The sequence below is a fragment of the Silene latifolia genome, chromosome Y (genome assembly GCF_048544455.1).
Source record: "Silene latifolia isolate original U9 population chromosome Y, ASM4854445v1, whole genome shotgun sequence".
NCBI lineage: Eukaryota > Viridiplantae > Streptophyta > Magnoliopsida > Caryophyllales > Caryophyllaceae > Silene > Silene latifolia.
In genome coordinates this window covers 359,379,869-359,451,957 of record NC_133538.1, presented here as the reverse complement: position 1 = coordinate 359,451,957, position 72,089 = coordinate 359,379,869, and the positions used below count along the sequence as shown (strand labels likewise).

The window sequence follows — 72,089 nt, the reverse complement described above, 5'->3', positions numbered from 1 at the left end:
TGGTCGGTTCTTTATAGCTTGGGCGGCAGCAAACTAAGTCGGTCTGAATCAAACACAGGTAAGGCGGGAAATAAAGAGGTCCTCTCGGTCCACTCTTAACAAATAGCATCTTTCGATCTCGCTATAGGTCCCTAATATCACTAATACTGACTTTCGTCCTGAAAAGTGACTAACGGTCCAAACTATACCTATCTTTCGATCTTAGCACAGTTTAGTCGATTTAATTGATGGTCAAATAACTTTCCCTATCTTTCGATCTAATGGGTCGGTCACAAAATAGGTATCTAACTGGTCGCATGCATTCGATTCGTTAAACACAAGATTAAATTCAATTAAAACGAGGGAAAACCAAACGAGGTCAGTCGATCGACCGACAATGTCAGTCGATCGACCAACACGCGAGACAGCCGTATAAAATCTATTGCCGCCTATGCCATAAATCGCCTACACCCTAGCACTAGAGAATTAGCTACTCATGATGAAAGTGATAACAACAATAAAACTAATAACGATTACTGAATTCATGCTTAAAGTAAATAATAAACAGCGATAATACGATAATTGGCTTTCGGGATACTAACTATCAAATCTATACTAATGATGAAAGTAAAACAATAAACTGGAATTAGGGCAGAAGGAATACCGAGATTTCAGAGGAAAGATTAAGAACAAGAACAGAATTCCAATGCTAAAACGATGTTCCAAACCCTAATTACTCGAATGAATAAAGCTGAAAGTTACTGTATAAAACTTAGATAAAAACTTCGATCCAAACTTCGATGATAAACTGAATGTTTTATGTTACGTTATATAGCAAATAACGTAATATCTTATTTCCTAAACCTAGCATCATGGGCTTGCGCTTTCTCGGTCTTCAAATTCTCAAATGCGGAATAGCAATCTGGTCGATCGATGATAAGGTGGTCGATCGATTGCTCCAAACAAACGAGTAGCTTCGGAACCGAACATTGGTCGATCGATCGAGGGTGATGGTCGATCGACTAATGGAGCTGCTACTTGACTTCTCAAAACATGTGGACTTGTCTTTTGGGCCTTGAATTGCGCACCAAGCTCGTTCCTTAAGTAATTCCTTTACGTCATTTGCAATGCAAATTACTCGGGGACGGATTTGGCTTGATTTCCCGTTGAATTCTCCATATTTCTGCAATAATGTACAAAATACGGAAGTAGACGGAAATAGGGAGAAATGTAGCACAAACTACAAGAATGAGCTCTGAAATGCGTGTAAAATGGGATGTAAAACATCATATAAATAACACGCATCAAACTTCCCCAAACCAAACCCTTGCTTGTCCCCAAGCAAGAACTAGACTCGATCTAATGACCTAATGGAACGAGTTCAATCTCGAGCGAAATGCAAACTGTTAAGCCTAAACCAATTTAATGCACAACCAACAATCAATTAGTAATGTGAATCATGCAAACGAGTTATGAGGTCGTTAAACTGGCGAGTCATTTGTAGAGGCTTATCAAATTGGACTCTCGCGGGTCGCTCAAATCACTCAATAAGCACAGGTGATATATATGTAAGATAGAAAGAATTAATTTTTGTAAAGACTCTCACCTAACTACGACCTATGAAAACATGCCAGCAATAAAATATGAAAATGACCTCTACGACCGTGCATACGCATTCCAACCAAACAGATGACCAATGACACATGCCGAGGTATATATGGGATATGTGAGGTATGGGTAAGAAGAGGCAAAACATTTTATGGTAAAGTGGAGGTACAGGTGATCAAGCTAGTACCAAAACGGAACCAAGTGGCAACATCCAGCTTCTTGCTCATAATCAAGCGAAATGGTGCTATAGCAAGCACAAAACTCACAATCTCCAAACTATCAAATCAATAAACTCCCCATAGGATATCAATGAAACATGGGAGCAAAAATCGCCAAAAGATAAGGATTAAATTATGCGAATTGACTTCTTCCTCGAATCTCAGTCGATCGACCATATTTGGCAGTCGATCGACTGCATAAACAGTACAGAACCTCTTTTTTCATTTCTTTTTCGAATCATTTTTTTTCATTTTTTCTTTCTTTTTCTTTTGTTTCTTTCTTTCCTTTTTTTCATTTTCCAATCATCATCTCAACAGAGCAAAAGCCACCAAAACGAGTAACAATCCCAAGAACACAGACTACTAGCTTGACGAGGGACAGGCTAAATGTAGGATGTAGTAATGGGACAAAAAGGCTATTTTTGGCAGTGTGGAGCTTATGGGTAAAATGAGAAAAGGCAACCTCTACCACAAGTGTCAACAAACCACAAACCGAATGCATACAGGTATTAAGTAGATCAAATTCATATTCATGCAAATTAAGGAAACATGTCTCATAAGGAGTACTACTCACATTCCTAAATAAACCGGTCATGAATGACACCAGTTATGGGCTCTAAATCTCAGAAAGTATAAGTAGTTTGCCAATTATTAAAGTCAAGTCTCAAGTTCAGCAAATAATTTTAACGAAAACTCGTAGATATGCATTTACGATTCTACTAATAACATGTTAATCTAGCAAGGCTCAGGCAAAACAGGTGCAAATGCAAAATCATCATAGAAATACTACCGTTCCGACTCGACCTATATGCTAAAATAAACGTGCATTTTATGGAATTTTTTTTTGAAATTTTTCAATTTTTTTTTTTTGAATTTTTGTATATGACATGAAAAAGCAATGCAAAACATAATGTAAATGTGAATGCAAGCAAATATGCGACGCAAAACCCTTCCCCAAACCAAATCGCACAATGTCCCTATTGTGCAAAATCATATAGTGAAGAAAAGAGAAATGGGAATTTGCGAGAAAATAAAAAAGCAAGACACAAAGGAAAGATATGGAACTCACAAGACTTTAAGCGCAGCAGAGGAAACCTCCCCAAACCAGCGTGAGCTAGGAGGTTTTGATGAGCTAGCTGATGCTACCAATAAGTACTGTAAAGAGAAAATACCACGCATAAGGCTGAGAAAACAATTTGGAAGCGGTAAAATTGTGCGTAAATGAGAGAACAGAAGAAATAAGTAATATGACGGAAAGTAAAGAGGAGTAGAAAACTCCCTTAAGTCCGCATATCGATCAAACATAGCAGGAGAGAGGTCATGAACAAATGCAGCAGCAGCAGCGGTCGATCGACCACTGAGATCAGTCGATCGACCAAGTGAGCGTGAACAGTAGCTCCTGTAAACCTGCAGATCAGTCGATCGACCATAAAGACAAGTCGATCGACTGAAAACACTGCTGCAACGTCTTATTTCTTCGTGTTGGCTCAATGATTTGAGCTAACAAGCTCTAAATACCTGCAAGTACACAATAATACGCGCCCAAAATTGCGCAAAATCCAGAAAAAAGTCTAAAGTACTTGAAAATCCTAAGCAAACAAAATAAAAGCGAAGTTTTCGCGCACACAAAAAAAACAATAAAAATGTCTTAACAAAGCAAATAAAATGAAGTTTATAACGAGATCGATCAACTAATAGTTGATCAAGAAGGACCACGGTATGGCCCACTTCGTCGGCCACGGCTCCGGAGGTAGCCTCAATGGTGCTCATCTCATCAGCTGCACCCTTCTTAGCTTCGACAGTCGGAGGGCTCAACGGATCAACTTTGTCAGCTCCCCAATCAAGGATTTCCTTGGGTTCAACGGAATCCAAGTCAGACCGTCTCACCTTGGTTGGCTCATCTTCCACTTCCTCATCAGTCCCATAGCTTAGGCATCCAAGGCCTCCTCTTTGAATGATAGGCTTCTTTACGGCTGGCACAACTTGTAGCGCTTCCTTCCTCAAACCAAATTCTCTGCATTATTTAAAACAACAGATTCTTCCTCCTTCTTGCTCCCAATCTGGGGCGGAGGGGTTAACACAAAGCGATAGTGATAGGGACGGACAATTCGGGAAGCACAAAGTACGATTTCTTTTCGTAAACCGTGTTACAAGTAATGAGCCACATGGGATCCTTCTTTTTAGCGAGGTTGGGCAAAGATGATAGAATGTTTCCCAACTTTGAAGGTCAAAGTTCTAGAGCCTACGTCAATAATCGCACCGGCGGTGTGCGAAACGGCCTTCCTAGGATGATCGGTATATGGGCATCCTCGGGCATGTCAAGGACAACAAAGTCAACAGGGAAGAAAAACTTCCCTATTTTGACGGGTATGTCCTCTAGGACTCCTATAGGCTCGACCGCAGATCGGTCAGCCATCTGAACTGTCATGTATGTGATAGCAAACCGGGTCAACTTAAGTCCCCTAGCTAAACTCAAGGGCATGACGCTTATACTAGCCCCTAGGTCACACAATGCCTTCTCAATTGAAAAGGTACCTATTTTGCAAGGAACAGAAAAGCTACCCGGATCCTCTAACTTATGGGGCGCAGTGTGAGAGAGAGATAGGAGCAAGACTCCTTGGTGAGTGCGACAGTGTGCCTTTGTTTCAAGTGACCGCTTTTTGGACAACAGTTGTTTCATAAATTTAGTATAAGCGGGCACTTGGTTAACTAACTCAAGGAAGGGGACTTGTACATTCAGACTACGAATAACTTTCTCAAACTTACTGAAAGATACTTGTTCCTTCGTCGGCACGAGTCTCTCCGGATATGGGGCTGTGAGGTGTGCCTTAGCCCTCTCCTCCAATTCACGCGCGCCGGCGTCCTTGGACTTAGGCTGAAAGTCCGTCACCTTCTCTTTGTTGAAGCTAGACCCCTCCTCAGACCGTCTCAAATGAGAACCATTAACCGGCATTGGGTCGAACCGGGACCAGGGGATCGACCCATCAAGCACTCGGGTCTTGTCCTAAAATCTTGGGACCGTGGTACCCGAAACAAGTGGTCTCGTAGGTTATTTGGCATTAAAGGACGAAATTCTTCAAGATCGCCAGCCCGATCTCGATCGATCGACCACTCTCCTCAGTCGATCGACTGAGATGTACAGTTCCAGAAGCTCCTGTAACCCGTGCTTCAGTCGATCGACTAGGTATATCAGTCGATCGACTGAAATACCTGGCAGACGTCTTTTCCTTTGATTTGTTCGTTGAAGCTTTCTCTTGACTTGTTTCCGGCTCATCTTTTTCAACAGCGTCCTCGACCATGGCAGGACCATCAAGGGTGGACCCGCTCCTCAAAGTGATGGCATTTAGGGTCTCCTTTTGTTCCGGTTGAGTAGGTAAGTGTCCGGGAGCTCGAGTGTTACTTTTGCTAGCCAGTTGAGCAATTTGGCTCTCTAGTAACTTCATCCCGGCCTCTCTTGCTTGGGACTCCTTTAGCAACAGGTTCTTAAGCTCAGAAAATTCAGAATTCTGCGATTGTTTTCTTTGTGGCACATAAGGAGGTTTCTGATATTGTTGTTGCTTTTGATGAGGGGGTATATAGGGTTGTTGCTGCGGCGGAGCTTGAGTTGGGTTAAGGACATTTTGGCTCCTCCAACTCAAGTTTGGATGGGTGTTCGGCTCATAGTAGGTGTTGGTCTGCCTATAGTGTTGAAAGGCAGCACAAGATTCAAAGGGACTAGGGCAGTTTTTCGAGACATGGCCCTCACCTCCACACCTTTCACAGACGAAGGGACCGTCTGACACAGCATTGACTTGGTACATCCCACCTTTGGAAGCTCCTCCTAGCTCATACTTGTCAAATCTCGCGGTAAGAGCCTCAAGCGCAGCGACAGAGGAGGATTCAGCAGCTCTCCTCTGGTTCCCTCTAGAATTCCCATACTCGGCCTTGTGGGTAGCTAGATCGTCAATGATCTTCCACCCCTTGGTTGCTCCCAAATTTTCAGCAAATCTCCGTTGGCTGCAAAGCATCAAAATGGCCCCTCGATCGTCGTACAACCCATTGTAGAAATGATTGCACAGACTCCATTTTTCGAACCCATGGTGCGGTATGGTTCGCACCAACTTCTTGAATCGGACCCATGCCTCGTGGAAATTCTCATCTGGCCCTTGTTTAAAGCCCGTGATTTGAGCTCTAATAGCGATCGTCCTTGAAGCAGAGAAGTACTTCTTGTAGAACGCCAATGCCAATGTATTCCAATCGGTGATCCCCTGAACGGCTCGGTCCAAATCTCTATACCACTCCCTTAAAGCATCACGAAGGTAGAAGATTAACATAGTCTCCTTGATCTGGTCTTGGGTCACGCCGGTGGTGGAGGTATGGAACATGAGTAGTCAATAAAGGTCTCCATATGCTTAGCTGCATCTTCATTTGCAGCTCCCCCAAACTGGTTTCTCTCAACCATAGTGATGTAGGCAGGCTTTGGTTCGAACTTCCTGGCATCACCTGGTAGCTCGAACCCCTTATATAAGTTATTGGCTGTCAGCTCAGAATAACTAGCTATACTTGCTTCCTCGGCCATGACTGGAATTTCCGGAGAATAACTGTCTCGGTGAAGAAGTGGGCAAGGCGAAGATGGTGGATTATCTTGAACAGTTCGTTCTCGTGATAGCTTGACAGAGTACTCAGCTCTTCCTCTGTCGGTAGTATCCTTTGTGTTCGTCTCAACTCGCGCAAGGATCTTTCAAGCTCAGGGTTCAACGGTACTAATTCTCCACCCCGTGACCTGCGCATAAGAAGAAACTACAAAAAGAATATAAGAAAAGTTTAAGGAACGGATGCCCCTTAAACTAAGAAAGACTAAAAATAAAAACAACTAAAATTAGGACTATTGCCTCCCCGGCAACGGCGCCAAAATTTGATACCCGTCGTTGTGAGTACCAAAGATAAAATTTATAATCTCCTATTAAGACTAACCTAGGCTAGTGGTAACAGTGGTCGACCCACAAGGAGGCGGTTGTAAAGTTTAGTTGATTTATGTTGATCGAGGTAACTATTGTGGGGGTTGAATTGAATTGGTCTACAGCTAAGAGTGAACAAAGATAATAAACTAAATAAACGAATTAAAAGAGATAAAAGAAGGGTACTAGGATGGTCGGTTCTTTATAGCTTCGGCGGCAAAGACAAACTAAGTCGGTCTGAATCAAACACGGGTAAGGCGGGAAATAAAGAGGTCCTCTCGGTCCACTCTTAACAAATAGCATCTTTCGATCTCGCTATAGGTCCCTAATATCACTAATACCGACTTTCGTCTGAAAAGTGACTAACGGTCTAAACTATACCTATCTTTCGATCTTAGCACGGTTTAGTCGATTTAATTGATGGTCAAATAACTTTCCCTATCTTTCGATCTAATGGGTCGGTCACAAAATAGGTATCTAACTGGTCGCATGCATTCGATTCGTTAAACACAAGGTTAAATTCAATTAAAACGAGGGAAAACCCAACGAGGTCGATCGATCGACCGACAATGTCGTCGATCGACCAACACGCTGAGACACCGTATAAAATCTATTGCCGCCTATGCCATAAATCGCCTACATCCTAGCACTATAGAATTAGCTACTCATGATGAAAGTGATAACAACAATAAAACTAATAACGATTCTTGAATTCATGCTTAAAGTAAATAATAAACAACGATAATACGATAATTGGCTTTCGGGATACTAACTATCAAATCTATACTAATGATGAAAGTAAAACAATAAACTGGAATTAGGCGGAAGGAATACCGAGATTTCGGAGGAAAGATTAAGAACAAGAACAGAATTCCAATGCTAAAACGATGTTCCAAACCCTAATTACTCGAATGAATAAAGTGAAAGTTCTTGTATGAAACTTAGATAAAAACTTCGATCCAAACTTCGATGATAAACTGAATGTTTTATGTTACGTTATATAGCAAATAACGTAAAATCTTATTTCCTAAACCTAGCATCATGGGCTTGCGTTTTCTCGGTCTTCAAATTCTCAAATGCGGAATAGCAATCTGGTCGATCGACCGATAAATTTGGTCGATCGATCTCCTCGAAAGAAACAAAGTAGCACGGAACCCGAACATTGGTCGATCGACCGAGGGTGATGGTCGATCGACTAATGGAGCTGCTACTTGACTTCTCAAAACATGTGGACTTGTCTTTTGGGCCTTGAATTGTGCACCAAGCTCGTTCCTTAAGTAATTCCTTTACGTCATTTGCAATGCAAATTACTCGGGGACGGATTTGGCTTGATTTCCCGTTGAATTCTCCATATTTCTGCAATAATGTACAAAATACGGAAGTAGACGGAAATAGGGAGAAATGTAGCACAAACTACAAGAATGAGCTCTGAAATGCGTGTAAAATGGGATGTAAAACATCATATAAATAACACGCATCAGCACATATCCATCAAATACTTCACTTATATCTGAATTTTATGATACTCACAAAATAAAAGCAAGAGTATTTTATGTAGCGGTGAAAACCCTAATTCTTCAATAACCTGAAATCGTTATCATTGATGCCCAATCTTCCGACGTTGATTCCGATGTCTTGCTTGGTTGTAGCGGTCATCAAATTCAGTGTTTGTGAAAGTGTGAGTGAATGTGAAGGGAAAAGGTGAAAGTGTGTGTGTGTGTGTGTGTGTGTGTGTGTGTGTGTGTGTGTGTGTGTATGTGTGTGTGTGTGTGTGGTTGAAGAAAGAGCAGAGGAATAAGTGGTGAGGAAGTGAGTAGAGCACGTGGGAGACGAGATGAGAGGAATAAACCGAGGGATTGAGAGCTTGGGTGATAATCAGAAAAGAAAATGCAGGGCCAACAACACGCACGACAAGTAATATGCCTATGTTTAGTATCCCACAAAAGAAAATGCACGCCAAGGCCTAATTACCTAGCCCAAACCACAAGAAGACAAAAAAAGTTGTACTATTCATTCCACATTTTTTGCCAAAATGCACACCCTTAAAACATCCTTGCACACTTTTATATAGGGGGGATATTCTTTCACCATCTAACCCAAATGTTATCAGAACTAAAACACATCCATATCCATTTGAAAATTAGTGATTTGTTCCAGATCAACACTTCCTTAGTCCCTAAGCCCCCTTCAGATCTTCGCTTACATATACCAAACCAACTTATTTAGCAAATCCTTCTTTGGTCAGGACTAATCCCCAAAAAAAATTACAGAGCTTGTTAAAACTTTTGATAGTTTCTGTAGGAAGAATAACACAAGTACTCCATAAATTTTGCAAACCAAAAATAAGTGAATTTATCAATTATATTTTACCAGTATAGGAGACCATATGAGAAGCCCAATCAGACAACTTTAGCCTAATCTTATAAATAAGAGACTGAAGCATAGTAGTATGTAGAAAGTCTAGAAGTGAAGAAAGGCAGACCAAGTTAAGTAAAAGGAAAAAACCTTCTCTAAAACTAGTATGCACCTTGATTCTTTACTTTTCAAGATCATAAACTGTAATACTCCGTATTTAATAATTATATAATAATAATATTTTATCGTATTTAGCGAGTTGGGCTTGAGATGGAATGATAATAATAGTAGTAAATAATAATGATAATAATAATAATACATAATACATGTATTATATACTCCCACCTACCATTCTATCCTTATATACATACCCTCACCCATACTACTTTATCCTATGTCATTTAACTCATCACATTTCCACCACACAAATAAGAGAGAAAAAAGGGAGAAAAGAGAGAGTTTAGAAGAGGAAAAGATTTTGTCCCTCCGCCTAGAGTTCGTAAGGTAATACCGTCTTAAACTAGCATTTATATTATTTAATTAATACCTTTGACCCGCCTTGACCCCGACTCCCCTCTAACCGTCATTGACCACCGATGACCACCCAAAAACCGTGTTGACCGTGTATGTATAAGGGTTTCTAGCTATTTTGTGTGACCGTCTTAAGATTGGTATGTAACCCTCTTACCATGACTGACAGCGGTTGTTTGTGTCGAGGGTATTGGGGAGAGTATAATGGTGGTCTTGGGCGGTGGAATGGGTGTTCGTGGTGGCCGGGATCTGGGTTAGAAAAGAGGGTGTACGGATGCGAGTTGTGGTGGTTGTAGTGTTCGGTCGTGGTTATTGTTGTTGTTGTCATGGTCGTTTATGGTGGTGGTAGAGGTGGTGACCACCGTGACTAGGTGGGGCCATAGTGGCGGCCCACGGTGGTGGATGCCGTGGTGGTTTAGTGGTGTTTGTAGCATGTTTGTTGTTGTTATTGTTGGTTGGTGTTGTTGTTGATGGCCGCCACTGTTGTTGCTGCCGTGGAGGGCTGACGGTGGGGCAACTTTGGTTAGGGGAGGCCACAGCGGTGGTGGTGTTGGCCGTGGTGGTCGGGGGTGGTTGGCTATTATCTCGGGGTAGTTTGGTGGTTCAAGCACACGGTTCAAACCGTGTGTTTGTGAGGGGGATAACGGGTTTTGGGTGAAGTTTGAGACGGATTTTAATTATCGTATAGTGGGTTGTGAGATGGGTTTCGAGCCATGGTTAGAGGGGGAATGTTAGTCGGGATTTGAATTTAATTATATTAAAATATATAATTATAATTATAATTTAATTAGATTAGTATATTTATACGTATTTGTATTATTATCGTATTTTAGGAGATGGGTTTTCTGAGACGGTTTTACGAAATGGGCCTAGCTTGTGCGATGAATTGCTTATGCGGATTTGCTGTGAGGTAGGATTATCCTACTCAGTTTCATTGTGTTTTTATTTAAAAAAATGAGTCTTTTATCATTTAATTGCATTGAGTGAGCCGTATTGCATGTTGTTGATCATGACGACTCGGGGAGTCGGAATATTTGAGGAACTGGTATCCATGGCATGTTTGGCATGTCATGGTGTATATATTGTTTGTCATGCATTTCATATTGTGACGGTTGTGATTGTATATGTTGGAGGATTTGTGTTGTTGTTTTGGAGACGTAAGACGGCTGAGAGACCGTCTTACGCCTTAGTCGCCTCTTGGAGCTTCCCACTCTAAAAGGGATGTGCATATTAATGACTTGAGTCATGGAGGGACTCATGTGGTTGAGACACGACGTCTGGCAGGGGATCCGGTTGGCTTCCGGACCCGGTACGTCTGGGCGTGTCCCGACACCTGTTCGTGGTTGTTGGTATGTCTGGGCGTGTCCCGGTACCAGTGTGGTAATCGGTATGTCTGGGCGTGTCCCGTTACCGTGGTGGTGGTTATTTGATATCATGTCATTCATATCATAGTCAAGTTGTATATTCACGCACTCGAGTCGTGTCACACTTTATTTATTGAAACTAACGTTTGTTATGTCTGTGTAATTGTCACCTATTTCCGGGGTGGCCTATGTCGGTCCATATGATATTTCCGATCATATGGGAAGCAGGTTCAGTACAGGTTATTTGGATAGCACACGGGAGACGGGACGAGCTTGATGAGTCACGAGACGAGTCTAGTTGGCTAGAAGAGTATAGATGTCATGAGTTGTACTTTTATTCATTTCGTTGAGAAACCAAGATGGTAATGCTTCAGTTATCTTGGCCGGATAATTGGGGTGGTATAATTGGTATCAGAGCGACTATTTTGGAACCTAAAACCAATGAACCAAAAATGAATCTAGGAGAGTCTAAGTAAAATGAACCCGATATGAGTATAATAGGAGAATAGTTTTGGATGAGTTGGCGCCTTTATGCTAAAGCTAATGCCTATCGTCTCAGTTGGTCACTACATGGGTGGCTAGGAGTATGGGAAACGTTATGTGAAATGTGATATGAATGCATATGTGTTATGGTTTTAATGCGTGTTTGAATATGGCATTGAATATGATCATTGTGAAAGTGGTGTGAATGCATGTGTCTTGTGACTCTAAATAGGTTTATAGTATGATAGAATCGTTCATGTAGAATGTGATAACATGTGATTGATGGATAAATGGACTCATGTGAGTAGTATGTCGTAGATATGATTAGTGTGTGTTGATATGAAGGACGGTAGTCCCGAATCTTGGCATGTAGATATCATATGCGTATTTGAGCTTGCTAGTGTCGTTGTTAGAGCATAAATGATGATGGTTAGTGGTAGAATTGTAATACCTCGTATTTATTTAAGTATAACTACACCGAATAGAGAACCTACTCGGCCGAGTGCAGCTCCACTCGACCGACTAATTCAATACAAGAGGTTGGAAAGCCTGGAAAGTTGGTCACTCGGCCGAGTGACCATCCACTCGACCGAGTGGAGCCTCCACTAGATCGAGTGGGCTTCCACACGATCGAGTGCCGGTCAAGTGAGTCTGACACGGGAAATTTTTGGTGAAATGTCGCTTTTATAACCCTATCTTTTCAAATTTCATACACCAAAACCCCTATCAAAACACTATTCACCACTCTCTACATCTCCCCAACTTCTCTCTAAACTCTCCACCATCAAATCCTCTCAAGAACCCTAATTTCTCTTAAGGAGATTTTTGCCTCCTTAGCCTTTCTTCTTTGTTGTAAGTAGATCTACACTTCCTCGTCTTCTCTATTTTGTTTTGGTAAGTCTATTTAGTAAGTAGATTAATCTTTACTTAACTATATTGTAAGAATTTAAGGGGTTAAGTTAGTATGTTGTTATAATAGATTATAGTGTTAATTATATTAACTAATATGTGTAGGAAGCTTCATTGAGGATCATTTCTAGGGATTAGCTTAATTATGAGATTGTGAAGATAAGCTCAAGGTAGGGTTTTCCTAATTAGCTATGGTGTTATGAGTGTTTAATTGTGCATTTAATATCATTAATTACATTTATCTCATAGTAGTTGTATTATAACATGTGTTGGATAATTAGGGTTTGGTACATATTGTGGTCTCATAATGATTTTAGGAAGAAAGAGTATGGTTAATGACTCTAACATTAATTATTTTGCACTATAACATGTTAATAAGCAATTAAAAGAAGAGAAAATAAATTAATGAAGTTATGAAAATGAATTGATTGTTGTATGAATTTAATGGCATGCTTGTTTGGTTAATTGTACTTGTTGTTGGTGAATTGTTGACATTGGAGATTGTTGGAGGATGTTGGTGATGGTTTTGGAGACGGAAGGCGGTTGGGAACCCGTCTTCCGCTCAAGTCTCCCTTGGAGCTTCCCACTCCAAGGGAATGTGCACATTAGTACTTGGGTTATGAAGGGACTCATGCGGTGAGGCATGTTGTCCGGTAGGGGACTCGAGTCGCAAATGGGCCCGGTACCACAGACGTGTTCTGAGTGCCTTAGTGGTTTTGGTGACGTCGTGGGCGTGTCCCGGTCACGGTTGGAGGAGATGAGTTTGGTGGATACTTGCCATGTTTACATACCTCATTAAACTAGTAAGTTAGTTGCATCTCTTGTTTATTATTGAACATTCATATCATTGGCTAACACTTGGGTTTAAATGTCTGTGATGAACCATATGGTGATTTCCGCCCATATGGGGAGCAGTGTCGCACTAGTAGAAAAAACATCTATTGCGTCACTCGATTTACGTCGGTTCTACAAAAACTGACGCAAAAAGTACTTAGTTTTGGCGGGAATCCATTTTCGCCCTATAATCAAGCTTTTTGCGTCGGTTCTTGGAAAAAACTGACGTTTATAATGCGTCGGTTCTCAGCAAAACCGATGTATTTGATCAAATACATCAGTTTTGTTACTAAACCGACGTATTTGATATTACGTTTTTGCATCAATTGTTCCTGAAACCGATGTAAATGATAATAATTAAAAAAAAAAAAAACCAACTGTTATACACTCACATCCTAAATCAGACCTCACATACCCTCAATTCCTCAAACGCTTCTTCTTCATTTCTCGATCTCTCAACTCCCCCTTTTTCGAAGGTGAAAGCAAGCGGCGATAAATAATCATCCACAGAACAGAGACATCAGATTTAGGGTTTGCTTTATCTCTCTCGCCGTTAGCTCGTATATGTTTCTCCCTTTCATTTCTTTTCTGTATGAATTCTTTTCGAATTAGACTTTTATTTTAGCATCTTAGGTAATTTCTGTTATGATTAATTGTTGTTGTCAAATATGTCTCAATCCCTCTTGCTTTATCTGTCTCATTTCCCCCAATTCCTCTCATATTTCTGGTATTTTAAAACAATCATCACCATATTATCACCATTCAAGTTTTCTAGGGTTTTAATGATGTAGAACTGACCAACCCGATGGTAGTGTAACCTTTGGTGCCGCCAGATACCTCGATGTAAATAATTATAGCCAATGTTATCTCATGAGGGCTGACATAATTAAATTATGGGTAAAGGGAGAGTTTTGAGGTTAAACTTGTAGCTGAGTAGTATAGCTTATTGTTGTTATGATGGCACATCTCACTATTGTGTGCCCCTTCCTTGTAGATTATAAAGTCGGCCTCTTTCGCATAATTTTCTTTCGATCCTATCTTTTTAATTTGATTTAGTTGTTTTGGGGACTAAATCTATCAAGTGCTTAAAAATAGTCAGCCCTTTTGGGGACTAACTCTTTCAAAATTGATCCTCCTGTTAAGACATGGACTGACTACTGAGCCAATTACAAGTTGCCAAATGTCAGGTTGTAGGCAGGGGAGTGGGGAGTGCATAGCCCTACAAATAAGAACATTTTTTAGAAGTGATGGTTAGTAATTGCAGCCTTGTTGTGGGGATTGTATCGAGCAGCTGATGGACCATGGTTGTGGTCTAGTGGTTCACTGATTGAGGAGTCAGAAAAGTTCCCCTGGTCTGATATGAATAGCATTCCTGGTTTAGTTATTGATTTCTGGTCTGTTACTTTGACGAGTCATATCACTGCAATAGAGGTTTTTTCCATTAGTGTTTACGCTGAGTTTCTGCATTCCTTTTTGTTCAATTATAAATCCAAGTACATGAAGCCAGTCTCAAGGCTTCGCCTGGTTGGTTGGTGGTGTTTATGGCGTCATTAATTTTGCCCGGAAGCAGCTTGAGAATGGCCGCACACTTTTAATTACAACATTAAGAAGGGTTTGTTCTTTCAATATCCTGCTTATTTCATGTATCATGTATATTATCGAGTTGAGATCATATATCACATTTTTATGTCTCATTTCATGTCTGTGGTCCCACTCCTGCTTTTCGACACACATGATGAACTTTAAATTGTTAATTATTTCCCGTAGAGTCGACTCTGCATCTTGTTCTAAGGCTGCGTGGTGGAATCATTAAGCCCTCTCTGATGGCCTTGGCTAGGAAGTATAACCAAGACAAGAATGTCTAAAACACACATTCTCTCTGGACTGTCTATTGAGGTTTGTGTTGTATATTAATATACCCTTGTAACTTAATTGTAGTTCTTTTGTGAGCCAATGAATAACCTCTTATCTATCTTTAATTTGTTAGGCTTGGCTATTGTTCCTTTACACAAGGCTCGTTTTAAGAGAGAATATCTTAAGAGTCAATGGTAGTGATATCTTTAATTCGTTATTAACGATATTTCTATTTAAGAATGATTTCTAAGTATCAAAAAATAAATTGCCTTTTCTCCCGCTGGTGCTTACTCTCAGTCTTGGTATAGGGGATGTAATCTGGGATTTTGAGTTTCTAGAATGTTTTACCATTTCTTCGCTTGATTTTTCTCTGTGCTAGTTCTAAGGATGTAACATGGAACCTGAATTTACAGAATGTTTAACCATTGCTTTTGCTTTATTTTGTTATGGGCTAGAGTGCCTTGGTGTTTACACCTAATCCCATTGTTTCACATAGAGGCATGTATATATTTAACAACCAATCTAACCTTAAAAATCAGACAGAGCGACATTAGTAACGAGGGCAATAGTGGTTTGTATAAGTGTAAGTTTTCTCCCCTTATTTTTCTATTAGATGGCCTTATTTAGGGTTCACTATTGTAAATGTTTCTGTAACATTGTTGTGTGTAATTGTTGATCAAGTGTCGTTGAGACTTGAAAGGCCTTTTATCTACTTTTTTATGTCATAGTGGCTAAAGATCTAAGGAATCTACACAACATCAAAGAGAGACGGAGTATATGTGTTTTTGATCGTAGCCATAAGCATAATGGTACTATGTTTTATTGTTACTCTTTTTATGGATTGTCAACTATTTTTTAAACTACCTAACCAAACTTATCATCTTATATTAATATCACTATTAATGATATTAAAGGATTTTATGTAGGATCGATCACAAGCGATTTACTCCCAAATTAATCGAGTTATCTTTGATGTTAAGTAAGGTGACAGTAAAATTTTGTTTTTGATTTATGTTGATAGTTTGATACTCATCCTGTGAAATGTACACCATTTTGGTATTAGTTTGATTTTCTTAACCTTAGACATGTTCAATTAATTTACATTGCAGGTTAAACTGCCAGAAACTCTTAGACATTGAGTTTGCTCAAAATTGGTGGGCTTTGATGAGTTAACGGTAAGTCAAGAACTAAACTCTCAATTTTTTCTTTGGTTAAAATTTTCAACTATCCATGTTTCTGATTAAGGACTTTAGTATCAAAATACGTGACATATAAGATCTCATGTTATGCCAACCGTGTTCATTACCAACTATTCGATATCTCGATATTACTGAAGATGATTTTGAAACTTTTATCCTTACTTACTAATTACTTAATCCCCTACATCTTTTTTATCTTATTCTCATTTGGCTTTGATGTGCTGAACCAGATGTGTGATCTTTTGATTATTTTTTATAGCTCTAGGTTTGTTATTGATTATGTTTCTTTGCTCCATAAAGTGTGCCTAATGTTTTCAAAGTAATATCCACGTGTTTTTATATTAATGAAGTTTTCTTGTATTCAGCTATGGCGTATGTGAAGTACTTGCTTAGTTTCCCTTTATCTTTGATGGGTATAATGTTAGTTTAGTACGTAACTAACGTTTGATAATACACTAATCAATCAAGTGGGAAAAACTGTGTTTCCTGGGGTATTTTTCCTGAGCATCTAGTTCTCTCATGTGTTTATAACTAGTCTTAATTAATTGAGAACTGAAAAGAATGTGCCTTGGTTCAGAATGTTCAAAAATTAGCAAAAAAAATCATTATGAAATCAATGTATAAGTAGATGATACAATATAGATGCAATCATAGAAGGTTTTTTTGTTTATAGAAGGTTTGATGCTAAGTAGTTCACTTCTTCTTCCTTTTAATATTTATTGTGTTATTCATTCTTTTTTGGACAAGTTCTTTTCTTTGCACGGTCTTTTGTTCTACCTTGCTATTTGCTAATTCCATCTCCTCACAGGCTATGGTTGAGTTAAAGAAAAAGGTGATGACTTCAAACACCTTGCAAATTTCTCACGTCGAGGGTCTTCAAAATACTATTCGTTTGCACAAAGCAAGCAGTGATACTACATTGGAAGAGATGTCGATTTAGCTTTTAACGTTCCCTGGTCCATTGAAAAGGGGTGTGTGAACAAGGGTTTTATATTCTTCATCTTCATAATACATCATGTCTACAAATTCATTTTTCAACCATGTCAATCAGTGATATGAATTTGGCTAGTAGATGTTTAAAGAACATTTAGTATAGATTAATTAGTTTATAATTAACTAAGACATTTGTGAGATTTTGTATACATTGGATTGTATTTAGAACGTTGTTGGGTTGAATGAAATGTGATGTTGCTTTACATGTAATGTATTGGTGGTTGCTTAAATTTCGTGTTACAGGTTTTCAAGTTTTTGTAGTCGAATTGTCAGTTTTACGCGGAGGTTTTGCCGAAAATTTGGTAGCAATTTTTTGTATATAAAAAAAAACAATAATTGCATCATTTGCATTAGTTATGATAACAAATGACGCAAATGGTTATATAAATTAGCGCTAAAACAAATTATCAGTTGCATCAGTTTGTGGTATAACTGACGCAAAAAAAAGAGCAAATACGTCAGTTTTGGGAAGAACTGACGCAAATAAGAACTATTTGCGTCGGTTGTAACAGTCTATTGCGTCCATTCTATTGTTACAACTGACGCAAATGACACCTTTTTGCGTCGGTTTTTATAATACAACTGACGCAAATGTTAGACTTTTTGCGTCAGTTCCACAACTGACGCATAACAAATACGACCCCTCGATATACGTCAGTCCAAAACCGACGCAAAAGGCCCTCTACAACTGACGCAATAGAGGTTTTTTCCATTAGTGTCGACAGGTACACATGTTTGAGTCGCGGGCTTGGGAGTGGTCTACCTCGTTGTCGTCACTTGTTCTTATCTAGTTTTTGACATTTAGACTCCATTCGATTTGGTTGTATTAATGGGATGATTTTCATATCCCTTAACTTTTGATCACTTAACTCTACAACCTAACTATTTATGTTATCTAAATTACTTCTTTACTTGTTGTTCGCACTACACTCTTGGGAAACCAAGGATTGTGACACCTCCATATGATGGGGATTGCCTAGAGGAAGGGCCCCGACTTATGGGGGTGTTACAAAGTGGTATCAGAGCGACGGTTTTGGAGCCTAACCAATGAACCAATGAACTAGGGTGAGTCAATTTAAAATGAACCCAGTTTGAGTTTTAGAGGGTTTGTGACAAGCTTGGGAGACGTCTTAAGGTTGAGTACTTGCCCTCTTAACTTGAGTCGGTCACTACGCATGGGTAATGGGACATGTTTTGTGCATATGATTGTTGCATACTTCTTGCTTGATGTTGTGAAATTTGGTATGTTTGGTGATGTCCTACATGATAATATGCTCGATGATGGTAGACTTTTGAGAAAGATATGTGGGATGTATAATAGTAAGAATACGTGTTAAGTACCGTTTTACGTGTGTCATATCTTGTGCATATATCTATATTCTCTCCCGTGCTTGCGTATAGGAACATACGAATAGGGTTCTATGTGGACTTGTCTGAGTTAGAATGAGTAGATGACCCTTATGTAGTGTACTCGACCAAGTGAAGAGAGGAACTCGGTCAACTAGATAGCACTCGACCGAGTGCCCCTCCCACTCGACCGAGCGGACGCCATTCCAGAATCAAAAGAGCTCTTGTAATAAGTTGCCACACTTGACCGAGTAAAGGTCTCACTCGATCAAGTGTGTCCTACTCGACCGAGTGGATTAAGGGAGAATTCTGGAAACATCCTGATTGTTGTGGCACTCGACCAAGTGAAGGATTCACTCGACCGAGTGTATTGCACTCGACCGAGTTGTGAGAGAACTCGATTGAGTGGACCCCTGGGGATTTTAGGAAACCTTCTAATTGTTGAGACACTCGACCGAAAGGGACACCACTCGACCAAGTGACTTTCCGTACTCGTGTTTTGAGCCATGTAATGACGTTTGTTATGCTTATTGAAGAGACATTATGCCAAGACCCCGTGCAAGGATTCCTTACCCTCCGCCTCGTGTGTCCGAGGAGGAAATGGAGCGGATCATTGCTCAAAATGAGGCCCTCACCAAAGCTCTTAGGAATGTCACTCGAGAGAGGGATGTGGCAATGAATGCGTCGGACATAAGCACCGCCTTTTCATGCCACCTCCCCACCAAGTACCTTGGAGTAGGGGAGCCTTGCCTTTTTAGCGATTGGGTAAGAGAGATAGAGAACGTGTTTGAGGTGGTGAGGTGCCCGGACGAGCTTAAGGTGGAGCAAGCCACCTTCTACTTGGGAGAACTTGCGGAAGGTTGGTGGTACAAGGAATGGGAAGCTATGAAGGACTTCTATGAAGGACTTCTATGAAGAGAGGGGCGAAGCCGCCATCCCTTGGGCCGATTTCAAGATGGAAATGGGGAATGAGTTCATCCCCGAGCACGTGAGGTGCAAGGTTCAAGTGGGATTCGACCGGTTCTTTATGACCGATGGTATGACCGAGCAAGACTACTAAATCCGCTTTTGTGAGCTCGCTACTTACGTGGAGGACCCTTACCTTAGCCAATCTCATTTGGCTCTCAAGTTTGAGGGAGGTTTGACCGTCAAGCTCTTGGAGAAGCTCCCACCCGGAGATTTTGTCTAGTGTGAAAGAAGTCTATGCTAGGGCCGGTAACGCGGAGAGGCTACTCGGTGTCGCCAAGGATGCTAAGGAGAGGTCCGGGGAGAAAAGGAGGAATGAAGGTGAAGTAGGGTATTAACCCAAGAATGTTACTTTTAACCAATCCAAGTCGTACTCGGGAGGAGCACAAGGAAATAGCTTTGGTGGGACAAGCAACTATGGGAATAGGGCCGCTAGTGAAGGAGGAGGGTTAAGGTGCTATAATTGTGGTGGCCTCGGTCACAAAAGGGTGGAATGCACTAGTGCTCAAAAGGGACATAACCGGAGATTTGGACAAGGAAACTCTTACCACACCCCTTCCCAAAGCGGAGCAAGCAACCGGAACTCGGGGTTTGGAGTAACCCAAGGAATGCAAATCCCAACATCAATGGCGGAAACAAACGGGGAAACTTCAACCGCGGAACACCATCAAGGGCAACAAGCTATGTGGGCGGCAATACTTCTGGGAATAGGACAACTTAATCGGCTAGCACGGTCAAAGGAGCACCCAAGACTAGTGGCAAGCTCTTTGCCATGGACAAGAGGAGTGCTGAGGAAGACGTCCACGTTGTATCCGATACATTTCTTGTTAACTCTCACCCATGCTTTGTTTTATTTGACTCGGGCGCCACACATTCTTTCGTGTCTTGGAGCCGTGTACCCGTCTTAATTCATAAAATAGATTTCCCGGTAGATCTTTTAAAATTTCCTTTGGAGGGGTTTGAGATAATTCTTGGAATGGATTGGTTGAGTAAACAGAAAGCCAACATATATTTCTGCCTAAAGAAGATTGCTTTGAAAGGACCAAAGGGTACTAGAGTGTCATAAAAGGGTTACCTAGTTAAGCCTAAGGTAAAACTAGTTTCGGTGATGACCCTAAAGACTTGTCTAAAGAAGAAGTGCCCAATGATCTTATGCCACGTGTGGGATACTAGATTGGAGAGGCCTCAAGCTAGGGATATACCGGTGGTGGGAGAATTTGAGGATGTATTTTCGGACGAATTGCCTGGATTACCTCCACCGAGAGAAGTGGAGTTCGGAGTGGACTTGAGACCGGGTGCGGGACCGATTTCTAAGGCCCCGTACTGGATGGGTCCAAAGGAGCTAGAAGAATTGTAGAAACAACTTCGGGAATTGGCGGACAAAGGGTACATTAGACCGAGTGTTTCACCTTGGGGAGCGCCGGTTCTATTTGTAAAGAAGAAGGATGGAACGTTGAGAATGTGCATTGACTATAGGGAGTTGAACAATGTTACCGTCAAAAACAAATACCCTCTACCAAGAATTGATGACTTGTTTGACCAACTTAGTGGAGCCAGAGTGTTTTCAAAGATTGACCTACGTATGGGCTATCATCAATTGAAGATCAAAGATGAGGACATTCCAAAGACCGCTTTTAGATCAAGATATGGACATTATGAGTTCGTGGTAATGCCGTTTGGACTAACAAATGCACCGGCCGCTTTCATGGATCTTATGAATAAGGTGTTTAGTCCGTACTTGGACAAGTTCATGGTGGTATTCATAGACGATATATTGGTCTACTCCAAGACCAAAGAAGAGCACGACGAGCACCTAAGGATAGTATTGCAACCTTGAGAGAGCACCAACTTTATGTAAAGCTTAGTAAGTGTGAGTTTTGGTTAGAGAAAATGCCTTTCTTGGGCCATATCGTGTCAAAGGAAGGAGTTGCCGTGGATCCCACCAAGATTGAGGCCGTATCTAGGTGGGTATCACCCAAGAATGTAGCGGAGGTTAGAAACTTCTTAGGTCTCTCAATTAGGGGACTAAATGTGCGCAAATAATGTTCACATCAAATATCCCCAAACCGAACCTTTACTCGTCCCGAGTAAAGAGGTGACAAAAATTAGACCTTTATTTAAACTAACCTAATAATATAACCGATATGAGACAATTAGCGGGTCTCACTCCGCCCCTTCAACTCACAATAAGACAACCATGAGGTAGGATGCCTTCTTGCAAGGCAAGGTGGGTCTTGCCAAAATGGCGACACATCCAAACATTAAGCACACAAAATCAAGTAATGGATGCATCTACAAAAGAATAGCCACTTTCCTCATCTAAGTGGCGGAAATTATCTACAAGGGAAGCAATTCAGAGGTACACACTCCTTCATAGATGCAATTTCTTCAAACTACTAAGCCTAGAAGGATACCAATAAATCACCTCCGAGTTGTGTCAAGCTAGGGTACCTTTGTCCTCAATCGTTAAATGCTTTTTTCAAGAGTAGACTCCCTATGGTGTTAGAAACACTGGAGGATCGCGAAATTCCCCCTCTTGCCTAGACAAGAAGAAGGGTCGTCCCCTCTCTACCATGCACAAAAATGGATACGATGGATAAAGGGATCGATAGAATTTTGAGTTTCATTTTGGGAGTTTGCTTTTGTTTTTGTTTTTCCCCCCAATTTCTTGTGGTATTTGACATTTGAGAACACTTTCTTGCCATTTCTTTTTGATTTTTGGCATTTCAACACTTGAAAACTTTCAACTTTTCTTTGCATTTCTTTTGAACATTTTCAAAGTCACCCCATATGTAGTGAGAGTGCCTTAAATTTGAAGCTTTTGGAGTCTATTTTTGCTCCACTTTTCATTTGATGCATTTTGCAAACTTTCTTTCACTTTTCATTTCATTGAACTCAAATTGATTTCTTTTTGTGCCCATTCCCTTTGATGACAAAAATGTGGTAGAACATGGATGATGGATGGATGCATGCTTTCAAGGGTCACCTTGGAATAAACGGTAGCCAAGGAGTTATCACACCACAAGGTACTCTTGACTAGGCCTTAATCCATAAGTCAAAGGATACTAGCATGACACATCCTAGGGTGTTTTACAAGTATTATAACAAGCAAAGTCTTAAGAAGAAAAAGGCATCTACTAGGGCCTATATACACTTGTCAAGCTTCCCAAGTAGACGGTTTCACAAAATTTTTCTTACATGCAAACTACATGCCATGATGCAACTAACATATATACAACCCAATGCATATGATTCTACCAACTAGTATGTCATATAAACTAAATGCAACTCCTAACAACACATAGATACACCAACCGCAACAACAAAATACACCACATCCTCCTTGACATGTAAGCCCATCCTCCTCATATAATGAAAAAGAAATGGAAGGGAAATAGAGATTAGAACGATCATGCCAATCGGTCTTCATTTTTCCTTGCTAATGCCTCAAATGTAGTGTTGTATCTATGTGAGAAGAGAACAAAAGCACAAGTATATACAATTATACACTACTAAATTAAAGAACATGTTTTTAATTTTTCAATTTTTCAAATTTTTATGGATTTTTGTTTTATGAAATTAAAAGACATATTTTTGTGGTTTTTCGAAATTTTCAATTTTTATGCATTTTGGAATATAACTTCCCATCCCCCACTTTATTTTGGACATTGTCCTCAATGCACATGTAGGAGTAGGAATAAAAAAAAAAATACATGTTTTTGAATGTTTGATTTTTTTTTTTTGAAATAAAGTACAAATGCAATGATATGATATGAATGAATGCATGCTCTAACTAAATGCAATTCTATATGACATATATAACAAATGAATGCAATCTAAACTATATTATATGATGCATGATTTCTAGTAAACTATGGTCACCTAAGATCAAACCTCCCCAAACCGATTTAAACAGTATTTCTAGTGTAGAAATGAATAGGTTTGGCCATTAGTGACTATGCATGAATTCTAATCTATATGCAACTATCTACATGAATCATGTGAGATATAATACAATGCAACTATACTATATAAACTAACTAATGTAAATGCAATTATGGTACAAATGCATGCGAAAACTACACTAAATGCAATGTATATACAAAAGAGAGAGAGGGAGAGGTATCATACAAATGGTGGTGGTGAGGTAGGCCTCTTTCACTCGTCATCCTCCTCATCTTGGGGGTTACCATATTGGTGAGAGCTACCGGCTTGGTCATACCCTCTTGATTGGCCCCAATACCCTCCTTGGTCAAACTCTCCTTGATCATGCCCTCCTCCTTGGCCCGAGTACCCTCCACCACCGAGATCCCAAGCTTGGCCCCCTTGATTAGGGAACAAATGTTGTGGTTGGGCCCAAGAGGGCTTAGGACCATTGGGGTCAATATACCCTTGTTGAGCCATGTTATAGTATTGGGGATAAAGGGCCAAGTAGTTGTCGACCCTCCCTTCATGTACCCTGAGGTCCACTCTATTCATGAGTTTCATCAAATCATTAATACCCGGGGTATTGGGGATTTCCGGTCGGAATTCGGTATATGGGGTAGGGTATGGTGGGATAGGCACAAATGAAGGTGGGCGAATAGGCCTTGCCGGTGCCTCACGAGGTACTTGTTGTTGGCGGGGTGGCTCTTCTCTTTGAGGGGGATTGTCGAGAATTTGGATATCAAGGAGGTAGCTTGGTGGAGGCGAATATGGGCTCAATCTTGGGTCGATGCCCGGTATCTTCCAACCCTCAAGGATGATTGAGGTGCATCCTTTTGTGTACCATTATACACTCCCTTCTTGAGTGTAGTTACACCACCGGTGATGGGTGAAGATGGTGTGCTCATCAATCAAAGTCCTCCCCTCAAGAGGAGTATAGATCCCACAGGCGTTGAACCCGGGGCAAAGGTAGTTGACAAAAATAGTAATTAGACCTCCCATTACGAAGTTCATGAGTTGGGTGGTCCCTTGAGCAAAATCATTAAACCTAGTAAGTATCTCAAGGGGTGTGTTGAAGTTATAGCGCCTCGTCCCCCGAAAATTCAAATCGGACTCAAGAAAAGTTAAATCAATGAGAGTACACCTATCTTGTTCGTACCTCCCATTGATGGTACCGGCCACAAAGCGCTCGGTGATCCGAATCACCGGATGTTGGATGGCGAAGGTATAGCATTGCTTTAAACCGGTAAAATTCCTCCCGGAAATAGCCCTCCAAAGTAGGTCCACATCGAAATTATCGGGTTTATCGGTATAGTTGGTGAGCACTTGAAGACCGAAAATGTAGGCAAATTAATCAAGTGAAAGACTATGGTCTAGGTTGCACAACCTAAACTCGATGCCCACAGTTGTTCGAGTATTTGTTACAATGTGAAGGCTACTCAAAAACTCAAGAGTGAGACTAAGGTACGTCTCCTCATGGTCATTGAAAAGTTTTCCAATCCCTAGGCCATCAAAGAACATCTCGGTGGGGTACCTTATCCTAAGGACTTCCAACACCCTAGTATCTATGAATTGAGTGGGTTCATAGTTCTTACCTAGCAATTTGACAAAGTTCTTGTGGTGGTCATCGGATTCGAAAAGCACCTCTTGGAAGTACTCAAGTTGTTCAATTCCTCCCCTCATTATGGGACGGAAGTTCCTTGGTAGCGCTACCTCTCGCGGAGTTGAGGAGGATGATCCCTTGCGTTTCCTTCCGGTGGATTCAACCAACTTCTTAGCCTTGCCCTTGAGGTTCATCATCTTGAAGTTTGAGGAAAATGGGGGTTTTGTTGGCTTTTGATGTGAGGGGAGTGTTTTTGAGGATGGAGATGAGTGTTTTAGGGTTAGATAAGGTGAAGAAATGAGGGAGAAAGGGGGTGATTTTATAGAAGAAGAGGGGAATCCGAGCGGATAAGGGCGGGACCCGGCCGGATTGTTCGAGAAAAAGGCCCCAATCCGGGCGTCTTTCATGCGGGAAGGGCGTCTTGTGCTAGTAGAAGACGAGCGTCTTCCTTCAAATCCGCGCGGATTTTAAGACAGAACCTCAGCTATTCTGGGCGCAGGAAGAAGACGAGCGTCTTCTGTGTTGGGATGGGCGTCTCACTCGGGACGGGCGTCTTTCCATAAATCCGCTCGGATTTCCTAGTAGTTTCAAAAATTTGTTTCAGATGACATTCAGGACGGGCGTCCCGTGGAGAATACGAGCGTCTTCTTTGAGGACGGGCGTCTTGTGCTGAATCTGCTCGGATTCTGAGACAGTGCCAACCAGTTATGTAACGAGGGCCCTGGACGGGCGTCCAGGCCTCGGGACGTCCGTCTTTTACTGCTTTTCTTCTTTTTCTTTCTTTTTCTTGCACAATCTTACCCTTTCACCGATTTGCTATTCCTTCTTATCTTTTTCTGAAATTTGCTCAATAAAAATGTAAGAAGACTCCCTCTCTCTCTCACTACTCTCATGCAAGAATTCAAATACAAATGTAAGAATGTACAATTTTATACAAAGTAAGGGGTCCAAGAAATATCTTACAAATGGTGGTTTGAGATAGGACTCCACCAAACTAATTCAAATTGTAAGAATTTTTGTCCATAGAGCTCAGGGCTCTTAATAAGAGATCAAAAGCTTGTGAACAAACTCCAAATAAACACAAGTATGGGTTGCTCCATTTGAACATGAAATTTGGCCAAGGAAGCTTGTAAAATGTTCTTTCTTTTGCTTTGGCCTCGGCATTAGAGCTTTCCCAATGCTTCCAATAAACGAGCCCATGATTCTTGTCAACACTAGGCATGAAGTATGGTTCATTTTCATCCGTAGACTTCCACTTACCAACTTCTTCTTCAATTCCGGTAATGATTTGATTTTTCAATCCTTCCAAGGTGGAAAGAGAATTTTCATGGCATTGATGATCGAGTTCCTTAGAAGTTGTCATTGTGGGTGCCAAACTTCCACAAGTAGCTTCACGAGCAAGCTTCTCTTTGAGCTTTTTCACCAAGTAGCTTTTGTACGATGCTTTGGCCTTTTGAAGAAGGTCCACCATGTCCTCTTCAATGATCATTGGCTCCATGATAGGTGTCAAGTAGTCTTTATGAGGAATAGGGGAAGGACGTTCTTGTTCATGATAGGGTATCTCAAATGTCTCGAGGATAGGCTCCTCAAGCAAGGTGATATTACGAGTCCATCCTTTAGGCTCATCATCATTGTTGCTATCTTCATACGAATCATAAATGGGGGCTTCATTTCTCTTCATTATTTCTTCCTCCAACATCTCCATGTTCACGTTAAACGACACACCCTCGTACTCACAAAGGTTAAGAGTATTTGGCTTACTCAACCTCAAATCTTCCTCATCAAACACAACACTTTCATACTCATATGAGCTCAAGGAGATTGGCTCTTCCCATTCTTCATTTTTCATGTCAAAAGTTACTACTTCAAATTCGCATTCATGATCAATGTCCAAAGAACGGTGGGGAGTGGTTGCTTGGGATTCTTTCAATTGGGTGATTTGAATCTCCAATTCCTCACCTTGGGCAACAATGCCTTGAAGGACATTATCCCTCCTTTGGCTCTCTTCTAGCATTTATTTGAAGAAGTTTTGTTGATCTCCCATCATTTGGAGAATCACATTTTGAATGGGTTTATCTTCTTGTTTTGGGTAAGTGTGAAAGTGGTTGTATTGTGGCAATTGAAATTCATTTTTAAGGGGGTATTGGGTGGGTGGTTGTTGTGGATATTGGGTTTGGGGATTTTGGTGGGAAAAATTAGGGTAGTGGTTAGGATTTTCATTGTACAAATAGTAAGGTAGGTTTGTGTTGACTTGCTCCTCAAACTCCCCATACCCATAGTCATACTCAAAAGATCCACTACTTACTCCATATGTCAAGTCTTGAGCCATCATAGCTAAGACAAGGAAACAACTACAAGCATGGAAACTACACAAAAACGGTAAGAACAATCCTTGAGGAACAAGTTCCTCAAGGTGAAAGCAAAATTAAAATAGACAAATAAGTAAGAACTTAATCACATAGCACCATCCCCGGCAACGGTGCCATTTTGATGGGGAGTGATGTCGTCGGGTCACATCCAATCAAACACATTTATAATACTCAACAAACTACTAGTTAGCGGTAAGTCGAGGTCGATCCATGGGACGGTGTGCTTTGGGTTCTAAGTCTATCTATCTCAATTTATGCTAGTGTCACGATTTGTTTGGGTTTGTAGTTGTGTCCTAGGCTAATGCAAGCAATAAAGTAAAACAAGCAATAAAAGGAAAGATGTAAACAAATGATTAAAAGTGCTAGGATATCATGGGGTCATAGGGGATTCATGGGAGTTGATCATGCAAACATGTTTACAATTATAAGCAAGCAATTAATGTTGTGGAGGAACCGAGTTGGTTTATGTCTTACGGTTCATAGGAAGGGTTGGGTCCCGAAGCCGAATCGATTAGATTGTACAACACCTACAAGTCGACTTACTTTCCTCCTATTCAACTTCTATGCATGGTCTAACAAGACTCGAGTTGGTTTATATCTTACAAGTCAAGTTGAGTAGATAGGAGATGGTAAAAATGCAAGGATTCATAGGCTTAGCATTTCATCAAACATAACATGTGCATAAAGTTGACATCATAACAAGCAAGCAATTTAATCATATGAACATATTAGATTAAGCATGAATCAATCCCATGTTGATTTCCCCTAATTACCCACTAATCCTAGCTAAAAGACTACTCACTTATTATCATGGTAAACATGTCATTAATGGTGTCAATCATCACAACAAGTGTAAACATGATAAGAGAATGAGGAAATAAACAATAAAGAGTAAAGGGTAAAAGAATTATACCAACTTAAGATGATCCGAATAATAAAACAAAGAATAGTAGAAGAAACTTGATTGATTGATGAAGGGTTGTCAATCCTCCAATAATAACCCAATAATCTTCAATTACCCAATAATAAACTTGAATAATAAACTTGAACAATAATTAAGGAAAGATTAATGTGTAATTTGTGGAAAGATTCAAGAGCAATCTATTCTAATCTACTCCTAATTGAATCTAAGAGGAACTTCTAATGTAGAGGCTTAACCTCCTAAAAACCCTCTAAAAAGCTCTCAGCAAACTTGATGGTTTGATTATTACAAATGGGGTATATATAGTAGAGATTAGGTGCATGAATTAGGGTTAACTAAGGGCTTAAATGACGATTAAGTCCCTTGTTGAGGAAACGCCGGTCTTTTTGGAAAGACTCCGGTCTCTAGGGAGACTCCGGTCTCTAGAAAAAGATGCGCATCCGTCCTTGAAGCTTGTAGAAGACGAAAGTACTGTCTGGGAATCCGGGCGGATTGGTGTCGGGACGCTCGGATTGTAACAGGGGAAGACAAGCGGATTTGGAGCAAGACGCTCGGGCAAAAAGATGGGAAGACGAGCGGATTTAAGGGGTGGACGAGTGTCTTCTTTCAGGGGACGAGCGTCTTCAGTCTCGGGACGCGCGGATTGGCGAACAGTTTCTTTGTTTGAGCTCGGATTGTAAAACGGACGTCATTTTCTCATCTGGACTCCTATTGGAGTGATTCAAAAGCCTAGATCACTTGTTTTTTCGACGCCGTTCCATCTAGCATATTTTCAGAGCCAAAGGTGCAACTCTACATTTGGGTTCCGAGCAATTTCTTCATGCAATGCCTTCCTTCTCGTCATCCTTGCTTTTAACCTTTTGATCCTTCTATATACACTTTATTCCTACATCCTTGGTCATCATTCTTGCCTCCTCTTCATACTAGTCCATCTAATATCATCAATAAGCTTCCAAATATGCACGAAAGACGGGAATTTCCGCCTTATTATCTCCTTTTCTACAAAACATATGAAATGCACTAGAAAAGCAAATAGGAAGGTTTTGACGGATAAAATGGCCATGAAATGTTATAATAGTATGCAAAATAGGCTCAATTAGGGGACTAAATGTGCGCAAATAATGTTCACATCACTAGCCGGGTACTATCGTCGGTTTGTGAAAGACTTCTCTAAGATTGCAAGACCTTTGACATCGCTAATGAAGAAGGAGTGTCGTTTCAAGTGGGACGGGAGTTGTGAGACGGCCTTCATAACTCTAAAGGAGCGCCTGACCACGGCCCCGGTTTTAGCCTTGCCGGAAAGAAGTGAGAATTTTTAGGTTTACACCGATGCATCAAAGAATGGCTTGGGGTGTGTACTTATCCAAAAACGATAGGGTCATAGCCTACACATCAAGACAATTGAAGACTTATGAGGAGAATTACCCGACTCACGACTTAGAATTGGGAGCCGTTGTTTTTGCATTGAAAATTTGGAGGCATTACTTATATGGAACAACCTTTAAGGTGTTTTCCGACCACAAAAGTTTGAAGTACATCTACACCCAAAAGGAGTTGAATATGAGGCAAAGGAGATGGATTAAGCTAATTGGGGATTATGACATGGAAATACTCTGCCATGAAGGAAAAGCTAATGTGGTGGTCGATGCCTTGAGTAGTAAGTCGGTGCACTCCTTATGTACCGCATTGTCCATGATAAGATTGAAGGAAGAAGTAAAGGAAATGGGCATTCATATGATAAGAAAGGGGGAATCAATTGGAGACTTAACTCTAGAACTCGAGTTGTATGAAGAGATTCGGGAAAGACGAGTAAATGATGTGAAGATCCAAGAATAGAAAGGAGTATTAGACAAGGGGGAACCTTCAAGGTTTGAGTTACATATGGATGGGAGCCTTAGATTCAAAGGGAGATGATGTATTACCTCGTATTTATTTAAGTATAACTATACCGAATAGAGAACCCACTCGGCCGAGTGCAGCTCCACTCGACCGAGTGATCCAATACAGTAGTCTGGAAAGCCTGGAAAGTCGGTCACTCGACCGAGTGACCATCCACTCGACCGAGTGGAGCCTCCACTCGACCGAGTGGAGCCTCCACTCGACCGAGTGGAGCCTCCACTCGACCGAGTGGACTTCCACTCGACCGAGTGACGGTCGAGTGAGTTTTACACGGGAAATGTTTGGTGAAGTGTCGCTTTCATAACCCTATCTTTTCAGATTTCCTACACCAAAACCCCTCTCATACACTATTCACCACTCTCTAAACTTCACCAACATCTCTCTAAACTCTCCACCTTCAAATCCTCTCAAAACATTAAGTTTCCATATAAGAGTTCTTGCCTCCTTAGCCTTTCTCCTTTATTATAAGTGGATCTACACTTCTTCTCTTCTTTCTGGTCTTAACAACTTTATTTAGTTAGTAAGTTACTCCTTACTTAATTATGATGTAAAAATTCAAGGAGTTAAGTTAGTATGTTGTTATAATAGATGGTAGTGTTAATTATAATAACTAATATGTGTAGGAAGCTTCATTGAGGTGCATTTTTAGGGATTAGCTTATGGGATTGTGAAGATAAGCTCAAGGTAGGGTTTTCCTAATTAGCTATGGTGTTATGAGTGTTTAATTGTGCATTTAATATCATTAATTACATTTATCTCATAGTAGTTGCATTATAACATGTGTTGGATAATTAGGGTTTGGTACATATTGTGGTCTCATAATGATTTTTGGAAGAATGAGTATGGTGAATGACTCTAGCATTAATTATCTTGCACTATAACATGTTAATAAGCAATTAAAATAAGAGAAAATAAATTAATGAAGTTATGAGCATGAAATGATTGTTGTATGAATTTAATGGTATGCTTGTTTGGTCAATTGTTCTTGTTGTTGGTGAATTGTTGACATTGGAGATTGTTGGAGGATGTTGGTGATGGTTTTGGAGACGGAAGGCAGTTGGGAAACCGACTTCCGCTCAAGTCTCCCTTGGAGCTTCCCACTCCAAGGGAATGTGCACATTAGTACTTGGGTTATGGAGGGACTCATGCGGTAAGGCATATTGTCTGGCAGGGGAATCGAGTCGCACTCGGGCCAGGTACCAAGGACGTGTTTCAAGTACTTCGGTGGTTTTGGTGACGTCGTGGGCGTGTCCCGGTCACTGTTGGAGGAGATGAGTTTGGTGGATGCTGGTCATGTTTACATACCTCATTGAAGTAGTAAGTTAGTTGCATCTCTTGTTTATTATTGAACATTCATATCATTGGCAAACACTTGGGTTTGAATGTCTGTGATGAACCATATGGTGATTTCCGCCCATATAGGGAGCAGTGTCGACAGGTGCATGTGTTGAGTAGCGGGCTTGGGAGCGGTCTACCTTATTGTCGTCATTTGTTCTTATCTAGTTTTTGACATTTAGACTCCATTCGATTTGTTGTATTAACGAGATGATTTTCATATCCCTTACTTATGATCACTTAACTCTACAACTTAACTATTTATGTTATCTAAATTACGTCTTTACTTGTTGTTCGCACTACACTCTTGGGAAACCAAGGCTCGTGACACCTCCATATGATGGGGATTGCCTAGAGGAAGGGCCCCGACTTATGGGGGTGTTACAAAGTGGTGTCAAAGCGACGGTTTTGGAGCCTAACCAATAAACCCATGAATTAGGACGAGTCAATTTAAAATGAACCCTATTTGAGTTTTAGAGGGTTTGTGACGAGCTTGGGAGATGTCTAAAGGTTGAGTACTTGCCCTCTTAACTTGAGTCGGTCACTACGCGTGGGTAATGGGACGTGTTTGGTGCATTTGATTGTTGCATATTTCTTGCTTGATGTTGTGGAATTTGGTATGCTTGGTGTTGTCCTACATGATAATATGCTCAATAATGGTAGACTTTTGAGTAAGATGTGTAGGATGTATAATAGTAAGTATACGTGTTAAGTATCGTCATACGTGTGTCATATGTTGTGCATAAGTCTATATTCTCTCACGTGCTTGCGTATTGGAACATGTGAATAGGGTTATATGTGGACTTGTGTGAGTTAGAATGAGTAGATGTCCCTTATATAGTGTACTCGGCCAAGTGAAGAGGGGAACTTGGTCGACTAGATAGCACTCGACCGACTGCCCATCCCACTCGACCGAGTGGATGCTATTCCAGAATCAAAAGTGCTCCTGTAAGTTGCCACACTCGACCGAGTGAAGGTGTCACTCGATCGAATATGTCCTACTCGACCGAGTAACATGGCCACTCGACCGAGTGGATTATGGGAGAATTTTGGAAACATTCTGATTGTTGTGGCACTCGACCGAGTGAAGGATTCACTTGACCGAGTGTATCGCACTCGACCGAGCTGGGAGACCACTCGATCGAGTGGACCCCTGGGATTTTGGGAAACCTTATGATTGTTGAGACACTCTACCGAGTGGGACACCACTCGACCGAGTGGGCTTATTAGTCGACCGAGTGACCTTCCTCACTCGACCGAGTGGGCCTGTATAATGGTCAATACCCATTAACTCGTGTTTTGAGGCATGTATTGACGTTTGTTATACTTATTGAGGAGACATTATGCCAAGACCCCGTGCAAGGACTTCTTCCCCTCCGCCTCGTGTGTCTGAGGAGGAAATGAAGCGGCTCATTGCTCAAAATGAGGCCCTCACCAAAGCTCTTAGGAATGTCACTCGGGAGAGAGATGCCGTAATGGATGCCTCGGCCGAAAGCAACGATATTTCACGCCACCACCCTACCAAGTACCTTAGAGTGGGGGAGTCTTACCTTTTTAGTGATTGGGTAAGAGAGATGGAGAATGTGTTCGTGGTGGTGAGGTGCCCGGAAGAGCTTAAGGTGGAGCAAGTTGCCTTCTACTTAGGAGGACTTGCGGGAGGTTGGTGGTACAAGGAACGAGAAGCTATGAAGAACTTCTATGAATAGAGGGGCGAAGCCGCCAGCACTTGGGCCGATTTCAAGATAGAAATGAGGAATGAGTTCATCCCCGAGCACGTGAGGTGCAAGCTTCGAGCGGAATTCGACCGGTTCGTTATGACCGATGCTATGACTGTGCAAAACTACTACATCCGCTTTTGTGAGCTCGCTACTTACGTGGAGGACCTTCACCTTAGCCAATCTCATTTGGATCTCAAGTTTGAGGGAGGTTTGACCGTCAAGCTCTTGGAGAAGCTCACCCCCGGAGATTTATCTAGTCTGAAAGAAGTCTCTGCTAGGGCCGGCAAACGCGGAGAGGCTACTCGGTGTCGCCAAGGATGCTGAGGATAGCTCCGGGGAGAAAAGGAGGAATGAAGGTGAAGGAGGGTATCAACCCAAGAAGAATACTTTTAACCAATCCAAGTCGTACTCGGGAGGAGCACAAGAAAATAGCTTTGGAGGGACAAGCAACTATGGGAATAGGGCCGCTAGTGAAGGACAAGGGTTAAGGTGCTATAATTGTGGTGGCCTCGGTCACAAAAGGGTTGAATGCACTAGTTCTCAAAAGGGACATAACCGGAGATTTGGACAAGGAAACTCTTACCACACACCTTCCCAAAGTGGAGCAAGCAACCGGAACTTGGGGGCTTGGAGTAACCCAAGGAATGAAAATCCCAACTTCAATGGCGGAAACAATCGGGGAAACTTAAACCGGGGAACACCATCAAGGGCAACAAGCTATGCGGGCGGCAATACTTCCGGGAATAGGCCAACTCAATCAGCTAGCACGATCCAAGGAGCACCCAAGACTGTGGCAAGTTCTTTGCCATGGACAAGAGGAGTGCCGAGGAAGACGCCCACGTTGTATCCGGTACATTTCTTGTTAACTCTCACCCATGCTTTGTTTTATTTGATACGGGGGCCACACACTCTTTCGTGTCTAGGATCCGTGTACCGACCTTAGGATTGGGGGAGGACGAACTAGCCAAGGATGACGTGACCATACCTTCAGGGGAGTCTATTACATGTTCAAAGATTTATAAAGAAGTACCCGTCTTAATTCATAAAACAAATTTTCCGGTAGATCTTTTAGAATTTTCTTTGGAGGGGTTTGAGATAATTCTAAGAATGGATTGGTTGAGTAAACACAAAGCCAACCACTACTACAAAACTCGTTATCCACATCGGACATTTTTGTATATGGACATCGGATACACACCCGATGTAGAGAATGGTCATGTCCATTGCGGATTAATATACATTGGATTTTAAACCGATGTCCATTAAAATTTGCACAACGGATTTCTATATATCTGATGTCTATATGACATATAGACATCAGCCTTTTTGGAAGTCCGATGTCCATTCCTGGCCATAGGCATCAGATATCTAGATATCTAAATAGTCTGATGTCTATTGTAAAATATAGACATCGGTTTTTTTTATAAAAATCCAATGTTTATAATTATTAATTTTTATAAAAAAAATATATATTACTATATTATTACCCAATACATTACTACTACACATGATCACAAATGCAAAGAATAGATTACTTCTACTAATCAACAAAGGTCGTTCGTCATACTTTCATACAACCACCAAAACATAGATTCATACAACGCCGTCCAAATTCAACAACCAAGAAAGGTCGTTCGTCATAGTTTCTTACAACGAGCTTACCAAAACATAGTTTATACAAATGCCGTCCAAATTCAACAACCTCCAAAGGTCCAAAACATAGTTTGCAAAATCTAGCTAACACATTACTATGACTGTCTTAAGAAAATAGTTCGCCTATAAGTCCTGAACCTCATTGATTTCTTCTTCTGAATAAGCCATTTTGTCTTGAAAAAGCTGTAAATCATGCACATAAAGGTTACACAAGACTATGAGAGTAAGTAAAATAAACTAATTACACAACCATAAACAGACGCTTATAAAAGGAACATCAACTACCACACTTGAAATTTTACTTAAGTATGTATGAAAGACTCGCAACACGTTCATTGTTCAAGGCTTCGTATGAACTCATGTGCAGATGATGGTAATGATGATCAACTACAAATTAAGAAGAGAATCCACTGATACATGAACTGAAAAAAATTACTAAGACTAAACAAGTTCATGCCATACCAACTACGGTTAGTCATTATGCAAAAATGTAAAAGACTGACATCGAGAGATATTGTTAAACTTCAGTTAGGGACAATTGCATTAGTATCCTAGGTAAAAAGTCTGGTTGATTGTCAAAAAATAATATCCGAGCCTCTTAATTGTCGAAAAATAATACAAGTAAAAAGAGTTGACAAATCACCCATTTTTCATTCACTGCCAAAGTAAAAAGTCTCATCTAGTAAATTTACTAAGGTTTGGTGAAGAGAAACAATTCTAGAGAGTAGTCATGTATAATATCTCTATAAGAGATGATTCATGTTCCATTTTCAGAAAATCAAGTGCTTCATTCCATAAAATTGAATGGAGTTCTTAGGTTTTGAGATAAATACCCTACATACAATGAATGTTTAGCCAGAGTCCATAAATAAAGCTATTTGCATAGAGTTCTTGATCATATATGATTATATGACTAATATTTCTGCCCGTTTGTAGCATATCGCAACTCTAAAGAGTAAACCTAAATGTTCTATTTGAATACATCTATATAACAGCTTTAAAAGTATAACAGCTACAAGCTATGCAACTATCCAACAAGAGATCAGACCAAAAACTCAGACAATGATGTTAGCAAATCAGGGTACTCTATATCCCATAACAGGGAGAAAACAAATTGAATATGAGGGAAATTGACGGTGGATAATCTTGTTGACGCAGCAGACAGAAAGAGAAGAGTTACAATCAGAGAAGACCTACCATGAATTAATGACCAAAATATTTTTCAGGAAGTTAAGTACTGCATAGTACATAATTTACCAGCAAAGTGAGTGCCATTTCCAAATTGTTCAAAGAAGCAGGAAACTGCAGTACATCACTTGTCAATATGCAAATAGATAGCAAATCTTCCAGATGCGGAACGAGAGTGAGGCAGTACTCACTAGAACATCCGACAGTCGTCAACAATCCCATGTTAATGACTACTAAATAGACAACAAATATCCAGGATGAGGGACGACAGTGAGGCGAAAACAAATCTACTCTTGTCGACCAACCATGTGTAATGTGCAGCTAAACGTCTAAACTACTATCATAAACTAGCAAGAGATAAAGAATCTTTAGCAAAACCCAGTCATAAGAAAGGAATCAAGAAAGGAATTATTATTAAATGGTATAAAGTCTTTACTGGTCATGCATAAGAAAGGAACCACCGACTAACCTAGTTAATGGCAATAGTATGATAACATACCAACTCAAAAATTTATTAAGTATAGAAAATATGGGAAGAGTTGATTATTTTTGATGACAAATACTTGTGTAAGACGGCTTAGCACTAGTGTGTTATAAGGGCACAATGTAGCATACACACAAGTAATTTAAAAAGAAAGCAACTACTCTTAATTACAACCTCTTTTATCCTCATCTTTTCTTCCCAAGGAACTAGCAAACATAAAATTACCACTAAAAATAAATTAGATTAAATTTGGAAATAAAATTAACAAATAAGAACTTACCTGTTGCTATATAGTTGATTCTTATTGACAGTTAAATCGCCAAGGTAACCTGTAACACTAGCACAAATCAGTTCATCTCACCAAAGTTAAGACCTTATTTAAAAATGTTAATTAATTAGAACTTGCAAGCTCCAATTTTCATAGACACAGTTGTAGAATGAAGGCTACGGTCAGAAATTTGAATACAACAATTGAGCTCCACATACATGAGTTAAATCGCCAAGGTACCAATGGTCGGAAACTGGACAAAAAGTAAGACAAATGAGTGAAATTAGGGGTTCGTTCCTCGCTAAAAGTAATTTTAAATCTCAGTAGTCAAATACTAGTAACTTTATAAACTAAAGAACACAACACAATCAACAAAAGCTACTAGTAAAGCCTTATGTTTGACGCAAGGATCAACCTAGCTAATTAATAAAATGATTGATTCAAAATCAATCAGATTCAAAATCAATCAGATTCAAAAACTAGGGTTGATAATTTTACGGAAAATTAAAATCAATACCTGGAAAACTCTAGTTTTGATAGTGAACGAAGACTAGGTAGGCCGGAAGGGGGTTGTTGTGAGACTGTGGGAAGCAAACGTAGGCAAGTAGGGAGAAAGACGGTGGTGGTTTACCCAATTTCTGAGAAAATGGAGAGAAAGATGCTTTGTTGAGGAAAATCGATCGGAGATAGGAAGTGAGAGGGTTGGAAGGTAGTTCGATGATGAAGGGCGATAAGTATAAATGAAGTTTGTATGAGATTGATTAAGGGTGTGCTGAGAATGGATTGCAAGGTGGTTGAGAGGATATGCGAAATCCAAATTAGGGAAATTGGTGCATCAGACGGAGGGGAGCGTTTATTATATAGGGAGTAATTCACATTTTCACTGTAGATGTACATCGGTTAAATGTTATATACTCCCTCCTATTTACTATAATCTTCCCTATTTCGCTTTTTGGATTATTCAGGTTTTCTTCCTTATTTTCTCTTTGGGGTTGATTTATGTGGTCTAAATTCAATTGCATATGGTATAGTGTGTTTTGTGTGGTCCAAATTAACTTTCTTATTTCTTGTGCAAAAAGTAAAGGGGAAGAATATAGTGAATAGGAGGGAGTATAATGTACTTGACTATTATATAGACATGGGTTTTATTAATGTCTCATGTCCATTAAAATTAGAAATAATGGACATATGTTTTCTAACGCAACTGATGTACATATAATTATAAATACATTAGTTTTTTGCAAACAACTGATGTGTATAATTTGTACATCAGTTTTCTAAATAATCAGATGTCCATAACGCGTTTTGTAGTTGTGAACATAGATTGCTATCAAAAGAAGATTGCTTTGATAGGACCTAAGGGTATTAGGGTGTCATACAAGGGTTATCTAGTCAAGCCTAAGGTAAAACTAGTTTCGGTGATGACCCAAAAGACTTGTCTAAAGAAGAAGTGCCCAATGATCTTATGCCACGTGTGGGATACTAGATTGGAGAGGCCTCAAGCTAGGGATATACCGGTGGTGGGAGAATTTGAGGATGTATTTTCGGACGAATTGCCTGGATTACCTCCACCGAGAGAAGTGGAGTTCGGAGTTGACTTGAGACCGGGTGCGGGACCGATTTCTAAGGCCCCGTACCAGATGGGTCCAAAGGAGCTAGATGAATTGAAGAAATAACTTCGGGAATTGGCGGACAAAGGGTATATTAGACCGAGTGTTTCACCTTGGGGAGGACTGGTTCTATTTGTAAAGAAGAAGGATGGAACGTTGAGATTGTGCATTGGCTATTGCAAGTTGAACAATGTTACCATTAAAAACAAATACCCTCTACCAAGGATTGATGACTTGTTTGACCAACTTAGTGGAGCCGGAGTGTTTTCAAAGATTGACCTACGTTCGGGCTATCACCAATTGAAGATCAAAGATGAGGATATCCCAAAGACCGCTTTTAGATCAAGATATGGACATTATGAGTTTGTGGTAATGCCGTTTGGACTAACATATGCACTGGCCGCTTTCATGGATCTTATGAATAGGGTGTTTAGTCTGTACTTGGACAAGTTCATGGTGGTATTCATAGATGATATCTTGGTCTACTCCAAGACCAAAGAAGAGCATGAGGAGCACCTAAGGATAGTGTTGCAAACCTTGACAGACCACCAACTTTATGCAAAACTTAGTAAGTGTGAGTTTTGGCTAGAGAAAGTGGCTTTCTTGGGCCATATCGTGTCAAAGGAAAGAGTTGTCGTGGATCCCACCAAGATTGAGGCCGTGTCTAGGTGGGTAGCACCCAAGAATGTAACGGAGGTTAGAAGCTTCTTAGGTCTATCCGGGTACTATCGTCGGTTTGTGAAAGACTTCTCTAAGATTGCAAGACCCTTGACATCACTAATGAAGAAGGAGAGCCATTTCAAGTGGGACGGGAGTTATGAGACGGTCTTCTTAACTCTAAAGGAGCGCCTAACCACGGCCCCGGATTTAGCCTTGCCGGAAGGAAGTGAGAATTTTGAGGTTTACACCGATGCATCAAAGAATGGCTTGGGGTGTGTACTTATGCAAAATTGTAGGGTCATAGCCTACGCATCAAGACAATTGAAGACTCATGAGGAGAATTACCCGACTCACGACTTAGAATTGGGAGCCGTTGTTTTTGCATTGAAGATTTGGAGGCATTACTTGTATGGAACAACCTTTAAGGTATTTTCCGACCACAAAAGTTTGAATTACTTCTACACCCAAAAGGAGTTTAATATGAGGTAAAGGAGATGGATTGAGTTAATTGGGGATTATGACATGGAAATACTTTACCATGAAGGGAAAGCTAATGTGGTGGCCGATGCCTTGAGTAGGAAGTTGGTGCACTCCTTATGTACCGCCTTGTCCATGATAAGATTTAAGGAAGAAGTAAAGGAAATTCATATGATAAGAAAGGAGGAATCAATTGGAGACTTAACTTTAGAACCCGAGCTGTATGAGGAGATTCGGGAAAGGCAAGCAAATGATGTGAAGATCCAAGAATGGAAAGTAGTATTAGACAAGGGGAAACCTTCAACATTTGAGTTACATATGGATGAGAGCCTTAGATTCAAAGGGAGATGGTGCGTGCCATGTGATGAAGAGCTTAAGAAGAAGATAATGAATGAAGCTCATAATACACCATACTCGGTGCGCCCGGGTGGTGATAAGCTATACAAATACCTCAAGAAGGCCTTTTGGTGGCCGAATATGAAAAGAGAAGTGGCGGAATTTGTGGCAAAATGTTTAACTTGCCAAAGAATAAAAGGTGAGCATAAGAGACCACAAGGGAAGGTGCAACCTTTGGATATGCCGGAATGGAAATGGGAGTCAATCTCCATGGACTTTATAGTGGGCTTACCGAGAACCCAAAAAGGAAACAACATGATTTTGGTCATCGTGGATAGACTAACCAAGTCGGCTCACTTCATTCCAATGAAGGATACTTGGAGCAAGGTAAAGCTAGCTAATGCATATTGCAAGTATGTGGTCAGGCTTCATGGATTCCCAAAATACATTGTTTTGGATCGAGATTCACGGTTCATCTCAAGGTTTTGGCAAGAGCTTCAAAGCTCCTTGTGTACTCAATTGAAAATAAGCACGACCTTCCATCCCGCGACGGACGGACAAACAGAAAGGACAATCCAAACGTTGGAAGATATGTTGAGGGCTTGTGTTCTAGAATTTGGAGGTTTATGGGAAGAAAGGTTACACTTGATAGAGTTCTCCTACAACAATAGCTATCATGCTAGCATTGGTATGGCCCCATTTGAGGCTCTATATGGGAGGAAATGCCAAAGTTCGATATGTTGGGACGATAGTACCAAAGTCGTGATTTCAGGGCCCCAAATGATCCAAGATATTGTCGATTAAGTCCGTGTAATCCGTGAGAAGATGAAGGCCGGACAAGATAGGCAATAGAGCTACGCCGACTTGAGGAGGAGTTACATAGAATTTGCGGTAGGAGACAAAGTACTACTCAAGGTTTCACCCATGAGAAGAGTCATGAAATTTGGAAAAAGGGGCAAGTTGAGCAAAAAATTCATTGGCCCCTATAAAATCTTGGATAGAGTCGGGGAAGTGGCTTATCGCTTAGTACTTCCACCGGCCTTGGACCAAGTTCTTAATGTATTCCATGTGTCTCAATTGCGCAAGTACATAAGTGATCCCTCTCATGTGCTCGAAGCAGAGATGATTGAACTTGATGATGCCCTAACATATGTGGAAACACCCAAAGAAATCCTAGACCGAAAGGGTAGGAAGAAAAGACATGGTGAGACAACCTTGGTGAAAGTGTTGTAGTCCAATCACCTTGTGGAGGAGGCCACTTGGGAGGCCGAGGGGAACGGAAGGAGAGATACCCTCACCTTTTCGAGTAGGTATGAGTCGGTTACAGGGTCGTAACCATGTTTCTAGAGGGGTAGGGCGTACTACGCAAGTACCTTAAATATAGTCTTCTCTCTTTTTCCTTTTCGTATATGTAGTTTTAACGTCACATTTGGGTCAACACTAATCTTATAATTATCCCGACTCGCCATAGTAAACCTTGGGGGGGGGGGGGGGGTATATATTCCATACCTAGTGTCGGGAGTGAACTTCGGGAATAAAGTTCTTTTAAGGGGGGTAGATTGTAATACCTCGTATTTATTTAAGTATAACTAGAACGAATAGAGAACCCACTCGGCCGAGTGCAGCTCCACTCGACCGAGTGGGAGACCGAGTGATCCAATACAGTAGGCTAGAAAGCCTGGAAAGTCAGTCACTTGACCAAGTGACCATCCACTCGACCAAGTGGAGCCTCCACTCGATCGAGTGGGCTTCCACTCGACCGAGTGACGGTCGAGTGAGTTTTACACGGGAAATGTTTGGTGAAGTGTCGCTTTCATAACCCTATCTTTTCAGATTTCCTACACCAAAACCCCTCTCATACACTATTCACCACTCTTAAACTTCACCAACCTCTCTCTGAACTCTCCACCTTCAAATCCTATCAAAACCCTAAGTTTCCATAGAAGAGTTCTTGCCTCCTTAGCCTTTCTCCTTTATTGTAAGTGGATCTACACTACTTCTTCTCTTCTATCTTGTCTTAACAACTTTATTTTGTTAGTAAGTTACTCCTTACTTAATTATGTTGTAAAAATTCAAGGACTTAAGTTAGTATATTGTTATAATAGGTGGTAGTGTTAATTATAATAACTAATATGTGTAGAAAGCTTCATTGAGGAGAATTTCTAGGGATTAGCTTGTGGGATTGTGAAGATAAGCTCAAGGTAGGGTTTTCCTACTTAGCTATGGTGTTATGAGTATTTAATTATGTATTTAATATCATTAATTACATTTATCTCATAGTAGTTGCATTATAACATGTGTTGGATAATTAGGGTTTGGTACATATTGTAGTCTCATAATGATTTATGGAAGAATGAGTATGGTGAATGACTCTAGCATTAATTATCTTGCACTATAACATGTTAATAAGCAATTAAAAGAAGAGAAAATGAATTAATGAAGTTATGAGCATGAATTAATTATTGTATGAATTTAATGGCATGCTTGTTTGGTTAATTGTTCTTGTTGTTGGTGAATTGTTGACATTGGAGATTGTTGGAGGATGTTTGTGATGGTTTTGGAGGCAGAAGGCGGTTGGGAAACCGTCTTCCGCTCAAGTCTCCCTTGGAGCGTCCCACTCCATGGGAATGTGCACATTAGTACTTGGGTTATGGAGGGACTCGTGCGGTGAGGCATGTTGTTTGGTAGGGGATTCGAGTCGCACTCGGGCCCGGTACCACGGACGTGTTCCGAGTACCTCAATAGTTTTGGTGACGTCGTGGGCGTGTCCAGGTCACGGTTGGAGGAGATGAGTTTTGTGGATGCTTGTCATGTTTACATACCTCATTGAAGTAGTAAGTTAGTTGCATCTCTTGTTTATTATTGAACATTCATATCATTGGCTAATACTTGGGTTTGAATGTCTGTGATGAACCATATGGTGATTTCTGCCCATATGGGGAGCAGTGTTGACAGGTGCATGTGTTGAGTAGCGGGCTTGGGAGCGGTCTACCTCGTTGTCGTCATTTGTTCTTATCTAGTTTTTGACATTTAGACTACATTCGATTTGTTGTATTAACGGGCTGATTTTCATATCCCTTACTTATGATCACTTAACTCTACAACTTAACTATTTATGTTATCTAAATTACTTCTTTACTTGTTGTTTGCACTACACTCTTGGGAAGCCAAGGCTCGTGACACCTCCATATGATGGGGATTGCCTAGAGGAAGAGCCCCGACTTATGGGGGTGTTACAAAGTGGTATTAGAGCGACGATTTTGGAGCCTAACTAATGAACCAATAAATTAGGATGAGTCAATTTAAAATGAACCCGGTTTGAGTTTTAGAGGGTTTGTGACAAGCTTGGGAGATGTCTCAAGGTTGAGTACTTGCCCTCTTAACTTGAGTCAGTCACTACGCATGGGTAATGGGATGTGTTTGGTGCATTTGATTGTTGCATACTTCTTGCTTGATGTTGTGGAATTTGGTATGCATGGTGATGTCCTACATGATAATATGCTCAATAATGGTAGACTTTTGAGAAAGATGTGTGGGATGTAAAATAGTAAGTATACGTGTTAAGTATCGTCATACGTGTGTCATATGTTGTGAATATGTCTATATTCTCTCCCGTGCTTGCGTATAGGAACATGTGAATAGGGTTATATGTGGACTTGTGTGAGTTAGAATGAGTAGATGACCCATATGTAGTGTACTCGGCCAAGTGAAGAGAGGAACTTGGTCGACTAGATAGCACTCGACCGACTGCCCATCCCACTCGACCGCGTGGATGCTATTCCAAAATCAAAAGTGCTCCTATAAGTTGCCACACTCGACGGAGTGAAGGTCTCACTCGATCGAGTATGTTCTACTCGACCGAGTAACATGGCCACTCGACAGAGTGGATTATGGGAGAATTCTGGAAACGTTCTGATTGTTGTGGCACTTGACTTGACCGAGTGTATCGCACTCGACCGAGCTGGGAGACCACTCGATCGAGTGGACGCCTGGGATTTTGGGTAACCTTTTGATTGTTGATACACTCGACCGAGTGGGACACTACTCAACCGAGCGGGCTTACTACTCGACTGAGTGACCTTCCTCACTAGACCGAGTGGGCCTGTATAGTGGTAAATACCCATTGACTCCTGTTTTGAGGCATGTGTTGATGTTTGTTATACTTATTAAATAGACATTATGACAAGACCCCGTGCAAGGACTCCTTCCCCTCCGCCTCGTGTGTCCGAGGAGGAAATGGAGCGGCTCATTGCTCAAAATGAGGCCCTCATCAAAGCTCTTAGGAATGTCACTCGGGAGAGAGATGCGGCAATGGATGCCTCAGCCGCAAGCACCGACATCTCACGCCACCGCCCCACCAAGTACCTTGGACTAGGGGAGCCTTGCCTTTTTAGTGATTGGGTAAGAGAGATGGAGAATGTGTTTGAGGTGGTGAGGTGCCCGGAAGAGCTTAAGGTGGAGCAAGCCGCCTTCTACTTAGGAGGACTTGCGGAAGGTTAGTGGTACAAGGAACTTGAAGCTATGAAGAACTTCTATGAAGAGAGGGGTGAAGCCGCCATCCCTTGGGATGATTTCAAGATGGAAATGAGGAATGAGTTCATCCCCGAGCACCTGAGGTGCAAGCTTCGAGCGGAATTCGACCGGTTCGTTATGACCAATGCTATGACCGTGCAAGACTACTACATCCGCTTTTGTTAGCTCGCTACTTACATGGAGGACCTTCACCTTAGCCAATATCATTTGGCTCTCAAGTTTGAGGGAGGTTTGACCGTCAAGCCCTTACTTATGATCATTTAACTCTACAACTTAACTATTTATGTTATCTAAATTACTTATTTACTTGTTATTCGCACTACACTCTTGGGAAACCTAGGCTCGTGACACCTCCATATGATGAGGATTTCCTAAAGGAAGGGCCCCGACTTATGGGGGTGTTACAGATGGTGTGTGCCATGTGATGAAGAGCTTAAGAAGAAGATAATGAATGAAGCTCATAATACCCCATACTCGGTACTCGCGGGTGGTGACAAGCTATACAAAGACCTCAAGAAGAACTTTTGGTGGCCGAATATGAAAAGGGAGGTGGCGGAATTTGTGGCAAAATGTTTCACTTTCCAAAGAGTAAAAGGGGAGCACAAGAGACCGCAAGGGAAGGTGTAACCTTTGGATGTGCCGGAATTGAAATGGGAGTCAATCTCCATGGACTTTATAGTGGGATTACCGAGGATCCAAAAAGGGAACAATATGATTTGGGTTATCGTGGATAGACTAACCAAGTCAGCTAACTTCATTCCAATGAAGGATACTTGGAGCAAGGTAGAACTAGCTAATGCATATTACAAGTATGTGGTCAAGCTTCATGGATTCCCAAAAGTCATTGTTTCGGATCGAGATTTGCGGTTCATCTCAAGGTTTTGGCAAGAGCTTCAAAGGTCCTGGGTACTCAATTGAAAATGAGCACAACCTTCCATCCCGCGACGGACGGACAAACGGAAAGGACAATTCAGACGTTGGAAGACATGTTGAGGGCATGTGTTCTAGAATTTGGAGGTTCATGGGAAGAAAGGTTACACTTGATTGAATTCTCCTACAATAATAGCTATCATTCTAGAATTGGTATGGCCCCATTTGAGGCTCTATATGGGAGGAAATGCCAAAGTCCGATATGTTGGGACGATAGTAGCGAAGCCGTGATTTTAGGACCCCAAATGATCCAATATATGGTTGATCAACTCTGTGTAATCCGTGAGAAGATGAGAGCCGCACAAGATAGGCAAAAGAGCTACACCGACTTGAGGAGGAGTGACATAGAATTTGCGGTAGGAGATAAGGGACTACTCAAGGTTTCACCCATGAGAGGAGTCATGAGATTTGGAAAAAGGGGCAAGTTGAGCCAAAATTTCATTGACCCCTATGAAATCTTGGATAGAGTCGGGGAAGTGGCTTATCGCTTAACACTTCCACCGGCCTTGGACCGATTTCACAATGTATTCCATGTGTCTCAATTGTGCAAGTACATAAGTGATCCCTCTCATATGCTCGAAGTAGAGATGATTGAACTTGATGATGCCCTAACATATGTGGAATCACACAAAGAAATCCTAGACCAAAAGGTTAGGAAGACAAGACATGGTGAGACAATCTTGGTGAAAGTGTTGTGGTCCAATCACCTTGTGGAGGAGGCCACTTGGGAGGCCGAGGAGAACATGAAAGAGCGATACCCTCACCTTTTCGAGCAGATATGAATCGGTTACAGGGTCGTAACCATGGTTCTAGAGGGGTAGGGCGTACTACGCAAGTACCTTAAATAAGTTTTTCTCTTTTCGTATATGTAGTTACCCGCCACCAAAAGTCACATAAAAGGGGGGTAGATTTTAATACATCGTATTTATTTAAGTATAACTAGAGCGAATAGAGAACTCACTCGGCCGAGTGTAGCTCCACTCGACCGAGTGATCCAATACAGTAGGCTGGAAAGCCTGGAAAGTCGGTCACTCGACCGAGTGACCATCCACTAGACCGAGTGGAGCCTACACTCGACCGAGTGCCGGTCGAGTGAGTCTTACAGGGAAAATGTTTGGTGAAATGTGGCTTTCATAACCCTATCTTTTCAGATTTCCTACACCAAAACCCTTATCAAAACACTATTCACCATTCTCTACATCTCCCCAACTTCTCTCTAAACTCTCCACCATCAAATCCTCTCAAGAACCCTAATTTCTTTTAAGGAGATTATTGCCTCCTTAGCCTTTCTTCTTTGTTGTAAGTAGATATACACTTCCTCTTCTTCTCTATTTTGTTTTAGTAACTCTATTTAGTTAGTAGATTAATCTTTACTTAATTATGTTGTAAGAATTCAAGGGGTCAAGTTATTATGTTGTTATAATAGATTGTAGTGTTAATTATAATAACTAATATGTGTAGGAAGCTTCATTAAGGAGCATTTCTAGGGATTAGCTTGTGGGATTGTTAAGATAAGCTCAAGGTAAGGTTTCCCTACTTAGCTATGGTATTGTGAGTGTTTAATTGTGCATTTAATACCATTAATTATATTTATTTCATAGTAGTTGCATTATAACATGTGTTGGATAATTAGGGTTTGGTATATATTGTGGTCTCATAATGATTTTGGAAAGAATGAGTATGGTGAATGACTCTAGCATTAATTATCTTGCACTATAACATGTTAATAAGCAATTAAAAGAAAAGATAATGAATTAATGAAGATATGAACATGAATTGATTGTTGTATGAATTTAATGGCACGCTTTTTTGGTTAATTGTCCTTGTTATTGGTGAATTGTTGACATTGGAGATTGTTGGAGGATGTTGGTGATGGTTTTGGAGACGGATGGCGGTTGGGAAACCGTCTTCCGCTCAAGTCTCCCTTGGAGCTTCCCACTCCAAGGGAATGTGCACATTAGTATTTGGGTTATGGAGGGACTCATGCGGCGAGGCATGTTGTCTGGCAGGGGATTCGAGTCGTACTTGGGCCCGGTACCACGGACGTGTTCCGAGTGCCTTAGTGGTATTTGTGACGTCGTGGGTGTATCTCGATCACGGTTGGAGGAGATGATTTTGTTGGATACTTGCCATGTTTACATACCTCATTAAACTAGTAAGTTAGTTGCATCTCTTGTTTATTATTGAACATTCATATCATTGGCTAACACTTGGGTTTGAATGTCTGTGATGAACCATATGGTGATTTTCGCCCATACGGGGAGCAGTGTCGACAGGTACACGTGTTTGAGTAGTGGGCTTGGGAGCGGTCTACCTCGTTGTCGTCACTTGTTTTTATCTCATTTTTGACATTTAGACTCCATTCGATTTGGTTGTATTAATGGGATGATTTTCATATCCCTTAACTTGTGATCACTTAACTCTACAACTTAACTATTTATGTTATCTAAATTACTTTTTTACTTTTTGTTCGCACTACACTCTTGGGAAACCAAGGCTTGTGACACCTCCATATGATGGGGATTGCCTAGAGGAAGGGCCCCAACTTATGGGGGTGTTACAAGAATAGTTATGATTTTGGAGTAATGTACCAAATATAGTGAGTGTGAGACCAAACCCAATCGTGTAGAGTAGTACTTGAGCGAGTTGACCAGTCACTCGACCAAGTGGATGAGTCACTCGACCGAGTGAACTGATCACTTGACCGAGTGGACCTGTCACTCGACTAAGTGGACAAATTCAAGAAACTGGAAAACTTCTGAAAGGTTTCCACTCGATTAAGTAACCTGTCACTAGACCGAGTGCCCTAAGTACTCGGCTGAGTGGGCCTGGTGAGCTGAGACATTCGTGTAAAATTTACTTTTCTACATTATCTTTTCATTTCTATCTTGAACCTCGTAACTTCGGCATCGATTTATCTTAAAATGATTCAAATTTATCATATTGTAATTTGGTGTTTGAATTACACTTTGCTACCCCGCTTTTTTGTCTTCTCAAGTTTTGACCAAGTAGTGGAGTCATCTTCTTCATGTTGCAATTTGAAATGGTTTTATATATACACATGTTTATTCAAGTTTTATTAAATAATTGCATGACTTTGTTCAATTTCATAGTAATGGTTGATTTTCTATATCATGAGAGTGGTCAAAAATCAGATTTTTACGATAAATTTTCTTTCTTTCCCACCATGGATGAGCTTGGAAACTTGTGCTTTGGAGTCGATAACCGGATTTTCATGTGTGTTGTTGGGTCATGTTGAACAAGAAAGGCTTAACGTTTGTTGTTAATGTCGGATTTTACCTTGTATGCGAAAATTTTAATTTAAAAGTTTTGACTTACTTCTCATTTTCATGAGTGAAACTTGTTTTAATCGTCTTACAAAGACTACCGTTATCCCTAGTGGTGTGGTACATTGTCTTAAAAATGAGGATTTCATTGTAAATTTTAGCCTAAAATTTTGAAGCAAGTGAGGAATATGAACAATATTTGATTTAAACCCAAATATGGTTTAAAAGTATTGTAAGGCTATAACATTATTTATGATTTTGCTATAACATGGTGTGAATCAAAATTTTCCGTCTTGAAGGTTGACAAATTTTCCGCAAATGTTTTGAAAAGTATACATAAGCTTTGATTTTACGCTCGTGACGTACTTCACTACTTATTCCTTATTATTTTAATCTTCGATTACAACGTTTTGTGAAGTCGTGCATAAGAAGTTTTTCCATCTTAAAATATTATTTTCAAAAAGGAATGGTATATCAACCCGAATTTTTGACTTTTCTAAGTTATGTTTTATACCAATCGAATAGTATGTGACACCCCCATACTCCAAGTGCCTTACCAGGACCACTCAGGTATAAGGACGTCACCATCTCGGTTTCCCGAGGAAATGATAATCAGATGACAATAACGAAACATAATTTAAATAGTAATATGTTTAAAGTGATTACAATCCAAAAACCAAACTGATAAGATACGATACAAGTTCTCCAAAAACTAAATGTCTAAAACTACTCAAGTACGACAGCGGAAGACTCTAATCCGCTCGTGGTGACACATCCCAGCTAGCCCATATGCCTCTAATCATACCTGCTCATTCACTGCTCACCATCCCCGAATGGATCACCACAGTTTTACAAAACAAAGACGGGGTCAGTAATAATCACACAATTATATAATCACAATAAGACAGAAATCAACACAGCTCAATTGTCACATCAACCCGAACTCCATCACCAACTCCTCAATACTGACTACACACTAAAGTGTGTAGCGCTCCCAGAGTACCCATCGCAACAGGTTACTCCTCGCCGCCAGTGAGGGACCGCAGTCGTTCCCACCTAAGCCCCGCTCATCTCCATCGAGCGATAAACCCAAATCCATTAATGTGCACATCCCTTATATGGCGGGTTCCACAGAAGGCGAATCAGGGGCGTGAAGCCACTCTCGCAAGTGACTCCACTAAGCCAGGGACGCACCCCGAAGAACACAGACAGATACAATCAACAACAATCAACAACAACCAAATCCAACAACCGTCACAATGCAAATACGATACTTTAACAACAATCACAATCAACAACAAACCAAATTATGTGACTAATACTGAGTAGGGAAAACCCTACCTGGAATGCAAACACAAGTAGACGATCTCAACAGCTGTATCAAAACCTCTCCTCTACGAATCCTCCTCCTATCACATGATCACATAATTACTACTAGCACAACTGACCATAAAAACCCCCAATCCCCCTAATTAGGGTTTAAACAAAGTTAATTAAATGCTATAAAATTGGTATATAGATATTACCCTTGACGCAATGATCACAAGGACACAAAGAGCGATGAAATCCGACCTCTCAAGCTCCGGGATTTGTCAATAACGCGGATGAAGAGAACAACGTAGTTTTAAACCTTCTTTGAGTGAATTAGAATTATGAAATGTGTTTAGGGAAGAAGAGGATATAAAATATATACTAATCCACGATATTAACAAAACCCTTCAAAATATTACCCGTCAACCGAGCTACTGGATCGCGTAACTAACGTACTCGATCGAGTGCCACTTACTCAATCGAGTGCCAAGGCTACTCGATCGAGTACTCTACAGGTAGACTACTGTTTCGTAACTCAAAACACCCTTACTTGACAGAGTAAGGCCCACTCGATAGAGTACCCAGACTCTCATAAAACCGTAGTATTACATAGTAATACTTTGAACTTGGTCTATAGTGACATGTACCATCCTATGACGGATTACTTTGTATTAAAGTTTTCGAGAAATTTGAGAAAAATGACCTTTTTGTTAAAGTTTTAATATAACATTTCGCTTTTGAGTCAATTTTGAGTAAAACTGCATTAGAGTTGAATTTTGAAGTTGAATCATTTTACAAAGTTTATCATAATCCAAGTGTACTATTAGGGCAATTTTAAGGTGTCGGCCATGGATTTCCTATCCCCTCCATGTTATTTGATTCCCTATCTTTTCCATATCTATTCTGGCTTGTTTTAATTCCCTTCATCCTTATCCGTTGAGTTAACCCGGGATATCCGGGCATAGAGTTATGTATGAGCCTAAAAGAGTGCTTTATCACCCTATCCCTTAGGCATGTGTTTCCTACAAGATGAGTGATTTTGGACATAGTCATCAAGTTTTATAATTTGGGAACACTAGGACGGTAGTTGGCCCATGTAATGTTTTGAGTATGGCGAATTGATCATGAGAGACGACTTATAAACGATGAGTGGAGTGCAATCAAAATTGGATACTTAGCGATTATGTGGAATCATAGATAGTGAATGTAATTTGAGGACATGTGAGGATGACGTTTTGAGCACAACACAGATGTTTTGGCTGACATATGGTTGGGTTTGGATTTGTAGAATGATGAGGAATAATTGAGGAATCAGGGGTAAGAGAGAGCGATGACATGAGAGGATAAAAGTTGTGGAGAACGTGAGATATGACTTGAAGAATGGTGTAAATTTGGATAAATGGTGATAAGATTTAGGAATTCGGAATACGAGTGAGAGAGTACTAGAGCGAGAGATGAGTTGGAGATTTTGAAAGCAGTAACCCGACATTCAAATGAGGAATTTGTTGTAAGCTCGAATGAACCCGTGTGAGGTGGCATAATTGTGGATTCGATATTACCAATTTCGGTTTTGTGGTCATGAGAGTAATAGTGGGGCATTTAATACTTAAGGATTCAATCTTATGGTTGATGAGTTTGATCATTGTGATACGTAATGTAACCGTTAACCTAAGTACATAGGCATGAGATGTGAAAGTGGTTATTGTGAAATACCCATGGTGTACATCGTGATTTTGTTGTAGTGATTGAGTGAGTGATGATGTTGTTATGATTCCTTAAGAGTGATGAGTGATTAGACCGCGCCCATGAGATAGTGTAAAGTGTTGTGTTTACCGATGTGACTAGAGTGTCGCACTACGGTGCAATTGTTTGTGATGAAATAGTATGGTTGTGTTGGTAGTATGGCCTGGATGTTTTATTTATGTTATATAGTAATGATGACCATAAGGCTAATAGTTATGTTTGATTCGGTTGTTTAATGGTATTTGAGTCACCATAGGGATTTATTAGCATCTATGTGATGGAATAGGAAAGTTTGGAAATGGGTTTGAGAACGGAAATGTTATACCCAGACGACACTCGACCGAGTACACTATACACTCGATAGAGTGGCCGCCTACTAGACTGAGTGACCTCCTACACTCGACCGAGTGGTCTGCTTTGGCTTTTGTTTTTGTCTGTACTAGACCTAACTGTGTGTATACCCTTATGTTCACAATTTATAATAGTTGGTTCGCGTCGGATGGACATGTTGACCACATATGAATGAGACCTTATTAATTGTTTGTGTTTGACCACATTTTGTGGCTTTGCTATGTGAAAGTGAGACTTGGATGAAAGTTCTTAGCGTAACATGTGTAATTGTGTTATAATGTGTGTGTGACATAGTGGTCATTTGCGTACTTGTGTATATGGTCTTCCGTATGAGCGGAAGTGTTGGTGATAGATGGGAATGGATGTTGAAAACACATGTCTGATCAGGGCATTAGCAATAGACAAACCCCAAATAAAGTTTATCTAATGCCACATCACTCAACACACAAACCTCAATACAACAATAGACAAACCTCATAAATATAGACAAACCTCATAAAAGTATACTACATGGGGTCCACTATCACTCACAACCAAAAACACAAACCTGTATACAAAATAGTAACCATTCTCATCTATGAACCTCAACCCCCATTCCCAACAATAGAGAGGTTTGTCAACAAACCTCTAAAAAGTACACAAACCTTTGTTGACAAACCTCTATGCGTGGCATGGTATCCGTAAAATTGAGAATGTTGAGCATGGTTGAGTCACATGACGAGTGACATTGCATCATTTGGTTGTTTCATAAAGTTCGCATGTTCGTGATTGATTTGCATACAATTGCATGTATGAGATTAGACGTAATTTATATGTGTGTAGTAATAATCGCGTTATGCCCCGAGATTGATGCATAGACTAAGAACCAATTGAGTTGGGAATTGTTATGAGATTAGGGTTTTGCGGCTGGACCTTGTACCTTGACGTTTGGAAGGCTCGTAGAGTAAGGTTATATCATGGCATTAGTACTATGTGTGATTCATTTATGGATTTGGAATAAGTAGGAGAGAGTGTTGAACCTGGAACATGGTAATTTGTGAAATTTAGTAATGAGTGTATGAGACCGTATTTTCAGGTTGATAGTTGAACTTCGGGACGAAGGTCTCTTTTAGGGGGAGTAGATGTAACAATTCGGAAGTTTAGGAAAAAGGAAGTACATAATGTGAGGAAGTAGTGAGAGTTGTGAGGAAGTAGTGAGAACGGAACACTGAACTTTGGGAAGAGCGTGCACATGAGATTTGAGGGAATAGTAAAAAAGGGAAGAGTGAGGTCAAACTTTGGGGATGAAGTTTATTTTAAGGGGGGAAGATTGTAATACTCCGTATTTAATAATTCTATAATAATAATAATAATATTTTATCGTATTTAGCGGGTTGGGCTTGAGATGGAATGATAATAATAGTAGTAAATAATAATGATAATAATAATAATAATACATAATACATGTATTATATACTTCTACTTACCATTCTACCCTTATATACATACCCTCACGGCCTCACCCATACTACCCTATCCTATCTCATTTCACTCATTACATTTCCACCACAAAAATAAGAGAGAAAAAGGGAGAAAATAGAGAGTTTAGAAGAGGAGAAGATTTTGTCCCTCCGCTTTGAGTTCGTAAGTGTAACACCCCCATACTCCAAGTGCCTTACCGGGACCACTCAGGTATGAAGACATTACCATCTCGGTAACCCGAGGCAATGATAATCAAATAAACAATGAAGAAACAACGTTTAAATATAAATACTTAGCGAAGAGTTACAATTCTCAAAACCAAACCAAAAGTGTAATACATGTTCTCAAACTGACTGTTCTAACTGAAATGTAAATAGACTAATAAGCTACAGCGGAAGACTTCTATCATCATGTCGTGGCAATCCCAGCTATCCCAAAGACGCATCTCATACCGCTCAATATCCGCTCACCATCCCCGAATGGATCACCGCAGTTTACAAAACAACACCGGGTCGTACTAATCACACAACTCAATATATATTAACAATAAGATAAATAGACACTTAACTGTTAATCACACACACACACGATCACGCCAATTCCAATCATCTCAATCACCGATCGTCCACTTTGGACTAGCCCGCGCTGGGGGACCGCAGCCGTACCCACCAAATCCCCGCTCCACATAGTGAGCGATAACCTGTTCATTAATGTGCACATCCCTTCGTGCCGGGTTCCACTGAGAAGGCGAAACTAGGGCGTGAAGCCACTCCCGCAAGTGACCCCACCACTCCGAGGACACGCCTCGAGAACCATAGACAACGATCACAATCACAATCACAATACAATTACTATATCAAACAATCAATCTCAACACATCCACAATCATCCCATTATGGGACTAATACTGAGTAGGAAATCCTACCTGGAAAGCACACTATCAGACGATCTCTACTGCTGTATCAAAAAGCTTCCTCTATGAAACCTCCTCCTATCATACAACATACAAACGCTACCAAATCACATACTACACATAAACCCCCAAATCCCTAAATTAGGGTTTAACTAAAACAAAGGAAAGACAATAAAAAGGGTACATAGATCTTACCCTCGACGCAAGGAACTCAACGGTATAATCAACGATGAGAACTGACCTTCCAAACTCCGGGAATTGCTAACAATGCGATTAAGATGGTGAACTTGCTTGCTTTATCTCTTAAACAGTAAATTAGGTTTTGCAAAAGTGATTTAGAAACAATGACGGAAGGTTATATATCTTAATCGCATAATTAACAAAACCCGAGAAAACTCCCCGTAAAACCGGCTACTCGATCGAGTACCCAAGGTACTCGATCGAGTACCCCTTACTCGATCGAGTATCCTAGTTACTCGATCGAGTACCCAACAGTCGAAACTTTTCTAAAACGCAACTTACCCTTACTCGACAGAGTAAGGCCTACTCGATAGAGTACCCGAAGACTCATAAATACGGAGTATTACAGTCTTCCCTCCTTAAAAAGAACTTCGTCCCCGAAGTTCAAACCACTACTAAACAGAGGTACTCCCCCAACGCTTCCGACTCACTAACAAAATAAAACCCAACATAAAACATGGTACCAACCCAACTCATCCCGACAAACATACCGACACAACATACAAAAAGGGTATAAAAACGATTTGAAACTCTTTGTGATCATCTCCTACCCCCCTAAAAGAAACAAGGTTACGTCCCCGTAACCATACATACCTGATCAAACAGAAATGGGTATCGCTCTTTCATAGCTTCCTCTGGTTCCCATGTAGCTTCCTCAGTCTCGTGGTTATACCAAAGGATCTTAAGCAAAACTGTCTCACCACTCCTAGTCTTCCTAACCTTTCGATCAAGAATCTGCTTAGGCACCTCAAGATATGATAAGGACTCATCTAGCTCTAAGTTCTCTGCCTCTAACACATGTGACGGATCACTCACATACTTCCGCAGCTGCGATACATGAAACACATTATGCACTCTCTCTAACGCATTTGGTAAAGCCGGACGATATGCAACTTCCCAACTCGCTCTAAGATCTCATAAGGCCCGATAAACTTCTGACTTAACTTGCCTTTCTTCCCAAATCTCATAACCCCACGCATAGGAGACACTTTCAAAAGAACCTTGTCCCTCGCTCTAAACTCTATGTCCCTGCGATGTAGATCTGCATAACTCTTTTGCCTATCTTGAGCTGCTCTCATCCGTTCCCTGATCATCTTAATCTGTTCCACCATCTCATGCACCATCTCTGGTCCTAAAACCACTTTGCCTCAAAGACTATAGTCCCAACAAATTGGACTCCTACATATCCTCCCATACAAAGCCTCAAACGGTGCCATACCAATACTAGTGTGGTAGCTGTTATTATAAGAAAATTCTATCAAGTCCAACCTCTGTTTTGCCTACCACCAAAGTCCATCACACAAGCTCGCAACATATCCTCAAGAGTCTTGATTGTTCTCTCGTCTGTCGTGTCATCGCAGGGAGGAAATGTTTGTACTCATCTTTAAAGTTGTTCCCAACGATTCTGCAACTCCTTCCAAAACCTTGATATAAATCTCGCATCTCTGTCGGACACTATGTCCTTAGGGACTCCATGTAACTTAAGCACGTTCTTTCGATAAGCCATAGCCAATTGTGCTTTAGTCCATGTATCTTTCGTTGGAACAAAGTGAGCTGACTTGGTCAGTCGATCCACTATTACCCAAATCATGTTGTTACCTTGTTGGCTCTTTGGCAAACCCACGATAAAATCCATGGAAATGGATTCCCACTTCCACTCGGTACCTCTAAAGATGAATCTTAACCGTGGTCGTCATTGTTCCCCTTTAACTCTCGGCATGTCAAACAACGGGACACAAACTCAGCTGTCTCTTTCTTCATCCAAGGCCACCAAAACGTTTTCTTCAAATCCTTGTATAGTTTGTCACCACCCGGATGTACTGAGTATGGTGTATAATGCGCCTCTGTCATGATTTTCTTTTTCAACTCCTCATCATTAGGAACACACCACCTACCATCAAACCTCAAACTACCATCTGTATGAATAGAAAATCGGGACACTGTCCCTTTCTCTACTCCAGCTCTCCACTCCACTATCTTAGGATCTAACGTCTGCTTACCTCGAATGTCATCATAAAACTCAAGTCGCATGTTTGTCATATCACCCATGGCATCTCCTTTCTGCATCATATGTATCCCAAACCTCGCTACCTCATCTCTCAGCCTCATCAAAGATAGAGCTGTACACAGAGAATGTACACTCTTCCTACTCAAAGCATCAGCAACAACATTGGCCTTCCCTTCATGGTAGATGATTTCCATGTCATAATCGCCAATCAGCTCCATCCACCTCCTCTGTCTCATGTTCAACTCCTTTTGAGTGAAGATGTACTTGAGACTCTTGTGATCAGAAAATACCTTAAAGATTGCTCCATAAAGGTAATGTCTCCAAATCTTGAGAGCAAACACCACCGCACCCAACTCCAGATCATGAGTAGGGTAGTTCTCCTCATAAGGCTTCTATTGCCTAGAAGCATCGGCAATCACTTTACCATTCTGCATCAACACACATCCTAACCCATTCTTTGAGGCATCTGTATAAACCTCAAAGTTCTCGCTCCCTTCAGGCAATGCTAAGACATGAGCTGTGGTCAAACGCTCCTTTAATGTTTGGAACGCCGTCTCACAACTCTCATCCCAACGAAACCTGTTCTCTTTTCTCATCAACGCTGTCATAGGTCTAGCTATCTTGGAGAAATCTTTCATGAACCGTCTGTAGTATCCAGCTAAACCCAGAAAACTCCTGATCTCAGCAACATTCTTTGGTGCTTCCCACTTTGTCACTGCCTCAATCTTCGCCGGATCCACAGCCACTCCCTCCTTAGAGATCACATGCCCCAGAAAAGCAACTTTCTCTAACCAGAACTCACACTTGGACAGCTTAGCATACAACTCATGCTCCCTCAACGTTTGCAACACGATCCTCAGATGCTCCTCATGCTCCTCCTTAGTCTTAGAATAGACGAAGATATGATCGATAAATACCACTACAAACTAGTCCAAGAACTGTCTGAAGATTCTATTCATCAAATCCATAAACACTGCCGGTGCATTAGACAACCCAAACGGCATCACCACATACTCATAATGGCCATACCTCGACGTGAAAGCTGTCTTTGGTATGTCCACCTCTCTAATCTTCACCTGATGGTACCCCGACCTCAAATCAATCTTAGAAAAGACTGATGCACCACTCAACTGATCAAACAGGTCATCTATCCTTGGCAAAGGATACTTGTTCTTCACCGTCACTCGGTTCAGCTCCCTGTAATCTATGCACAACCTCAGACTCCCATCTTTCTTCTTCACGAAAAGAACTGGTGCTCCCCACGGCGATACACTTGGTCTAATGTATCCCTTCTCTATCAAATCATCTAACTGCTTCCTGAGCTCCTCCATCTCTTTAGGACCCATACGGTACGATGCCTTAGATATTGGCCCCGTCCCTAGCTTCAACTCAACGGTGAAATCTATCTCCCTCTTTGGTGGCAATCCCGGAATCTCGTCAAGAAAAACGTCGGCAAACTCTCCCACCACTGGTATCTCATCAACTGTCGGACTCTCTATCCGGTTGTCTCTCACATGGCACAAGATCAAAGGACATCCCTTCCTCAGATAAGACTTCAAGGTGACAGCTGCAATCAACTTAACTTTGGGTTTGACTAGAAACCCACGATAAGACACACTAACACCCTTAGGACCTCTTAAAGACACTTTCTTTTGATGACAGTCTATCCTAGCTTTATACTTTCCTAACCAATCCATCCCGACTATCATCTCAAAACCGTCAAAAGGAAATTCTAGCAAGTCTACAGGTAGATCAACTTGCCCAACTATCATAGATACATCTCTAAACAACCTCCCACATGATACAGACTCACCCGAAGGTATAAAAACTTGCTCACTAACAGACTCATATACCCTCAAACCCAACCGCTTAACATGGCTTGAAGACACAAACGACTGAGAAGCCCCCGAATCAAACAAAACAAAGGTAGGAATACTATTAACAAGGAAAGTACTGGTGATAACGTGAGCATCCTCCTCACCGCTTTCTTCTCCATCATGAATAACTTTCCATCGGTCTTGTCCACCTCCTGGACAAGATCTTGTGGATGTGGTCGGCTTAGCACCACCCTTGATTGTTGTTGTTGTTCGTTGGTGGTTTCGATAAGAATTACCGCCGTTGCGGTTGCCTCCACTGTAACTTTGACTTCCCGGTTTGGCCACGACCCAGCCCGGTCATGTTGCTCACGTAGCTCGCGCAGTCTCCGGAAAGATCCCGGTGCACTTGTGCACTCATGTCTCTTGTTGCCTACACCACCACGGCCTATAGCAGTCACTCCCCCAACTACCACTAACACTTCCACGGCCACGCCCAAAGGAAGCCCCAAAGATCGAACCCCGACCTAGAAGAAAACCCCTTAGATCGATTGTGGTTGCCTTTCTTGTGATCGACCGCCACCACCCTCGCTCTCGGACTTCCTTTTCTCACCACCTGACCTCTCCTGAGCCATCTCCACCAACCTCTCGGCTCTCCCCGCCCTCTCATAAGCTTCCTTAACATCCGTAAGGATTCCCACGGGTAACTTATCCATAATCTTAGGGGTCAACCCCCTCTCAAACCTCAACGCCAGATTCTCCTCACTCAAACCCATATCCTCAGCATACCTAGACTTCTCATTTAACTGCCTATAGTACTCGGCCACAGACTTCTCAGCGGTCATCTTAAAACTGTCAAACTCCTCTCTCAACTTACTCCTCACATGCTCCGGTACGAACTCCTTTCTCACAGCCCTACGAAACTCCTCCCAAGGTATAGCAGGTAAACCTTGGTTTGTATATATCTCCTTAGCACTCACTTTCATCGTATCCCACCACTTGCCTTTTTGCCTCCCTCAGATAGAACGCAGCTTGTTCCACTCTCATCTCATCAGGACAGTGAACCAAATCTAATATGTTCTCCATCTCTCTACGCCAACTATCAAGAAGGTTACGCTCCCCAACTCCCTTGTACTCTTTCGGGTTAAACCTCGCGATATAGAGGCTGATTTTAGAATGATCAACCTCCTTCTCCTTATCCTTATCCTTATCTTTTCCCACAGTCTTTAAAGCCTCAGTAAGAGCATCCTGATGCTCCAACATCTTAACGATGTCATCTATGTTCATAAGCTCAGCTCTCGCATACAAAGCAGTCTTCTTGGGCGGCATCTTGAAACTATCATAGGAAAAGGGGTGGATATAAACATACGCGCCAAAACCTCAAAACAAGAAAACACGCTGCCCAGACCCCTACTCGATCGAGTTCCCAAACATACTCGATCGAGTAATGGGCTACTCGATCGAGTGCCCACCATACTCGATCGAGTGCCCCAACATCAGACTCCTAACAGACCTTCTGATCTCTAACATACTCTCGATCGAGTGACCCCCTACTCGATCGAGTGCCCGAGGTACTCGATCGAGTACCCAAAAACACGATTCTGGACTCAAAATCGTCAAAAACCCACCCGATCAAGTCAGTCACACTCGATCGAGTCATGCTAACTCAGAAACGCTACCCGCATGCTATATCATATGCTAACATGATAAAAACTTTATAAAACCACATATTATATCATAACTAAGCATATAATGCTACGCATCTTTTCGTACGATCTACGAGATCATTATATCATGTTATTAAATGCCACCTTGTAAACATCCAACATGTTATCACTCCAACAACAAGTCTACATATATCATTAACCTTTCTTTCACATTCTCAACTTTCTACTTCAAACATCCAACAATTACACACACTTCATCACATTCTTACACAAGCTAACCAAACAACACATACGACCTTGACATACGCCCCCCATGTGACCGGTTCAAAATTGTAGGGCAAGTTCGCGACTTTAGGACGTCTCCCAAGCCTTTGCATTAGCTACTACAACTTTTACCCCGGGTTCATTTTAATTGACTCCCTATGTTCATTAGGTTCATTGGTTACAGGTTTCGGGATCGTCGCTCGATACCATTTGTAACACCCCCATACTCCAAGTGCCTTACCAGGACCACTCAGGTATGAAGACATTACCATCTGGGTTACCCGAGGCAATGATAATCAAATAAACAATGAAGAAACAACGTTTAAATATAAATACTTAGCGAAGAGTTACAATTCTCAAAACCAAACCAAAAGTGTAATACATGTTCTCAAACTGACTGTTCTAACTGAAATATAAATAGACTAATAAGCTACAGCGGAAGACTTCTATCATCATGTCGTGGCAATCCCAGCTATCCCAGTACTCATCTCATACCGCTTAATATCTGCTCACCATCCCCGAATGGATCACCGCAGGTTACAAAACAACACCGGGTCAGATACTAATCACACAACTCAATATATATTAACAATAAGATAAACAGACATGACCTTAATGTCACACACACACACTGATCACGCCAATTCCAATCATCTCAATCACTAATCGTCCACCGACCACCGCCGATGGGGGACCGCACCGTACCCACCAAATCCCCGCTCCACATAGTGAGCGATAACCCTGTCCATTAATGTGCACATCCCTTCGTGGTGGGTTCCATGAAGGCGAAACTAGGGCGTGAAGCCACTCCCGCAAGTGACCCCACTCAGCCGAGGACACGCCTCGAGAACCATAGACAACGATCACAATCACAATCACAATACAATCACTATATCAAACAATCAATCTCAACACATCCACAATCATCCCATTATGGGACTAATACTGAGTAGGAAATCCTACCTGGAAAGCACACTATCAGACGATATCTACTGCTGTATCAAAAAGCTTCCTCTATAAAACCTCCTCCTATCATACAACATACAAACGCTACCAAATCACATACTACACATAAACCCCCAAATCCCTAAATTAGGGTTTAACCAAAATAAAGGAAAGACAATAAAAAGGGTACATAGATCTTACCCTCGACGCAAGGAACTCAACGGTATAATCAACGATGAGAACTGACCTTCCAAACTCCGGGAATTGCTAACAATGCGATTAAGATGGTGAACTTGCTTGCTTTCTCTCTTAAACAGTAAATTAGGTTTTGCAAAAGTGATTTAGAAACAATGACGGAAGGTTATATATCTTAATCGCATAATTAACAAAACCCGAGAAAACTCCCCGTAAAACCGGCTACTCGATCGAGTACCCAAGGTACTCGATCGAGTACCCCCTTACTCGATCGAGTATCCTAGTTACTCGATCGAGTACCCAACAGGTCAGAAACTTTTCTAAAACGCAACTTACCCTTACTCGACAGAGTAAGGCCTACTCGATAGAGTACCCGAAGACTCATAAATACGGAGTATTACAGTAAGGTAATAGCGTGTTAAACTAGCATTTATTTTATTTAATTAATACCGTTGACCCGCCTTGACCCCGACTCCCCTCTGACCATCATTGACCATCTCGTTGACAACCGTTGACCACCCAAAAACCGTGTTGACCGTGTATGTATAATGGTTTATAGCTGTTTTGTGTGACCGTCTTAAGACGGATATTTAGCCCTCTTACCATAACTGACCGGGGTTGGTTTTGGGTTGGTTGTGTCAAGGGTAGTGACGAGAGTATAGTGGTGGTCTTGGACGCTGGAATGGGTGTTCGTGGTGGCCGAGATCTTGGTTAGAAAAGAGGGTGTACGGATGCGAGTTGTGGTGGTTGTAGTGTTCGGTTGTTGTTGTTGTTGTTGTTGTTGTTGTTGTTGTTGTTGTTGTTGTTGTTGTTGTTGTTGTTGTTGTTGTTGTTGTTGTTGTTGTTGTTGTTGTTGTTGTTGTTGTTGTTGTTGTTGTTGTTGTTGTTGTTGTTGTTGTTGTTGTTGTTGTTGTTGTTGTTGTTGTTGTTGTTGTTGTTGTTGTTGTTGTTGTTGTTGTTGTTGTTGTTGTTGTTGTTGTTGTTGTTGTTGTTGTTGTTGTTGTTGTTGTTGTTGTTGTTGTTGTTGTTGTTGTTGTTGTTGTTGTTGTTGTTGTTGTTGTTGTTGTCATGATCGTTTATAGTGGTTGTAGGGGTGGCGACCACCGTGGATAGGTGGGGCCATAGTGGTGGCCCATGGTGGTGGATGTCGTGGTGGTTTAGTGGTGTTTGTAGCATGTTTATTTTTGTTATTGTGGGTTGGTGTTGTTGTTGCTGGCCGCCACTGTTGTTTCTACCGTGGAGGGCTGACGGTGAGGCCACCATGGTCAGGGGAGGCCACGGTGGTGGTTGGTGTTGGCCGTGGTGGTCGGGGGGTGGTTCGCAATTGTCTCGGGGTAGTTTGGTGGTTCAAGCATACGGTTCAAACCGTGTGTTTCTGTGGGGGGATAACGGGTTTTGGGTGAAGTTTGAGACGGGTTTTAATTATCATATAGTGGGTCGTCAGTCGGGTTTCGAACCACGGTTAGCAGGGGAATGTTAGTCGGGATTTGAATTTAATTATAATAAATTATATAATTATAATTTAATTAGATTAGTATATTTATACGTATTTGTATTATTATCGTAGTTTAGGAGATGGGTTTTGTGAGACGGGTCGTCAGTCTGGTTTTGAACCACGGTTAGCGGGGGAGCGCGATTCGAGTCCCTACCAGACGTCGTGCCTCACTACACGAGTCCCTCCGTAACCCAAGTACTAAATGTGCACATACCCCTTGGAGTGGGAAGCTCCAAGGGTGACTTGAGCGGAAGACGGTTTCCCAACCGCCTTCCGCCTCCAAAATCGAAACCAATGATCCTCCAACATCCTCCAATGTCCACCAAACCAAGAATAAACCAACAAGTCCAAACAACAGAACTATGCAACCATATTAGCAAAACAAGTACAATCATTCTCAACTGTTCACTAATTCATTTCTCCTCATTTAATTGCTCTTTAACATGTTGTAATGCAATGTGATAATCTTTGTAACAATTTACCATCCTCATCTTAACCTAATTACCATGAAGTCATCTTTTATGAGAAATCCTAATTACCAAAACATGTTATAATGAAACTATCATGAGACAAATGCAATTAGTGATAATAAATGCACAATTAAACACTAATATCACCATAGCTAAGTAGGGAAAACCCTACCTTAAGCTTATCTTCATCAATCCACAAGCTACTCACTATAAATGCTCCTAAATGAAGCTCCCTACATATATTAATTACAACAATCAATACTACAATCTATTATAATAACCATACAAATTAAGCCCCCTTAAATATCCCCTTTAATTAATGCAACCTAATTAAATATAGAGTAATCTACTAACTAAATAAGACTGTTAAGACAAGATTAAAGGGAAGAAGGAGTGTAGATCAACTTACAACCAATTGGAAGAACAAAGGAGGCAAGAATCTTCTCTAGAGAATTAGGGTTTTGAGAGGGTTTGTTGGTGAGGAATTTAGGGAGATATTGGGGGAGTTTAGAGACTGGTGTGAATAGTGTTGGAGAAGGATTTTGTGTTGGAAATCTGAAATGATAAGGTTCCGAAAGCGATATCTTACCAACAATCTTCCCGTATAAGCAGCACTCGATCGACACTCGGTCGAGTGACCGGTTCACTCGATCGAGTGGAAGCTCCACTCGGTCGAGTGGATGGTAACTCGGTCGAGTGACCATCTTTACAGGCTTCCAGAATACTGTCCAGTGGCACTCGGTCCTTCACTCGGTCGAGCGGGGCTCCACTCGGCCGAGTAAATTGTCTACTTGCTGGAGTCTTGTCTATATAAATGCGGGGTATTACATCCGGACCCAGTACATCTCGGCGTGTCCCGGTACCTGTTCGTGGTTGTTTGTATGTCTGGGCGTGTCCCGGTACCAGTGTGGTAGTCGGTATATCTTGGCATGTCCCGGTACCGTGGTGGTGGTTATTTGATATCATGTCATTCATATCATAGTCATGTTGTATATTCACACACTCAAGTCGTGTCACACTTTATTTATTGAAACTAACGTTTGTTGTGTCTGTGTAATTGTCACTTATTTCCGGGTGGCCTATGTCGACCTGATGTGACCATAATTAGAGCATATTTAGTCCCCGAATTAGCCTTGTTCCCATGCTTTTTAGTGCATATTTGGGTCATTTATTGTCTTTAGTTCTTTGTTTTGCATATTCTTTGAGGTTTTGATCCCTTGGTAGGAAAGGAGTGCAAACCTTGCATTTTCATGGCAAAATGAGACTAAATTGATTGAATTCAATGACCAAGCATCAAGGAGAGACAAGATTAGAAGGCCTTTGTACATACTATAGTAGATGGGCAATGATGAGAAAAGATCCTTGCATCCCCGAGGAAATCCCCAAGGATTTTATGAAGAAAAAGGAAGAAAAGAAGAAGGAACGAGACTGCCCAACAATCCGTGCGTCTTCCCCTGAAGACGCCCGTCCACCAAGCCACAATTCGAGCGGCTTCTCTAGAAGACGCCCGGGCAAAAGCTCCATAATCCGCCCGGCTTCACCCCCTGGACGCCCGGGCAGAGACCGCCAAATCCGCCCGTCCCGTGCTAAAGACGCCCGGATTCCCAGACAGTCCCATTTCGTCTTCTTCAAGCTTCAAGGAAGGATGCACATCTTTTTCTAGAGACCGGAGTCTCCCTAGAGACTGGAGTCTTCCAAAAGAGACCGGCGCTTCCTCAACAAGGGACTTAATCATCATTTAAGCCCTTAGTTAACCCTAATTCATGCACCTAATCCCCACTATAAATACCCCATTAGTCTAATTAGAAGAGCATGTTCTTCTTAGCAATCTTTAGAGTAGTTAATGTCAATCAAATCTCTCTTTAATCTTATAATCAACATTTAATCAAGTTTTAATACAAGTTTTATTTCCTTAATCTCTCTCTTGTTCATCCTTTATTTTGGGTAATTGAAGATTATTTGGGTTATTATTGGGAGATTGACAACCTCTCAATCAAGCATTCAAGTACTTCTTTTATTCTTTGCTTTATTATTGGAATCATTAGTAGGTATAATTCTCTTAATCCCTCTTTAATTATTGTTAATCACTTTCATTTATTCATCATGTTTCACTTTGTTGGTATGATTGACAACCTTGCTAGCATGTTCAACATGATAATGAGTGAGTAGTTTCCTTAGCTAGGGTTAATGGGTGATTAAGGGAAACCAACATGGGGGATGATTCATGCTTAAATTAATATGCTTTCATAGTTTATTTGCTTGCTTGTTGTGATCTCAACTTATGCACATGTTATGTTTGATGAAATGTGAGCCTATGAATCCTTGCATTTTTTACCCATCACCTATCTTTTCAATGAGACTTGTAAGACATAAACCAACTCGAGTCTCATTAGACCATACATATTGTTGAGTAGGGAAGATTAAGTCAACTTGTAGGTGTTGTACAATCTATTCGATTCGGCTCCGGGACCCAAACTTTCCTAGGATTGTAAGATATAAACCAACTCGATCCATCACAACAATAATTGCTTGCTTATAACTTGAGAATATGTTTGTATGATCAATTCCCATGAATCCCCTATGACCCCATGACACCCTAGTGCCTTTTATCAATTGTTTACATCCCTTTTATTCATCTTGCTTGTTTACTTTCATTGCTATTTAGTTTAGTGATCTTCTACATCAAACCCAAATTGTGACACCCCTTAAGACACCACTAGTTGCAATAGAAATCTCATCTCAATTCCCGTCCCTTGGGATCCGACCTTTACTTGCCTCTTTACTAATTGTAGAGTTGTTTGTGAAGTTATAAATTGTGTTTTAGTCTAGGTGCTCCTAACGACAAGTAACCGAAAAATATAGTCCGACCAAAAATGGCGCCGTTGCCGTGGACGGTGTTAACTTGATTTATATTTTCTTACATTGTTATTAGTTGTGTCTTTCTTTGCCTTGGGGAAGTAAAACTCCTCAAGGTTTGTTCTAATTACTTTCTAGTTTTTTGATATTTTGCATGTCTAGAAGGTCACAAGGTGACTTGTTACCCTTTGATCACGAAATTGAAAGAACTTTGACAACCAATAGAAGACTTGCTAGGAGAACTTTTAGAGGTATTGGTGAGGTTGTAGATATTCAACGAAATACTATTGAGTTCATCAACCCTTTTGCAAGAGAAGGTGAGGAGAACCCAACACAAAATCCAACACAAAATCAACCCACAATGCCTAAGTTTTCATCACATTCCATACCCACCGAGGAGAACCTACCCAATGGTAATCCCACACCACAACATCTAACCGGAAATTTTATTGCCAAATCCGCATTTATCCAATTAGTCGAAAGAAGCCAATTTGGGGGGATGCCTAGTGAAGACCCTCATTCTCATATGGAGACTTTTTGTGACTATTGTGATGCGATTTCTCAAACCGGTGTAACTCAAGACCAATTTCGATGGATCTTATTTCCTTTTTCTCTAATTGGCACTGCGAAACAATGGTTGAAAGGCCTTGATAAGGTTACTCTCGGAATTAATTCTTGGAAGCTGGCTCTAGCTTTCTACAAAAAGTTCTATCCACCGGAAAAGACTAACATGCTAAGAGCTCAAATCACGGCCTTTAAGCAAAGGGATGAAGAATCTTTGTATGAAGCTTGGGAGCGATTTAAGGGAATTTATCGCTCATGTCCTCACCATGGACTTAGCGAGTGGTTCTTGGTACAACAATTTTGGAACGGTCTTTATGAAGATTCAAGGAACATTCTCAACAAGGGATCCAATGGAATGTTCACCGAAGTTTATGACAATCAAACTTGGAACAAAATTGAGGAAATGGCGGTCCATAACTCACAATATAGTAGACCTCGCAAGGCTACTAGAGGAGGAAAGCATGAAGTGGACTCCATTACTCAATTGGGCGCTCAACTTAGTGCTCACATTGATACCATCAATTTGAAGTTTGAAAAAGCTATGCCTAGAGTTGAAGAAGCCTCAAAATCACCAAAGCATCATGTTAATGCCATGACGGCATCTTCATCAATCCCAAGTGGGATATGTGAGAATTGTGGAACTTTGGGACATGACCAAAGTGAATGTAGGGGAACAAATGAACAAGTGAATGCTTTCCAATCAAACAAGAGTGGTACCCCTTATTCAAACTTGACAATGAAACACCAAATTCCATCCAAATCTCTCATACAAAAGCCAAAATGTTCAATACCCTCAACCAACATACACCCCACCTCCCATGAGAAACCAAAATCAAAAACCCTTTTACAACCAAAACCAAGGTTACCAAAATCAAACTCCATACAATCAACAAAATGACCAAGGTTTTGATGTTCAAAAAGCGGTCCTCCAAATGCAAAAGAATCAAGAAGAGTTTTTCAATCAAATGCAAAAAGATAGTCAAGCAAAGGAAATCACCATCAACAACATCCTAGCTCACACAAAAATGTTGGAAACCCAATTGACTCAACTAGCATCTTCAACCTCACAAAGACAAAAGGGGCAATTACCACCTCAAAGTAATCCCCCAAGACATGAAACGGTTAATGCCATCCACTTGAGGAGTGGTACAAGGTATGAAGCACCGAAGAAGCAAGTTGAGGATGAAGTTGTGGAAGCTAGTGACAAAGAAGAAATTGTGCAAAACTCCAAGGATGGAGAACCATCAAAAGAAAAGATTTCAAAGAAAAATGAAGACAAGGTCAAGAAGAAGGAGCCCATTATGATTAGACTTCCTTTTCCAAGTCATCAAGCCAAGCCTAAATTTGATGACCAACTTGGAAAATTTATGGAGATTGTGAAGAATTTGGAAGTCTCGATTCCTTTCACGGAATTAATCAGTCACGTGCCGGCCTATGGAAAGTACATGAAAGACATCCTCACGAAGAATAAGTCGATCCGGAAGCTTGAGACTATCGCCGTAACTAAGGTGAGTAGTGCAATACTTCAAGAGAGTTCACCTCCAAAACTCAAAGATCCGGGAAGCTTCTTAATACCGTGTACCATTGGCGACACCACGATCAACAAAGCCTTATGTGATCTAGGGGCTAGTGTGAGTGTTATGCCATACTCGGTGAGTAAAAGGTTGGGGATGGGAGAGCTTAAATGCACCAATATCATACTCCAAATGGCCGATAGATCGACGAAGACACCATTAGGGATATGGGAAGATGTTCCCGTAAGAGTTGGGAAATTTTTCATCCCGGTGGACTTTGTCATTGTTGACATGGAAGAAGACTCCAACATTCCAATCATTCTAGGAAGACCTTTCTTACACACCGCGGGTGCGGTGATTGATGTGAAGCATGGAGAGCTCACTCTAGAAGTGGGAGATGAGAGAATAACTTTCAATCTTGACAAGACCATGAGAGCTCCCCATTTGCATGAACCATGTTTTATGGTTGATCATTATAGCCGGAAGGATGATAGGAAGAAGTCGGAATTCCAATGGAAGAAGAAAATTGAAGATGCTCCATTCAAAGAGCAAGTGAATTGTAACAAAGAGAGCTTGAAAAACTCACCAAAGTCAACCAATGAAGAGGATGGCCTCATTGGCCAAGACAAGAAAGTGGGAGAGTTGTCTCCATCAACTCAAGAGATCTTTAGTGATCGAGTAGATGAAGTTTGTGGTCTTTGGGACGATGAGTTTTAAGGGATTTTCAATCCCTATATTGGTAATGCTATCGATCAAGACCGACAACAAGGGCAAAGGTCTATTAAAGACCTTTATCATGATAATGAACAAGCTTTTGATTACTTCTTCAAGGTGTTGAGCAACATCAACAACACCTTGGACATGCCCCCATGACATCTCACTAAGGATGAGAGTTTGGTGGAGTCCTCCCTAAACCACCATTTGTAAATATTTCTAACTCCCTAACTCGCATTTTAATTCTTACATTGCATTTTTGTCATTATTGGATTTTTGTGCTTTGATCAAGATAATTATCATTTTTGAGAGAAGTGAGGAAGGGACTAATGATTTAATTGATGTGTAGTGCTTTAGCTTAGTGTGGGGATAACAATTTCCTAGGCTATTCATGCCTTAATAGTGCCCCTACAATGAGGAACACGGGATTTGAAGAATGGAAAATGACAAGGGATATGCAAGTGCACGGATGGAACTGAATCCCTGGTAAAAGGGGCAGAATCCGAGCGTCTTCATGGGAATCCGCCCGTCTTCAGGAAATCCGGGCATCTTTGTCAGAATCCGCCCGACCATCTGAGCTGAGAATTTGAAATTTTGGTACTGTTGAAGAATCCGAGCGTCCTGGAGGAGAAGACGCTCGTCTTCAGAAATCCGTCCGGCCTGAAAGGAAAGACGCCCGTCTTTTTGCCTGTGAAAAACAAGAAATCTCACTGTCTGAAAATCCGCCCATCTTCAGCAGAAGACGCCCGTCCTGCAGTCGATAAATACGAGCGTCTTTGCTGAAAGACGCCCGTCTTTAGGTGAGAATTCTCAAACCAAAAGAGGCAGAATCCGAGCGTCCCGAAGGAAAGACGCCCGTCTCCCCCTGCAAATCAAATTTTTCGGGTACTTTAAAAACCCCCTCCCACATTCATTTCTTCATTTATTCATTCAAAACACTGCCCATAAACTCCAAAAATCAAAACCCTCATCCTCTCCATCACCAAAACAAGATTTCCTCAACCAAATTCAACAAAATCAAATCCAAACTTCCTTTTAACAAAAATTAATCACTCCTCTTCCAATAAAAATTAAACCAAGCACCAAAATCTTCAACCTTTGAGTCAATTTTTGATATTATAAAGGCAAAGCCTTTAATCTTAAAATCGATTTGGGTATACTTGGAAATTGAATATTTTCACTCTTTTCTTGGTTAAATCATCAATGGCAAGGACAAAAGGAGCAACAAAGGCACCTAAGGCAAAGGCACTCTCAACAAGACAAAAGAGTCTTCAAGCAAAGAAACCCTCATTGGCTATGGTGGTAGCTAGTTCAAACTTGGAAGTGCAACAACAACAACCTCCCTTGGAAGCAACAACATCAACAACTCCGGAAATTGCTCAACTATCGAACTATCCGGAGGTAATTTTCATTTCTAACTCCCATAGGGATACATTTGCCAAGTATGCTAGAAAATCCTTTCTATCCACCAAGTTCATATGTGAAGATGCCTTGAACAAATTAGGTGTCCTTGAACAAACTAAAGCCTTCTTTGAAGCCATGGGGTTGGGAAAATTGTTTGCTACAAGAGAATTGACATACCCCTCCCTTACCTTAGAATTCTTGAGTTCTTTGAAAGTTACTAAGGTAGAGACTAGAGAAAACATCGAGTTCCGCCTTGCTAATGTGAGTAGGCGCATCACCTTTGATGAAGTGGGTAAAGCATTGGGTCTTAGTGATTCAACTAGTTATTTCAAGAATCCCGGAAAGTATGACCCCGCTCCTCTTTGGGAGGCGATTTCCGGGAGGAAATTTGAGAACTATTATGTTAGTTGCGCTCTATTAGTCCACCATCCGGGCATTAGAGTGTGGCACAAGGTCATCGGGAATAACATCATTGCAAGAAAAGACACTAACCACTTTACCAAGTTCTTCTTGAGTCGGCCTTAAATATTGGAAGGGAATTCACCAAGCCTTACAATTTTCTAAGGCTTTTGGTGGAAAGATGGCTAAATGTTGATTGTGGAAAGCAAGGCACCACCGTTATTGTAAATGGAGGTCTAGTCACTCTTTTGGCTAAGTACTTTGATCCGAATTTCAACAAGGATAGCAAGTATGTGGCGAAAAAGGGGGGTCATCTCATTGACATGGATGCTATGATTAACAAGTACAAGTGGGTTACCCATAACCCTCTTGACACCAAGTATGGGTGGCTTACCAATGAGGCTAGATCTTTTACTTTGCCTTCCAAGATATGCCGTTTGAGTGTCCATCGGACCAACTACCTTCTTCCCCTCTAAAAAGAAGCCGAATACATCATCCATCAACAAAAGGGTGAAATTGAAATGCCCTCCTCCTCCATTGTCACACCACCCTATCCATTCAAGTATCAAGAGTTCAAACCCGAAGGTGTTGAAGCAAGCAAGGACTATATGACTCTACTTATGCAAGAGATGCACAAACAAGCTTTTAAGGATCAGGAAGAGGCTTACTTAGCCCAATATCCACCCCTCCTTCATTTAGCTAGGCAAGGACTACTTGATCCTTCATGTCCTTTGCCTAGTTGGGCGGATAGGGAAGTCTTTTTTCCGAGTGCATCTAGGGGTGAGATTCCGGGTGACGATGAGGTTGTCGGTGATGAGGTCGTTGATGATAGCATTGATGAAGAGGCTAATGAAGAATAAGAAGAGGATGATGAAGAAAGTGAGCAAGAAAGTGAAGAGGGAAGTGGTGATGAGTCCACTTCTATTGAGGAAGATGATGATAATGATGATATGGTGGAAGACTAGCAAGCTTTGGAGGCTCCTACCCT

General features: G+C 41.1%; 2 long non-coding RNA genes and 1 other non-coding gene across 7 annotated transcripts; 1 reads left to right on the top strand and 2 right to left on the bottom strand.

Annotated features, from left to right (window-relative positions):
* The first annotated feature begins 13,604 nt into the window (after window positions 1-13,604).
* Window positions 13,605-17,470, top strand: LOC141627043 (uncharacterized). Of its 5 annotated transcripts, XR_012536604.1 has the most exons (7): window positions 13,628-14,612; window positions 14,713-14,830; window positions 14,986-15,114; window positions 15,801-15,881; window positions 15,987-16,056; window positions 16,182-16,247; window positions 17,080-17,470. It is a non-coding gene; the product is annotated as an uncharacterized LOC141627043 (long non-coding RNA). The 5 variants fall into 5 exon arrangements; XR_012536605.1 differs by lacking the exon at window positions 15,987-16,056 and having other exon boundaries at window positions 13,630-14,612; XR_012536608.1 differs by lacking the exons at window positions 15,801-15,881; window positions 15,987-16,056 and having other exon boundaries at window positions 13,630-13,778.
* A 17,385-nt stretch (window positions 17,471-34,855) lies between these two features.
* Window positions 34,856-37,792, bottom strand: LOC141627044 (uncharacterized). Its single transcript, XR_012536609.1, has 4 exons — window positions 37,458-37,792; window positions 37,159-37,193; window positions 36,953-37,001; window positions 34,856-35,183 (listed from the first exon to the last, which is right to left on the bottom strand). It is a non-coding gene; the product is annotated as an uncharacterized LOC141627044 (long non-coding RNA).
* Window positions 37,793-67,236: 29,444 nt separating this feature from the next.
* LOC141634903 (small nucleolar RNA R71) lies at window positions 67,237-67,343 on the bottom strand. The gene has a single exon (XR_012539619.1). It is a non-coding gene; the product is annotated as a small nucleolar RNA R71 (small nucleolar RNA).
* Window positions 67,344-72,089: the final 4,746 nt, after the last annotated feature.